Source organism: Ptychodera flava, chromosome 14 (assembly GCF_041260155.1).
Source record: "Ptychodera flava strain L36383 chromosome 14, AS_Pfla_20210202, whole genome shotgun sequence".
NCBI classification, from domain to species: Eukaryota; Metazoa; Hemichordata; class Enteropneusta; family Ptychoderidae; genus Ptychodera; species Ptychodera flava.
The window spans coordinates 27,817,899-27,870,813 of record NC_091941.1 but is presented as its reverse complement, the minus strand read 5'-3'; the positions used below and the strand labels follow the sequence as shown (position 1 = coordinate 27,870,813).

General features: G+C 38.3%; 2 protein-coding genes across 2 annotated transcripts; one reads left to right on the top strand and one right to left on the bottom strand.

The window, feature by feature from the left end:
- The first annotated feature begins 13,841 nt into the window (after nt 1-13,841).
- On the top strand, nt 13,842-33,293 carry LOC139150006 (arylsulfatase B-like). The gene is made up of 7 exons (XM_070722146.1): nt 13,842-14,152; nt 23,640-23,826; nt 28,813-29,018; nt 30,095-30,302; nt 30,440-30,689; nt 32,154-32,317; nt 32,997-33,293. Exons 1-7 carry the CDS (start codon nt 13,901-13,903, stop codon nt 33,260-33,262), a joined length of 1,533 nt encoding a protein of 510 aa, XP_070578247.1. The 5' UTR covers nt 13,842-13,900; the 3' UTR covers nt 33,263-33,293.
- Nucleotides 33,294-38,611: 5,318 nt separating this feature from the next.
- LOC139150005 (uncharacterized) lies at nt 38,612-50,685 on the bottom strand. Its single transcript, XM_070722145.1, has 7 exons — nt 50,552-50,685; nt 44,794-44,903; nt 42,939-43,267; nt 42,080-42,250; nt 41,224-41,548; nt 40,776-40,802; nt 38,612-40,445 (listed from the first exon to the last, which is right to left on the bottom strand). The coding sequence occupies exons 3-7, from the start codon at nt 43,146-43,148 to the stop codon at nt 40,096-40,098; spliced, it is 1,083 nt and encodes a 360-aa protein (XP_070578246.1). The 5' UTR covers nt 43,149-43,267; nt 44,794-44,903; nt 50,552-50,685; the 3' UTR covers nt 38,612-40,095.
- Nucleotides 50,686-52,915: the final 2,230 nt, after the last annotated feature.

Here is a 52,915-nt window from a genome sequence, read left to right as displayed (position 1 = left end):
GCATCTAAAGGGGTCGCCAGTAAGTACGTGGTCAAATCTGGCATAAGAAAACAATATGAAATGTTGGGTAAAGCCAGTCCAAAATAAACTGATTTGAACTTTTGTGTTTTGTAATTTATACCACTGCAGTAACATTACCTTTTTTTGACAACATCACACAATGTAATACGTTTTGAAACTGAATACTCCGACGTATTCTGTGTCTCCTTTGCTAAAAAATACGGTATGCCGATTACCATGTAAGGAGATGATGACGTCAAGATAGATTTGTAGTGCGTTTGGTCCTGGATGGTGCACGAAGTTTTGTCGAGGTAGCTTGTGTATTTGTTTCCTAAATGGTAGAGATTAGGGTCGATCTAAACGAAGGCCGAAGAATGTTATGATACTCTAAGCGAGCTGAACTCTAACGCGAATGGTTGGATAATTGGAGGATGTCTAGAATGATCTCGTTTCATTAAGATTATTTGGCGGTCAGTATTGAATTTCAACTGCGTCACAAGTTTGCGAAATGAGTATTCCGTCGAACGGTCAACGAACGATATTTTAGAAATCGGGAGACATGGCACATCGCATTTTTATTTTACTATTTTATATTTTACAAAAGATTTAAGAAGCTATGATTTTGTCGAAAATTCTGAAAAAAATATAGGAAGATTTGATCGCGAACACATTTTCACTTGGGGTCAACTAGCCCTGCGTACGATGCTGTGTGTTCCGCTACAGCTAATCGCCCCGCTCACCACAGCACAGCCCTGCAAAGACCCGTTCGTAGGGTCGGTGACTTCAAATCCATTTTGGGACGACGTAAAAAGCCAAATTACTGCCGAATTCAGCGTTCTTGGGCCCAAGTCGTATCCCAGCCTACCTCAGCTACTCGATCGCTTCCAAAAATGACAGTCTTTTATTCACTTCTCGTAAATAACCGTCGATGTTGGCAACTCTCTCGCTAGCCCTGCGTACGATGCTGTGTGTTAGCTGTAGCACATAGCATCGTACGCAGGGCTAGGGGTCAACCGGATGCGCTATTTTGCGGGTTGCGGGCATGAAAAAATGTGTGTTTTTTTATATCATTTTCGCCCTTCTCACACTTCAGATTAGTTCAACCGCCGATAAAAGCACAATTTTCGAAATCATTTTCAACGCCGTTTCAAATAATTTTATTGTGGTGAACACGATTATAGTCCTAGGAAACTTTTCAAAGTCACGCTGGATCACCGCTTGAAGGGGCATACCGGCATGGAGCGACTATCATACTGCAGGTGCAAGTCATACGTTCATGATATTAGGAGATAAATTATTGAGAGCTGCAGAACACAAACTCATCCAAAAATATTCCTATTAGATCGATTCCTGAAAATAAGGCAACGCACCGGCGTGTTTTTCCCACTGAAATTCTCGCGTAAAATGTTAGCAGAATGTCGTTCTCTGAGGTCGCGACCTCGCTTGAACCGAAACGGCAAAGTAAACTAAGTCCTTTGTTGTACGTCTTTTTCTTTTAAAGATTTCATGAAAAATACACGGCATTTACAATACACATCACTTCTACGCTTTTTTAAGTCAAATCTTTCCTTATGCATTGCATTTAACTAGGCATTGTTTAATTTTCTGTATGAGTTGCCCTGGAACCGAATTGTGAATGGATGCATTACAAAGAATTTACTTCCTATGGCCTGATACTAGAAATGTAACAATTTTCATTCCGCGATAAGTGGCGACATTTCCGAGGCGCGATTTTTTTTTTGTCAGTCTGGTATTACGTATATTTCTCACTCACATCCATGGCAAGAAAGAAAAGTGATTCAGATCCCTAATTATTTGTAATGGCCAGGCAGCTCGGAATAAATAAATTGGTCCTCGGAATCGCCGCTTTTAGTTTAGCAGATTTTGATTTTTTTCAGAAACATAACGTATTTTCACCCATTTGGTTTGGTCTGTTATAGCATCTTTAGTCCAAAAAATCAAGTTTACAGCATTGATGTTTTCAACAGCCTTCAAATATACAGTATTACGTTAAAATACACCATATAGTAGTGTTTCATTAATTTTAACCATCTTGACCTGATGGTGAAATATGGACTTCGCAGGAAAGGGATACTGTACGATAGACCTGATCATCATTATTTATAATAGACACATTCTAAAGGTTTTATTCTTATATACTAAATGCCATATTACATATATTAGAAATCTAGCCATAATTCTAAAAACCCGCAGCCGTAGCCCGCAACCCGCACTTTAGCAGATACCGGGGTCAACATGGGGTCGCAGCCATGTTGCCTCAAAACTATTTCTGTCTGCACTCAAAACTCAAAAATGTCGGATATGAACCTGAAAAATCGATGCAATTTCATCAAAATTCGGCGAAATTTCAGCCTATAGACAAAATTTCATCTTGGTAAGGTAAATTTACTGAAATTTGATCGACAAATAATCCTGAGCTTGAACGTGACAGCTCGCCTTCTCTGGGAAGTCAAGTATCCAGCTGCCCATACACATTTGCCCATATGGCCAGGTTTATGAGATTGTTTTCAAGCGAGCGAGCCAATAGAGCTAGAGGTCTGATTTTTGGTATATAGGAATAACTTAGCAATACAATTATTTTGACAAAATGTCACGTGACCTCAATGACCTTTGACCTCAAATAGATATATTTGTCCACAACTCAGTAACCACAAGTGCTACACCCTTCATATTTGGTATGGTGGGACACCTTATGACACCACATATTGTACCTCATTAATTATGCGCATATCTAATTCTGAGCAAGCCAATAAGAGCTGGATGTCCGATTTTTGGTATATAGGGATAACTATAGGGTAGAAATCTAAATATGCCCATCTAAATATTAGACATCTACCATCGAGAACAAAAGAAATTTGCTGTACTTTGAATATTTAAGGAGTTTAAGCAATTTTCACTATAAATAAAGAACCCCTGCCTCAAACTCCACAAAAGTTGCTAGACATATTTTGCCGTTGTCATGCCATTGCTTCGTTTAATAACCAGTTAATCAAATGCCTAATTGACAGGAGGAAATTCAAGACCATATTTGAATAGTAGTGTATATTGTCCTCAAAATTACTCTATCACGGCCCAAGTACTCATTGCCTTCAGCAATACTGCCTTGTTATTATTATTATTATTATTATTATTGAAGTTCATTTCAGACAAGGTGTCCAAAGCAGCCTGAAGGAAAAAAAGTAATACTGAAATGATTAAAACCCCCCAAAATTAGAGGTTATGTGCAAATAATCACTTGCGAGAGAAAGTTAAACTGTGTACAATCACAGACCCTCAAGAAACAATTGTTTTCTCCAGAACCGGAAAATCTTACTGTCGCAGTTTCAATATTATTTTCATGTGACTGAAATCAAAGCATTTGTAAATTTCTCAATTCTACATTAACAGTTATAAATACTCTGTCTGATAACTTCCCTAGAGACATCGTGTTGTTAGACACAAAAATATCTGAAGCACTACTGCCAGCAGAAACACCTACGAGCCTCCTCAAAGTATTGTTATAAGATAGCATTTACTTTGTTCGATACCTTTGATTTGAAGTTAAACCAAAACTTGACTGGCAGCGATAATTTTCAGAAAGCAGAAACATCACTTTCTTAACATTAACAGAAAAGTGTTTATATTGTATCAATAGAATGTTGGCTGTAACACAGAAGGCACGTCTTTCATTTCAATATCGCCATCATCAGCTAGGTCATAACTTATAACATGTCTCAAGTGAGTACAGTGAATAACAAAGGTTACCCTATTACCGTTGAGCAAAATCCAAGGTGTATGTGGAACTGTAATTTTATTTCATTTTTTCAGAATTATAGATTATATTGTGTTTTTACGGTTAATCTTTCGCACACAAAGGGAGTAGATCTGGCAAACCCTCAACACTGTTATTTGTTGTTATACCACTCTCCGCCTCGTGCCCATTGTTCTAACCATGCTTTCTAATTTCCATAACCGAATATTTTATAATTACCACCTGGCTTTCTTTTGTTTAAAAAGTGTCCGATTTACAAGTTCTTTTGTTTAAAAGTGTCCGATTTACTAGTAAATCGGACAGTTCTTTTGTTAAAAACTGTCCGGTTTACTAGTAAATCGGACACTTTTAAACAAAAGAACTTGTAAAATGGACACTTTTTAAACAAAAGAAAATCACGTGGCGACGAGTAAAAAAAAACAAATGCGAGACATTAACCAGAAGGAATTTATTTTACCATCAAGTACAGAGTAAAGACACTTTAAAAGAATCACCGGACTGAATTAATTTTGCATGACTGTACATCTCAAAATCAATTACAGGTCACCGTGAAATAACGGTATTGATTGCAAATATCACTTCTGTGTTAGGGTTATTGTTATCATGATCATTCGAAGCTGAAATTTAAGACTTCAAAGTGAGTTGTCAAACACTGAATGTGGAGATTTCAGTCGCCTTTGGTAAAGTTAAATCTAGCTATAGGAAACACACACGCAGTACCACAGTCATTGTGGATCTAGACATATTGTTTTTATATACTTGCAGTTTCTGTTGCGCCTTTCTCTGACGTGGCTGTGTAGCTTGGTCTTCCGATTGTGGCCGTTAGCACTGGCGTGACAGGGGACTTTTCTTTTCCATCTTTGGCTTTGGTAGTTGAAGTGCACCGGATACAGCTTTCATTTGTACTTCATCCGCCATATCGAACTACGTAGAGCGACTCGGCAATTGCATGTATGCTGCTCAAAGTTTTCGACCCAAATGAGCAAAGCGTGACTCTAACGTCGATCTGCAAACACCTTTTCACTTCATTCAACCAACCAACCAATCAAGAAAATTCATACAATTCAAATAAAACCAGGTGCTCAACCACGTCATCGCACTACAATAGCAACACATGTCAACTTTGTTTTATCCAATCATGGGTTGTTTTTTTATACTTTCGTTCAACAAGGTGTCAAAACGCGTCAATGTTTTCCTGCCAAAGTTTCAACGTGCACTGCACTAAAATTACAAATAAAAACTTTCGGCGTGCAAACAAGGCTCTAAAACTCGGCAAATTCGTGGTATAACACGGTAAGCGAACTCGTAGTCGGCGGTTTACGGAATTTAACGGTACAGTTTGCCATAAAACTCCTCGGCCCTGCGGGCCTCGGAGTTTTACTGGCAAACTGTACCATTAAATTCCGTAAACCGCCTCCTACTCGTCCGCTTACCTATAGTTATACCAGAGATATCACAGCCGATGATAGTTTAACAAAGCTCCTGAATTAGATCATCAATGGAAACGTTAAAAAAGTAAATAACGGCGGATAAATGTTACCCCGTTAATTTAGCGACATCACGCATTAATAGATCTGACAGTCGGTAGCATGATTTTGCACGATGTAAATTACTCATTGGCGGGAAAAAGAGAGTATGACATACAAAGATCAATCAGTGAGATCACAAAAGCCGATTGAGCAAGCAAACAGGGACAAAGTAGCGTTTGGCAGGGAGTAAAATATCTTCGATTTCTCGTGATTTGAATTGTGTTGATACGACACGATAGACAGGATAATACCAAATATTCCTATGTTACGAAGGTAATTCATCCTTCCAAACTTTAAAAGTCAGCAAATTCTCGATCGGATTTGAACTCCCAAAGTACGGCACATTGTCACCAGAACCGCTCGACTAAATCCGCCCTTAAAAAGTGTGGTTCGAAAATCAAGCTAAGTTATTACAATTTTGTGACTGTGACCGTCCGACAGAGTTCATGAAGCACTCGAAAACACATTCAGAGACGTTATAACATATCACACACTAACACAACTTTTACTCAGAGGTTAATGCACACTAGCAGTCTTTGACTCATCACAAAAAGGACATCAAACACGACATTGACAAAGAAAGCACCTCGAGTTAATGACAAGTTATTTTTGATATAACACTGTCAGAAACAACATAGTAAATTGAGAAATTGACAATGAAACTATATTTTGAATCATATTAAGAATAATACAGTTTGCTGATATTACGAATACCTTATGAGTTACATGTTAATTGTACCTCGCAAAATGATTTATGATTGGATCAACAAAAGGCAAAACAAGACCCCGGACATCGACAGGCTAGTACTCTTTCGCAGCAAAATAATTATTCCCGAAAAAAGGAGAAACCCCTCTTAATTCCCTTGTCCTCAATAGGAATATAATAGTCGCGCCAGCGGCTTACTGACTACGCATGCGCGTATTCATAATATATTATGCGAGTAACCGGAAGTGTACCCTTCTTTCGTGGGCGCCGCCATGTTTTTTTGAGTGCTCGTAAATAAACAAATTCGAAACGTGCTCTCTATTATTTTATAACATGCCATAAATAAAATATATCTTTTTTATTAGCGAGTAATTACTATTATCCACCCTGTCGCTAATACAAAATTTCTTATCACGCCTAAAAATTAAAAGAAGAGAGAAAACTGTCGTGCATATGAACGAGAACATTCGCAAAGAATGATGGGATTGAATCTTAGAAAGGCGCCCTCTGTGTCAATGACTATGTGCAAAATTTACCCGTTTTAGAAGTAACGCTGGTTTTCAGCTTACAATATCGGAAGTTGGGCGGTACAGTTACTATTGCAAAGTTAATGATGGCCCAATACGTCCCTTGTTAAACACAATAGATAGTAATCATGGTGAAAATTGCAAATTTATGTCAAACTTTTTTACACATCACAGAAAATCTATACCTACAGGGTCTGACATCGTGTACGTGAACTGTCATCAGAGGGTAAACCGGTCATACTTGTACAAACGTATATAGAAAGTAACAATTAATTCTATTTTATCCTTTATGATTCCTAATCATGAATCGAAACAAATAACATTTTTAATCTCAACGCCTGGCGCGACAGCAAGGGCTGAGACCCATATAATATAATAAGAAGTTGTTTTTCAATATTCTCAATTAACTTAATCGTACGTTGTTTTTGTCAATGTTATATAATAGAGACTTTCGATTAATATGGAATGTTTTCATTGTAATGTCGCATTTGATTTTCCTTTAATATGGAGTCTACGACCTCTACGTTATAAACCTTTGTGTGAGATTTCGAAAGCTTTGGAGGGTAAAGATACTTCCTTAAAGTACCTGGATTCTCCACCACTGCTCATAAAATTCCCTAATCGTAATCTACTAACGAAAGAACCTAACATAAAATTCCTTTTGTATTTAAGTTTGAAAACCTATAGGTATAGACAGCACTATAAATGTCACCATGTGGCGGACTTATGGCCATATTCAGCTGATATTTTCACACACTTAAGGGCGTGTAGTTTTCAACTTTTTTCGTGACAAAATTTGGCAATGTAGTACAAGAATATTTGCGATGTAGTACAAGAATATTTGCGATGAGACATACAAAATTGTACCAGCTTGTTTTTCGATGTAACACAAGGGGAAAAATAGTTTCACGCCAGATTTGTTTCGCAAGTGACCCCTGCCCAGCCCGAACTCCAATTACAAAATGAATACTTACACCATACTCCTCCCTTTATACCACTGCCTTCCTTGTAAACACCACAAGTTTTAAGAAGTGAAGTGTAGTTGCTCAATCCAAAAATTGTCATATTTATAACCATTTTGAAAGTAATTCTGATGCACTCGATAGCGAGGCAGGAAACATTATTACAATTTCTCTATGACAAAAGAATTAATGTTATCAATTTTTTTGTGAATGTAATAAGCATTTCACGACGTTATATTTGTTTAATTTCTGCTTCTTTTCTAACCAGGCTTCTACAATAGCCCTATCGACTACTTTACATTTGAAAAGAACGCTTATCACAAATTCTCAAGTGAGTCAGGCATTGGCTCTGCTTGGAAAAGATCTATTGGGAAACGACACTGAATGTGTAGCTCCTCAGTATGTTCGAAGACACAAGGTGTTTGCATTCGACGCACATAGAATGATTCGCAATCACGATTCCGAAAGGGTAATCTTCCTTTCTATCTTCCTTTCTGTCTTTCATTCTTTATTTGCTTGATTTTCTGTTTTCTTGTTTGATTGAAAGTTTGTTTTACCAGCAGACTTCAATATATGACTTTTCAAATCATATGACAGATTAAACCCGTTTAGGATGTAACCATCTTTGAGGTTCCATTACGGGAATTAAATAAATTAAAAATAAACAATATGAAATCACGATACCTTCTTTAAGTCATGACAATAACTTTTTGGGTTGGTCTGACGTCCAAATTTCATGCTTCTTTGCAATTAATGATTTAAAAAAAAAAACATGCAATGAACTCGGCTGCACAGAACTATATGAGATTTGCCACAAATGTTGACCACACAAGGATGTATCCCGCCGTGAAAGACATAAAGGGGTGACATGAAAGCTAATTGCTAAATTGTGTATTTGGTGCACTTTCCTATTCTCGACCGCGGACTGACGTCAGTAGGTGAAACGCATACGAGCGAGGTGAATGAGACAACAGACGATACAGGAGAGCGAATGATACAGAAATTGTGTGGAAAAAAGCAGAACTAAAACTTATGTCATTTATGTATATTCAAACTTTGAATATTGTGTTGGTGGTTGAAAATCCGAACTTCGATTATTTGTTTTCACGACGCTGTGACGCAAAAATGACGTAAAAAACCGCTAGTACCCGGATGACCCGCGGTCGAGAATGTAAGGATATATATTAGACTATATCTGAATTGACTCAATCAAAAATGAGGAAACTTAATGTGTATATTGAAGATACTATGATTGAACATGACTGAAAGTCAATAAGCAATTGTATTCAAGCCAATTCCTAATTTCCACATTTAATAAACTTCCTATTTAGGGTTATATATCTTGATTGGCTTGACCAAAGTTGACGAAACTTGCTATGTACGTGGAAGATACAACGATACAACATTATTGAAAGTCATTAAGCATTTTTACTTCAGCCTAAATTGCATATTTAATGAAATTTTCTAATTAGGCATATATACCTGGATAAACTTGATCAAAGTTGGCGAAACATGCTGCACATTGATGATACTAGGTTAAAACAATAGTCATTTAGCATTTTAACTTCAACTGCTCACTAATTTGCTTATTGAACGAACTCTCCAAATTAGGGATATACATATATCAAAGTTGACGAAACTTGCTATGTATATTTGAGATACACAGATACAAACAATCATGAAAGTTGTTCAGCATTTTTGGCCATTTCTTCCAGCTGGAGAAGCACTTTGGCAGAAAGATTCATTTCAATTTACATATTTAACTAACTTTCCCAATTAATGATATCGGACTGGAAGGACCCTAAAAAGTTAATGAAAACATGCTTTGTATATTGATGAGACAATTATGTTGTATAAGTGAAAGATATTTTGCATTTTCATGTCAGCTAATTTATAATTTGTATATCTAGTGACCTGTCACAGTATGGCATATATTGCTCGAAGGACTTGACCAAAGGCAATTACACTTGCCATATAAAATGGTAATACAATGACAGCAGTGAAAGAAATTTAGTATTTTTATTTCAGCTAATTACATACTCATATACTTAATGATCTTTGAATTAATCTGTGGTGAATATTATTCATGATGTTGATCATAACACTTTCAATGAAGGTGCAAACATGAGGCAAAAGTTCAAATTCACAGACAGCTGCAATACATACTGAAACGTGAGAATGTTCAGTTCATATCTGGTTACACGTACATTGTATATGATTGTGAGCCGGGCTGGTATACATACTGTGCGATTCAGCATCATTTGTCATGTACTTTTATAAAATTAAAGATGTCATTTCAAAAAAAAATAATGAAAATAAATTGGTCAAAGTTAGAATTGCTTGGGCTTTCAATGACTTTATATTACTTCACGTGGCCTTGACATGATTTGGTTATGTCACCATAACTTAAAGTGAAACCACCTTATCTAACATTTTAATGAAAAAAGCGCGCTTACAGATGTGACCATTACTTTATTGTACTTTATAGTGGCTTTTTGCGCTGCTTATATAGCAGTAAGCTTATTGTATGAAAGGAGAATATGACTTCTGCTTGCCCAGTCCTATTATACTAAGTCTATGGCAAACAAACAGTGCAAAATGCCTGCGTGTGATGAACAAAGTCACATCTGCAAGCTCGTCTTTTCATAAAGCTGTCACACATAATCATAATCAAGCCCTGTTTGTGTTCAGTGATTTTACTTTCTGTCGGTTTACATTGTAAATATTACCAGATCGGATCAGACTTTATTGAGGGATATTCAATTTTGAAGCTATTTAATTCGTTTTTTGACGTTACTTTGAATAGCGCACGGATGTTAATTGCAGTCAAATTTTAGAATACACGATTTTTGCTTCCATAATTCGTTTTCTTTCAAAATCAGAGTACGAACAGTGTTCCGTTATGTTTGTAAATGGAAATTAATTTTTGCTGTTCATGCATAAAATTTCTGAAATTCGTTTTTAAAATCCATTATTCGAATAGCTTTGATTTTACATGCAAGTTAGGGGGCTTTTGTATGGCCAAATTTTTACTTTTTTGACCTCTTCATGGTAGTTAAAATGTTACAATTTAATTAAAATACATTAAACGTATGATAGTTTATTGTACACCAATGAGACGCTAGGACGCCCAATTAAATGTGCACTTACGACATTAATTTATTGATCTTTATGCTAAAATCCTGGGGCTGAGTTAAGCTCAAGACCAGCGGATATGTTTCTGCTGATCCCAGTGCATTCGTACAGAGAGGTTTGTGCGAAGCCCCCTCGTTACTTCCAAGTAAAAGTAGCACTCCATTGGTAGCACTGTTAAAGGTACATAGTCACCTGCAATCTAAATATGCCCATATATGGTCAAAGGGGCGGTCCTTGGTATTCAAAATGCTCATGTGAGGGCGCTGTTTTTCAAAAAAAGCCACCCGCTTAAAATATGTGATTGGTTAGATTTTCCCTTTCCATGGTAACTGTGGCAAAATTGGAACAGGTGACAGTATACCTTTAATGGTTTGATTTTCAGATAAAGGTTATCCGTAAATCGAAATCGTCACACAACGCCAAGTTCCAGATTCACCCTGTATTCTAAAATACGATTGCTTCACAACCATTCGTCATTCAAAATAACGCCAAAAGGCGAATCAACTAGTCTCAAAATCATTAAAATTGACATTCATCAAATCCCCATTCGGATCCTACATCTGTGCAAATGACATCCGCTGTCAGATGTTCTGGTGTAGATTTTTGCAATGTAATCTCTCGAGAACATGACTTCCGACGTTGGTAGTTGGTACCTGTTGAAGGGGGTCCGAAGTGATATACTTGTAATTATCTTTTCACTTTCATTTGAACAAACTTGCATTTCAATGATCACTTATTCCCTCTAAATTGACCAATTAACAAATAACTAGTATTTTCTTTGTGATACCAGTCTGCATTGTACCAGTGGCAGCGAAATGCACACCTTTTTATTTATTTATTCATTTAGGCATTTTGAATAAGAGGCATTTTAATTTTACTGATCATGATTTTAATCAATTATTAGAGAGTCATTCTTTAAACCCCTACAATTTAAAAATGAGGATGGATAATGCCAAATAAAATAGTTGTTTTTTTCTACATATACTCTCCTTTCAAGTTAAATATTACATTTCAGAAAATACTGTATAGTTTTTGACTTAAATTAATTGTTATCATTAATACCAAAATTGAGGTTTTTTACCCCAAATACACATCCACTTCATCCATTAGGTAAACTACTGCTACCATACTAAACTTTAGAGTCTCTGCTTTTTGAAAATATATGGTATGAGGGGGTTTCCTTGTCATCTTTTATGAGAAATATTGCTTTGAAAAAAACTGTGTTGGCAACATGCAGCTCCACCGTAATTCAAAACAAAACGACTTGCTACTCTGCCACTTCTTAAAGTAACATGGTCACGTTGGTTCTCTGGGATTTTGTCAGTTTCAGTGTCTGTGTTACTATCATATTCAGAACCAACACCATCATCATCACTCTCAACGACTCCAATGACAGAGGTTTCCAATTCAGAGTAACTGCTATCTGACTCTGACTCATCTGTGACATAAGTTGTTACAATATCTTTCCTTGACAGTTTTCTTAAAATTGAATGAAGGTTGTGCATGTATATGTGCGGTTATGATTTGAACTTATTCAGCTTTCAATTTGTTTTGTTTTGGTAATTTATGTTTATCAAGGTATTTATCTAATTCTTTTACGTTTAAATTTTGAAGGTTCCCACTCAAGAGCAACTTTAACCAGTCATAGTCCTCGTATTTTTTATCCTCTCTTCTTTTCTGCTCCTTTTTTTCTATGTTTCATTCTCATCAATTTTACCCTTTCTAAAATTTTTAAATGTTCTGCATAACTTTTTAAAGTGCTTACATCTAATATAAACTTGTTTGAAAATAACATTATGGCCGTCTCATCTTCAAATTGCTTTTCAGCGAATAGTTTTTTAATGTTGAAAATAAAAATATTATGTATTACTGTCAAAAATATATGGTGATTTTCCAATAATCCTGTATGTGCATCCACAAGATCATGTGGCACTGCATCAATGATATGGTGTCGGATTGTTGAAATATTGTGTACACAAGAAATTTGCTGTAGTCCAAGAAGTGATCTCAGTGTGTATGAGGCTAGGAGAAATGTGGATAGGCTTACACATTGTGTATTGATGCTAATACTTTTGTATCCCATTCATTCTGATATGTATAATCAACGATTTCTCAGTGGCGGCTGGTTAACATGTTTTGTTTCGTGTCATCTGAAAACATGCGCATCATGACTATTTTAAAATTAAAGTTTGTTAAAAAAATTTGAAATATGAATGCTCTGTCAATTTTGAAAAATACTGCTGACAAAATGTGAACTTTGATTTACACAGGGTTATCTGCATTTTAATATGAACATTTGATTGTGAATGGAATGAGCAGAATAACATGTGAATTCATGTTTTGGATAAGGTGTTTTGTTCAAGAAATGTTCTAACATATTCCTCAGCATTGTTGCATTAGTTGCTTTCAGTGGCAGCTACTTGGTTTTATGATAACCAAATTAGAAAAAAAAGAGAAAAATTAAAAACAAGTTGGCTTTTACCAATTTTAATTCCTAACGTTAAAAACTTTCACCGTGAGTCTGCAAATATTCAGCATCATCAAATGAAAATGTATGCTGAACTTGTGCATGTACATTTCACTTTCAAGAAATATCTGGATATCTGCAAATGATGTACCATTAAACTTCGAGATATATATCACTTTGCCAATTATCTGCTGCTCTGATTTTCTGTTTACCATTTCTAATTGACATTTTTGCTTGTCTTTGTGTGCATCATATGTATCAGTGAGACATAACGAAAAAAGTATTCATATTTAGTAATTAACTTTTCTGCAGAAATTTACAACCAGATATGTTTATTGGTACCCTTTCCAAAAGTGTGCCACTTGCAGTTCCTGCAAATCATTCTTTTTATAGTAACACAACCCTGAAATGATTTGTTATATCATCGATTAAATGTCCACTACAGTTCCTGCAACTTGTTAGACTGGATATGTCTATGGTGTATAAGCATGCATGTATATATTAGGGGGGGCATGCAAAAAAACAGGAAAGATGAGGGGTGCCATAGATTTTTTTCTATAATTTACTGGGGGGTGGAAAAAAATCACCCAGAAAATAGAAAATCCTCCACCCTCCCCTGGAAGTAAATTCTGAATCGTCCCTTATTGATAGTTGTACAACGGTATGAACGATCAATGGTTCTCTCCCCTCATTGTACAAAATATAACGCAGGCAAGCTGTGTACCCCGAGCATAAGCATCAATACAGTGTAGTATAGAAAGCATCAGTGAAGTATAGAAAGCTTGTTCGGCTAGAAGCAGCCATGATGGACGTAAAGATCCTGCTGGTGTTCGGACTTTTAAAGCTTCAGTCTGCGAGTTGTGGCGATAAGCAGCCAAACATTGTATTCATCTTGGCAGACGACCTTGGCTATTATGATATCGGTTACCATGGCTCCCGTGTCCAAACACCGGTTCTGGATAAATTGGCTGACCAGGGAATCAAGTTGGAAAACTACTATGTTCAACCAATATGCACTCCTACCCGAAGCCAGTTAATGTCTGGTCGTTACCAGGTATATACACAGCACTTCCTGTCTCCTCTTGCCACATATTTTATTTCGATTTACATCGGCAATGTTAAACTGCGATTGACTTGAAGACAATTTTAATTTCTGTACACATCACATCATTTTGTGGTATGAAGGACAACAAGATGCCTTTTGGAAAACACACGTAATGACAGAGAAGGCGACGTCACAGTATGTTGTCAAATGTCAGTGCAAATTTAACCCAGATTTTGCAATCTCGAAAACATTTTCGGGCGGAATGGGATGGTAAACTACAGAGTTCCAGAATATATACTTTCGTTTTCTTGAACGGGAGACAAAATATTGTTATGATATTATGTGTGTTTATAGATTCATTCCTGAAAACATCATGATCATTCTTACAGATAATTAAGTATGACTGAAATATAGATTTCGTAGAGTCACTTCGAATAGATAAAAATGATTTATTATCATAATCATAATCATTATGTTTGGCTATCTGCACTATTTTCTCTCCATCAAAAATTGACAGTTCATGAAACATTTAATTGACTGTTTTTGTGCACTTTTGCACAATTGTCCGTGGACTACATGTCACCCAGTTTTTGCATCATATGAAATATCCAGAGTACGTAATTGCACAGATTTATCTATTTTGCATTAAATTTATTCATAGTTTCATCATAGACTACCATGTATAGTGAATCAACATTTCGGTGAAATTCCAAAATCAAATTTCTTGCACACACATCCATTTGTAACCACCCTAATATAATCAAGTACATCAATATGAATAATCAAGCATACATAAATACACAGATTTACCTATTTTTGTATTGGAAAAATATTGTACTGTGGCGGTGACCCTTGACCCGAGCGCCTTCGACAGACGCCACTAGCACCGCTGCGATATCACAGCTAGGTTTACACAAACCATTGCATTTAAATAGGGCAATAGCTCGCACTGCACTTTGCTGGATCCAGCGAGAGTCGCGACACGCAACACATAATGTACTTTTATAATACCGCTCTGTGAAATTATGCTATTATTCGTTCATACACAAGTAAGTTGTACTTCCTCAGAGTAAAAGTATATCAGATATTCTTTCCCAAAGTTTGGGCTATAAAAACCAGAGTGTTCAAACGATGTGGACCAAGAAGTTTAACATAACGAAGCGATGACTCCTGGCGACTGCGACGAAGGGCGAGTGCTATATGGAGCAAATTGTACCAAAATCATATGCAGTGAGCTGTGTCAGAGTCCAACTCTCTCTGATTCGTGCACACGCTGTACAACTGTTGATCACAGTTGCTCTCATTCAACTTCCAGATTATTTCAAAACTGTGCGTCTTCTGGTATAGTTAACGTCCAAATTATCGTATCAAAAATAGTACAGACTGAGACAAATCTAATTTTAGTATGCCAAAAAAGCTAGGACTATTGTTCTCATGTAATTTACGAAAAAAATGTTTCTTTGTCTTTTGCTTTGAACTCTTGCCCCATTTTCTGTGTCTACATATGTCAGGTAGTTTTACGAGCGTATTAAGTTGGCGTCATCCTCATCCTCGTCTTCAGCCTCAAGTGACCTTTCTATAGCTGACGCTGAAATGATGCTACCCAGCGTCAGCTTCAGCGTCATATCCAAAGAATGCCGATGTGACACTACCCGACAAATAAATTATAAAATTCGACCAAAAATTGAAAAATCAAATACGTTCTATCACAATTTTCTTTTGTAAAATTGGTTCGTAAGTAGCATTTTATCAGAAGAATATATCACAAAGACTACTTTTTTGGTAATATTTGTAATTTTCAGTCCATGATCCGTTATAGTGTTTGTTGGTGTCCTTCTAACTCATGCGTTAAGACTGTCCGAACATTGATGAAAAAAGGCCTTCCATGGTCCGAAATGTGTACAAATCGCCACCATACAAGGGGGGTATGAAAGCCGTAATTACAAAGAAAACACGAAAAAGTATGAATTTGAATTTACGACCTTAATAATCGACGAAATTTGGAGTTCAAGGAACAACAACAGACATACGGCATTCGAACTCAGGGCTAAGAATGTTGTGATGACCACATCGTGACAAACTGATATTTAAGTTCCATTAGCTGTATCTTCTTGCGATTTTTCCGTTAGTTTTGATTGAAATGATCACTGGCTTATGTTGAATAGCCTGTCAAATAACAGAGAATTGCATATTATCCGGAAACATTACGTGCCCCACAACTAAATAACATGTGATTTTACAACGAAATTTTCAATTTTTGTCCGGACAGAAATACAAACTCTGTTGACACGCGGATTGCAACGTAGGCATTTTTCTGCACCTGCGCGAGCCATTAAAAGCGATTTCAAAATAAATATTCATTACTTATGCCCGGTACTTACGTCGTAGTCCACTGTGCGAGCACGTTGCGTAGCCAGATGTCTTGCAATCCACGACGCAATGCTGTTTTGATCCCGCAATAAACGTGAACTTGTACATCTGGCGTGATCGCGGCGTCAACATTATCTGCGTTCTCCCCAGCACGCTGAGCATGCAAGACGTCAACAAACGAGCTCGGAAGGGCAACACGTTTGAACAAATATTAGCAGTTTTATGTGGCTATAACATCACTAATCATGTTTGTTTCTTCGTTAAAACAACATTTTGCAACAAATAGAGCCTCCAACATGGAATTTTCCGAGGTAAAAAATGGTCAAAAGTTACAAATGATGGCCCTTTAATATGAAAACATGCCGGAAAAATGCCGAGAGGTTTGACCGGTTAAAGGCAGGGGGAGCCTATAAATACCCCTATCTCCCTGGGCATTCATAATCCAACATGAGTGGCGTATGGTAACAGCGTCAACGAATGCTCCCGAAAATCTGGATCTTTCAACAACCATAGGGTAAATTAAAGCACTGTTCCAACATATTACGTTTTGTGAATACTTGTTGCATCACCTTGTTGGTGAAATGCTCTCATTTTTTCCATTTTAAGTTGATTTTAATGCCAAAACTGCTTCGATGTTGTGTTCGAAAGCGTCCACAGAACAATAGATGAAAGCATTCAAACAGCTGCCAATCACGAGGGGACGCGAAAAGGTGAAAACGATCAAACATTGGTTGTGTACATCGGATCGATTACGATGTCAACAATGAATAGACGATTCTTACAACCGAGCAAAATACTTGACCAACGGTTACTGAACACGAGTCTCAGATGAGTTCAGACACAAACGGACTGCTTCATGGTTTCACGCAGATTGCCTCTCCCTGTTGTTGTTGATCTGTGTACCTGTAGGCCTATAAATGGGTGATGTGTATGTTGACCTGCAGTACGATATTTTATGATAGATCTCTTTGGAAGTATATAGTGGCCTAGCCCTGCGTACGATGACCGTGTGTTCCCGGCGTTATACGGCCTCCCACCAAGGCTCTGCTGATTCCATGGACAAAACCGGCAACATGCGGATCCAATTTGGACGGAGCACGAAAACTACTTTTCTGACTGTTTCGGCCGAAATCAACTCGAGTCCGATCCAAATCCAATTGCCTACCCAAATCACTCAACCGCTCACAGAGTGCGAAAAGAATGCTCTCGTGACGTCTAAAACCGTTGTTTGCTGGCGATGCATGGTCAATGGCCGAGGCAGTGGACGCCCATTGAATACGTTCATGCCACGATTATGCAGGTGCCCATGAGCTGCATTATTTCCTGTCGGGTCGGGGCGATGAAACTAAATCGCGATTGACTCATCTCTGTCGGATTTGACCAAAAAGAGACACTTGAAATAGATTATAGCATCAAATGTTGACATTCAGACTGAAACATGATGAAAGGCCTGAAGATCGCCGTGATGTCATTCTTCTCTACACGTTTTTCTGAGCTTGTTTTTTACTAAATTGCTCTAATATTATCTGACGTTTTTTTGATCATTCTTTCTTTCCAACCAGGGCACAACATTACCTTTTTACTTTCATAGTAACCTAGGATTCATTCAATTCGCAGATTACATGTAATAGACTCTTATGTTCTTCCTCGATTGTCTGTGACTGATTTTGCTTTCCGATATCGATATGCGTTCGCACTCACATGTCTTGAACCTTACGTCATTCACTGAAATAGTTTTCGGACAAACTCAAGAAATTTGACAACTACTAACGAATGGTCGGCAAAATTACAGAGACTAGCAATAATAATTATGGTCATTTTACCATCTTTAGCTTAGCGGATTCGCTTGGCGGAAGCAGTATATAACGATCTGAGTTCCCATTTTTACCCTACCGTGTGAGTGTAGTATTCGAACGAGTGAGATCATAATCTTACGCTGTTCCGAGTGGCTGGAGATTTTTTATAATATACAATAAATTGACCCTATCAAAATTACCCTGTTTTACATTGCTTGGATATTGATATTTTTTTCTATACTTTTTGACTTTGATTTTTTGATTCTCCATTGGCGGCAGCACATGTACGGTTACAACCGTCATGTGATGACCTGAGTGCGATTGTAAAGTTGTCGGGAACAGTTGTTGTTCAGAAGAAAAATCATTTTGTATTTAGAGGCTGCAGTTCGGGATTGTTCATGATAAACAACCAATTATACATTTCCTACATCTTTGGAACGGGGATTACGGTAATCTTTCATGTGATGACAATTTTTGAACGTGTTTGCAATGTTTCCACGATAAGTGTGAACTGATTCATTGTCAGTAAAAATCGTCAGAAATGGTCCAGTAACCATGGTAAAATAGACACAGATGAAAAAATCATTGCGAAGAAGATACGAAGAAATTCACATTGCAATATTTGCTGTCGTATTTCTCAGCAGGAATAACCCATTTTTACACGTTGTGTATAAGAACAGCAAGCAGGTGTTCGGCGGTCAATTGCTTCTATCATAATAATCTTGATCGCAGCTATTTGGCGAGAAGACAGCGGGTACTTATAATCTCGCAAAATTATTGATATCATGTCTTTGTGTTGAAAATTTTCGATCGGAGGCAGCTCAAATCAACAGCCGTGATATATTCGGAATCGTGTTCTCACTGGACACCGAACTACCTGCTATCAACAGTACGTTATGTACCATCGGCGGTAACACATTGGTCGTAATCTTGTCTAATTCTGCCCCGCCGTTTGTACCGTCCTGAAATTTCAAAGCGAGAATCTTTTACCCTGACATATAATACAGCGACCTTGCACACTAATGATCATTCCTCTGTTTCTGTTGGGGTTTGTTGGCTTTTTAATTTGCTCCGTGGCCCCGGTAAGATTTTTTTCAATTTGATACACAGTTTATTTTTTTTCAACGTAAATTTAGTATATTGCCAGTTTGTTGGGTAAAGTTGTCTGGAATGAAAGTTTGAGTTGACGCTGACAGAGTAGACGTCGAGCCCGGTACAGTTGACTGAGATCCGGTCGGTTTGGGATCCTTTAGTCCGGAAACCTGCAGAGTTCTGTATGATCATCGTTCGGAATTTAGGTGAATTGTTTGGTCAAAGTAATTCAGTAACAATGTACGCCAGATTCCTTGGGTTGTTTTTGTCACCGTCATACCCGTATATGGACGGTTTTCGATTAAAAACGGTAAAAATATCCAGTGCTCGTAAATGCGTGCATAGTTTATTCAGTGACTGTTTACGCAGCAGTCGTCGATTCGACTAGGATTTGCCACCACGTAACAACTGTAAACACCGCGTCAACAGTCAATACGAAAATTTTGTGCTGAATCGAGTAAGATAATAATTGGCTTGCAGTGGGAAAGGTCAGTCCATCATCCGTCAAAGTTGTTGATCCAAAAATCTCCACTGTGCACCAACTACATGAGTGGCTGTTATAGTTGTACACGTAGTTCCATGGGCTTTCCTCTGTCCCTTGTTACGAGCTATGTTCAAAGTGCGTCAAGCTACGAATATCGGTGAAGTACCGGGTACATTGATTTTGTTCAAAGCCACTGCCTGTTTGTTCCCAGTGTTGTTTTTTGTGTCCATAACGTTGGCTGGCTCTATATGCGTACAAACATAGCAGTTGGGATTAAGATTTCCTGGATAAATAGATACACTCATAGTTTATTCCGCCTCTGACGCAAAGATACACACTGTTTTACATGTGCCACTCCTAGGCCTGGGATCGATTTTCATACCTTTAAGAAGGGCTTGACTACGCAGTTTCTGCGTAGTGAAGCTTCATTACGTATTCATGGTGACCCCTGGCCAGCTGTCAATAACTTTGGGGGCTTTTGTCTTTTGGCCTGCTTTGCATATGCGTCGTTGGACACGACCTGCCAATCACCCAGGTAGTCAATTAAACTATTAATTGACTGTTTACCGACCCAATTAACACTATCCAGCAATATCAGTCATATTTTAATCGCGTGGCCCGGGTGGGCACAACGTAGGAACGCGTGTATTTCTGTGTGTACGTTTCACTTGTGGTGTGTTTGTACCATCGTGTGTCCTTGTTTCACCTACAGCATTACCTTCAAGGTGACAGGCTTACTATTAATGTTCAGTATCATTGCACCGAGTTCTGCCCACGGTGAAAACCACCTGTTTTGCCTACTAATTACTGCCCGTCGCTGCCCGTCCTGAATGTAGCCTATCTATAGCTACAGTAATCACATAAATCATTATCAGTTTTGATATATACTCCTAAATTGTAAGTTTGATCAAAATCGAGACCACATTCAAGGGCTATGCAGACTGTCCATGTACGCACACACAGTGACAAGAAGGCGGCAAACACCTACTCACCAAGCACATCGAATCGGCGAAAAGAAGCTATAAAAAGCTAGGCTTATCGCCAAAACAAACGCGCCAAGCGCTAACAAAAACCCATACCAAGCGGCCCTTTCAGGGCCACCAAATACTCCAAAAAGGGAACTACCAAAAAATACGATAAGATGACATAGAACACACAAACACTTAAAAGAAATAACAAAAATCGTACACATAACAAACAACTGAAACACAACATTAAATACAAAATAAACAATCACAGTAACGTAACAGAAAACATGGCCGTGGAAATAAATCAGCTATTTCCAAAGAAAAGCCGACAACAACATGAAATTCAACAACAACCTATCATCGCTCAACTATGAAACTCCGAAAATAGTACTAGGCAAAAGCCTTAAAATTCATTCGGACACCAACAAAACCAGAATAAAAACCACCTCAGGATTTCAACAAATAAAGTCGTATAATGTGACTACGCTACATCGTGAGACACAAACAATCGCAACACACCAATTCAAAGAAAAGTCAAATTGGACTCCACGAACAACAAAAAACAAAAACTTGAAAGCTATCTGAAGCTGCTAAACTCGCACTTCTAGAGATACCCTTTCAAACAAGGAAACAAAACATGTCGCGTGCCAAAAGAATCGCGATAAACCAGCTTGCAAACATTGGACAAATTTTGGGAAAATAACCCTTCGACAAGGGTCGGTTTTCGTTATTGTCAACACAAACGATTACGTACTCGAATGCGAAAGGCAATTACGTAACACTCAGTATTATACACAACAAGCCAGAACAAACAGTAAACAAAGTAAATGAACTATTAATTAAAATGTACGAGAACAAGCACATCAACCAGGATACTTGTAAGTATCTTGATCCAATAAACATAAAATCCGTACCCCGCAGTGGTACTTATTGCCTAAAATTCACAAACCTCCGCAAAAATCTAAAAGACACACCAGTCAAAACAAAATTTACCGAAGTAAAGAAATATAGAACAAACAAACCGAACCACCAAACGGACTCACAACGTGACCAAAATTAATATACTTTCCTCGCTATCGGAAAGCAAGACCACTAAAATGCATTAAAATAAATTTTCACAAACACAAACTAAGGAAAGAATCTACACTGCGACTGATGAGAAACCACACTCGGGTTTCGAAACGCAAGCGTCAAAGGGCGACTCTATCAACTTTTGTAACAACATAGGTCCGGCTGCGTCTCGCCATAAGCTTTCCCCACACAAACAAAACATTACCGTACACACTAATCCAAACTTCTCTACAAATATCCAAAGCGAAACAAACATTTCATTAACACAAACAATCGGATAAGAATGTAGGAACACATTTTCGAAACGAATCAAACACAAACTCGACACAAAAACATTTAGGATAGTTAGGTGGGGAGCCTGTTTCACATTTTTACATCTCGCTATACTGTCTATGATTCTAAAAATAAAGTCATCTGCCACTTTTTCTGTATACGCGGTTTGGCAAAACTCATCTCTTCAATCGAAAGTCGGGCGATTTCATGGTTCTTTGGGGCACTTAAGTGTACGTCGAGCTTAAGGAATGTAGTTACATTCGCGATGTTTTATTCGAAAATTATTTATTCCTTCAAGGGCAAATGCACATAATTTATGCTGTTGGAAATACTGGCCGCTCATAAACAAGACAATAAAGTCAATATATGTGCATTTTTACTTATATGTCAAAGTACCACCGACACCCTCAAAAAAACCAAATGGTTCAGTCCAGGTATTTGCAACTCTGCCATCCGACTGGTCAACAGGAAATCAACCATAGGTGTCTTTTGGCACGCGTATACGCCAGTCACCTAGGCGACGGTAATATGCACCACTTATCACCATCGGGAGGTACTCCTCCCCATATACCACTGGTGATCCCACCCTCAAGGCACTGCGTCATTCGACCAAGCATTGTTATTGTAATTTCCTGCATAAAATTAACAGCGAGGTCAACAGGTCAAACTCTCTCGGCATTTTCTCTCATGGTTACTAAATATTATAAATACAAAAGCTAGTCTTTTGATTAATATTTAAAGTAATATTATACTTGTAGTACATTTTTATACTAGCTTTTACAATTCCGTCAGACATAGTCGGGAATAGTCGGATCTGACGCCGGTGAAGCTGACACTGTAGCGTCATCCTGATACTCATTTCGCCTGACCCCTGAAGCTGAGGATGAGGATGAGGATGACGCCAACTTTACGCTGGTGGTAGTTTTTAACAAGTTAGTTTTCGCGTTGCATGTGAATCAGTGAATGAAATGCAATGTTGATGAACGTAATGTGTATGTTATCGTTGGATACTGTGTGCACGTGTTGTCAACGAAATCCCAACTTATGAAAAATGCTGGGTTTCGGGCGCTGAATTTCCGACGTTCGATCTCTCAGACGTCCGTTTTCTGCATTTGGGACTTGAGGTGACGAAAATACCCAAATAAGACTACAAAGACACACAAGCTGATATAACATAATAGCAATAACCCCGGCCGCATTTGGGTAAACGCTCAATTTTGGTAATCTCGCTCCATATAGCACTCGCCTATATATACATATGTCGCGCACTGTACCAAAATCTCGTGTATACCCGCCTGCGGTGTGGGTCAAGCCTATTGCTTATTTGTACGTGTGTATACCCAGAAGCGGCATCATAGTGCCTGCGGTAAATGGTTCCATTTTCATTTTACAACAATACAAAGACTTCGAATTCGTTTTCATTTTACATTTTATATTTTCAGATACACACTGGCATGCAACATCTGGTTATACGTCCCTCGCAGCCACTTTGTCTACCACGTGACGAAGTAACCATAGCAGAGAAACTCAAAGAAGCCGGTTATGCTACTCACATTGTTGGGAAATGGCACCTTGGACATTATGCAGAATTCTGCCTACCGACGAAAAGAGGATTTGACACTTTCTTTGGTATGTGAAATCATAGACCTCGCTCCAGGGTCTATGGTGAACTCAACCATAGACCATGGAGCGAGAGAGTCTATGACTCAACCAATTGATTATCAAACTTTGTCTTCTTTACGAGATTGTGTTCCGTTAAGATCGTCATCAGATACAAAACCCCCCTTTGATGCAGGCGGATAGACTTGCTCAAAGTCCGTGGGCATATATAAGTATCAAAACATATCATAAATTGAAGGACTAAACGTAAGCAGACCGTCGCGCTGAGTGGGGCTGTTGCGTAGCCCATGGGGTATACGCCTTGCCAGAAACTCGGCTGACGAGAGAAGCCAGGCGACTTGGGGGCAGTCTAGCAGGCGGGTATAAATGTTATGCCACAGGGATATATTCAGGGACAATAAATACTAATATGATAAAAACCAAGTATCGTTGTCTTCAAGTTTTTTTTTACTCTTCGCCTTTCTCTTACCTATACGCTCTGCTCGCTTGAGACGTGACGGACTGCGCACTGTGTGTGTTTGTATGCGTAGTAAGATGCGCCCTCTTTCCATAAACTCTTGCTTCCGCGAGTGACCTGAAATTGAAAACTAGCCGCATTTTGCAGTATTATCGAGTCTGACTTGACAATCCCACAACGGGTTCAGGTTGAGCAAGAGTTCACCGAAAGAGGGCGCATTTTACTACCTATATTAGACACAGTGCGCAGTCCGTTACGTCTCAAGCGAGCAGAGCGTAAAGAGAAGGCAGACAGAAAAAAAAACAACTTGTAGACAACGAAACTTATTTAGTTTTTATCATATTAGTAATTATTGTCCCTGAATATATCCCTGTGGTTATACACTTGCTTGTGCATCTTTGCTTGCTTTGGAGCATTGGGCAATCAAACGCATCAGATTATAGATGCAGCACAGTGATAAAACTTCGCGTTAGATTGTCAAACAAAGGACACAGTGAGGGAGAAAAAAATCTTTACAAAACCAGTGCTAAGATAATCTTTGTTAGCAATATATATCATTGTCAAAAATAAAATAAACAATAGCAAAAAGAAATCTGTGCTGAACCAAGGCACCCATTCCCCCGTCTCCATCCCCGCGGACGACCATGTACGTTTTCCCTTATGCTCAATACGCAGATTTGTCTTCTCAAGATACAACTGATTCATATGTAAATTACTATTGTCGTTCACCGTGTTGCCATTTCTCGGATTTAGTCAATAAGATCAGTTTAATATCTAAAATCGATTATATTTTTGGTATGAAGTCGGAAACATTATAGTCTGTCTATGGTGAAAGTTCAAAATTTTGCTCAGAGCCTTGTAACGTCCATCTGTAAATATGGATAGCTCTCCAGTTCATGAAGGTGTCATAGCCTTTTTTTTGTTTTCCATTAAAATTGTAAACTGGTAAGTAAATTTCCTGGCAAGACAATCTGACGACTGAACCATACCTTTAATACATGCTGATGACCAAGTGTGTGAGGTTTCCATTGTAAACTCATTCAACTCGTGGTGTGTCTTACACTGAATGACGACATGCAGGGAACATAATTTTCACAATATCTGCATGGACTGAAGCGTTCTCTAAGCAAGTTAACGTCTCAGTAGGGCACCACCAATTCCAGTGGCAATGAACGAGTAAGGTGCGGAATTGTGTCTTTTACAGTGAAGCTTTTTTAAACTCCATGTATTGGCTATGGGAGCTAATATAGCTAAAGTGGCTAAACACCGCTAAACAACTACCTAATTATTGTCTAAACTTTATAAATTTGGCGCTCTTGAGCTCTGGCTTTCTGGCGGACCTAGAATTTTTTGAGAAGATATTTAGCGCGTCTAATTATCGTTATAAAACTTTATAAATGTGCTGCTATTTAGCTAGGACTTTCTGGCAGACCGAAACAGTTTTCGGGTGATATATCCGACATTTAGCGCGTAAAATTATCGTTCTAAACTTTATATATTTGCCGCTATCTAGCTGGGGCTTTCTGGCGGACTTAGAAAAAAGTTTTGAGGTGATATATCCGATATTTAGTTCGTATAATTATCGATCTAAACTTTATAAATTTGCCGCTATTTAGCTCGGGTTTTCTGGCGGACCTAGAAAAATGTTTTGGGGTGATATATCCGATATTTAGTTCGTATAATTATCGATCTAAACTTTATAAATTTGCCGCTATTTAGCTCGGGTTTTCTGGCAGACCTATAATTTTTTTGGAAAGATATATCCGATATTTAGCGCGTCTAATTATCGTTTTCAACTTAATTAATTTGCCGCTGTTTAGCTCGGGCTATCTGGCAGACGTCGAAATTTTTTTGGAAAGATATATCCGATATTTAGCGCTATTTAGCTCGGGCTTAACGTTGGAAATTTAGAAATTAGCTGTACTTTAGAAAGCCGGGCCTGAGGTGAAAAAAAATTACCAAGAATATATCGGATAACAGCGATGGTACATCATTTCCGTTGTTATCTTTTTTCCCAAGTTTTTCAAAGTAAAAGGTTTTACCTGGTAGGAACAGTCTTGTAGAACCAGGAAAATACTACCAGTAGGCAGTTTCCCCAAGAGGAAAGTTTTAGAATCCAAAGCTCATATGTGACTTTTCCCATAGACTTCCGAGAATAGCACCTCGTATATAATTGACCACTGGAACAGGCAAGAAGTTGAAGTCATGAAGTAGATATAGAGAAATATGGCAGTGAATAAGCATGAAAAAATCTTTGCTAACTCTGAATGTTTCTTTTGTGCGTCAAAAACAAAGACTGTCAAATAGCCACCGCTATTGTTTATGACAAATAAACCAGATGTGCGACGTGAATACGAATGTAAATAAATAAAACCATACTGCCACAGTTCAAATGACCAAGGTGTGTCGAGATTATCTTCACGACGATCGCGTCCATTTGTGCAGATTAATGCAAATCAATGCTAATAGCCCTATCAAACGTGTTGCTGGCCAGGCTGCCACCTCCGAGCTGTGTGCACACAGTAAAAGAGGAAGTCACTGCCTCCAATCCAAAAGTGCCTTGGATGCGACAATACCATTAAGCCAGGGGTTTCTGTCGGCCTTTGTAAAAAATAATTAGATCGGCTTAATATCGGATATATCACCGAGTTAAAGTTTGCCCTGGGAAGTCCGATCTAAACTTCAGCTACATGTGGGCTAATTTAGAAAATTTAGAACGATAATTACATCGGCTAAATATCGGATATATCCTCGTGTAAAAGTTAGGCTCGGGAGGTCCGATCTAAACTCCAGCTACATGTGGGCTAATTTAGAAAGTTTAGAACGGTAATTAGATCGGCTAACTATCGGATATATCCTCGAGTTAAAGTTTGGCTTGGGAGGTCCGATCTAAACTCCAGCTACATGTGGGCTAATTTAGAAAGTTTAGAACAATAATTAGATCGGCTAACTATCGGATATATCCTCGAGTTAAAGTTTGGCTTAGTGGTCCGATCTAAACTCCAGCTACATGTGGGCTAGTTTAGAAAGTTTAGAACAATAATTAGATCGGCTAACTATCGGATATATCCTCGAGTTAAAGTTTGGCTTGGGAGGTCCGATCTAAACTCCAGCTACATGTGGGCTAGTTTAGAAAGTTTAGAACGATAATTAAATCGGCTAAATATCCGATATATCATCGAGTTAAAGTTTGGTATGTGAGGTCTGGTCTATACTCCAGCTACATGTGGGCTAATTTAGAAAGTTTACAACGATAATTAGATCAGCTAAATATCGGATATATCACCGAGTAAAAGTTTGGCATTGGAGGTTCGATCTAAACTCTAGCTGCATGTGGGCTAAGGGTGACCCTTTTATTTTATTTTTTTATTTTTTTGTTTGTTTGTTTGTTTGTTTGTTTGTTTGTTTGTTTCTCATCTCCAGAGGAATACTCGGGCAGGGCGGGCGGTCGAAATAAAAAAAAACAAGTACCCAAAAAAATCTCTATTTGTTTTAGTTCAATGTTCTGTCCATTCAGTCTCTACAATTTTTAAGTACAGAAAAACGTGTACTTGTTTCAGTTCAATGTTCTGTCCATTCAGTCACTGCAATTTCTTGTCTTTCACTTCAGTGTTCTGTGCTCTCTGTCCTTTCAGTCCAAGTCGCTGCAGTCTCACAATTTGATGATGTGGTGCTGTTGCTAGGATGATCGCCTCAGATGCGGCGCAAATAAAAAGGTTTTTTATTTTCATGTTGGAGCTAAAATTTACGGTCGGTTGGGAGATGAGAAACACAAAAATAAAAATGTCGCCCTAATGTAGAAAGTTTAGAACGATTTTTAGATCGGCTAAATATTGGATAGTTGGCCTAATTTAGTAAATGTAGATTTAGATTTAGACAAATCTAAATTAGCTTTCTAAACTTCCAGCTAAACTTTCTAAAACTGATAAAACACAATTCCGCACTTAAATGGATATTGTACAGTACATTAGATGCACATGAAATGTTACCATATACGCCGGACTTTTAGCCATACTCTTCAAGTGTTTTACACAAAAGGCCGTACAGAATTCAACTTTTTCCGTGACAAAGTTTTGCAGTGCAGTCGAAGGATGATTTTGATGAGACGTCCAAAGCCGTACCAGCTAGAGTTAGCTGTAACACTCGAAAAGAGTATAGAGTTGTGCATGAAGTGACCCCTCCCCGCCCGAGCGAACTCCAATACTGGCATCATCTCCTCCCTTGCTGTTTTCCCTGTTAATCACTTGGCCATTTTAAAGAGGTGCAGGGTTGTTGTCGTTGCAAATATTCTAGAGCAATTATTTTGGAAGTGTTCTCATACCGACGAAATCCCACCCTGTAGAGACACATCATCTTATATTCACAATGTAAAACATTTCCTTGATATTAACAAACATTTCCCATTTTGTAACTAATCTATCAAATTGAAAGCAACATACCTAAATCTTTTTGAATTTTGTCCACACTGCGATTCAAATTTCACGCTATTTGGCTCGTTCATTGATTCGATCAAAATTTCTTCCTCCTTTCCTGCCCAGGGTTTTACAATTGCGCAGTCGACTACTATACATATGACAAGTACAATTACTACAGGTACCCAAATGGGACGAATTTGCAAATGCGTGGTAAAGATCTATGGAGAAACGACAGTGAGTTTGTAGCCCCTCAGTATGTTGGAGAACACAAAACCAGGCTGTTTGCATCTGAGGCACAAAGAGTGATTCACAATCACGATGACGAAGTGGTAATCTTTCTTTCTTTTTTTAATTATTTAATGATTATTTAATTGTTTGTTTATTTATATTTTTCTTATATTTTTTATCTGTTTTATGGCCAGACTGCCAAATAAGTTTTCGAATTGTGTGATGAAAAAATTTGGTTAGGTTGTAATCATTTTGGTGTCGATTATGAGTCAAATGTGCGTTTGGTAATGGAGCTGCTATGAAAATACGACATTATTATTATTGCGTGTAGTATGAAATACAAAATACAGGTTGACGCACAGAGTAACAAGTGCTGCAGTCATGTCAGATCAGTGATCGCAAGTTCGATATGTATTGTCGTTCAGCGCCCCTGGTGTGTAAGAAAATAAGTACAACAGTTCCATAGCATCTCCCTAAGCAAACTGCCACTATTATTCCTTGACGTTTTCTTTGTTGAAAATTATGTCGTGAAATTTAATTTTAAGCGGACAAGCGATCATCGAGTGTTCCCTGATAATACGAGATATATCATTCACACTAACTCTAAAAATCAATTCTAATTTTAGCGCATGTTTTTACGGAAATTAGGAAAAAAAATGTTTTAAGGCTCTGAAAATAAATATCTAACATCGATTTACGAGTTGCTGGTTTCCCTCAGAAATCAAGGCCTAGTGTTGCTCTCACTGTAAAATGAAAGAGATAAAATTGTGGGAAATTTCTGGGCAATTTTGATACTTTTGTTTGACATCGGTCAGGGCTCGAATACGCAGTGTCGATAGCAAAACTTCCGCTGATCAATTTTAACAATATACTTTTTGAAAGAGAAAATGTTTTGGACCAGATACATGCGCACTCATGCTAAAATAGCCTAAACATAGAATTGTTACACCGAGGTTGGGTAATTCCCTCCCCTCCCCCCAAAAAAATTACTTCATTAGCACTCGTTATTATCTTCACCACTACCATCGTCGTCGATATCATCATTTTGTCACCATCACGTCGTGAAGGCAATGATCCACCCTCATTCTTAGCCTTCGTGTTCACATCTGGCAAAATCAATTCTTGGAAATCACAAGCTGATAAGACTGACGAACGATGAAAAATATTCTTTTTACAGCCACTTTTCCTTTACCTAGCTTTCGGCGCCGTCCATGTCCCCCTACAAGCTCCACTCAAGTACGAACAGATGTACCGAGACATAGAAAACGAGGAAAGGCGCCTCGTGCTTGCTCTTGCAACCATGATGGATGAAGCTGTTGGGAACGTCACATCGACGCTAAAAGAAACAGGACTCTGGGATAACACGATACTTATCTTCTCTTCAGGTATGTCAACGACATAGCGTATGTTTTGTTGTTTACCTATTGAAGTTGCCATAGTTACAGTAATATATATGAAAGCTTCTAGCTCAAAGTGACGCCTTGACTTTGACATGTATTTTTAATTTCTTGATTTGCCCCAGATAATGGTGGTGCAACGAGCTTTGGCGGCAGCAACTGGCCATTGAGAGGCGGCAAAAAGGCGTACTACGAAGGGGGAATAAAAGTGGCTGGATTTGTTTCCGGTCCTCTACTGCCACCTAACCTTCTCGGATCAACTAACAGGGAGCTTATCCACGTTAGTGATTGGTTTCCCACGTTGATTCATCTTGCCAGGGGTAATCTCAATGGCACGAAACCCCTAGATGGTTACAACCAATGGTCTACAATCTGGTAAGTTAAGACACATAGTCTGTGGGCCGGGTACCGAAAGCCATTGCTAGTGATTGAATGACTTGATCATGATAGGCTTAGGCAAGGGAAGACTCTTGAGTGGTGTAAGTTATATGCGAAGGAAAGACCTGGCGTTTGTTTGAAAGTAATACTTCGTTGTGCTGTTGGATAGCTGTACAGGTGATATCCAAAGTTTATTGGATAAATTGAAGCATAAAACGGATCTAAAGAGATGATAATAGAGGGAAATGAAAGAAAAGTAGTCATGAACAGAAGCAAATTGTTTTATGTAAGGTTGCATTCAGTTATTCAGTTATGCTTAATAAATAACATTGCGAAAGAATAGTGCCATGCCCGCTGTGACACTGAACAGTACCAATTGGCTGAGTCATCACAAGTTTATAATACTTTCAGTAACTGATGCGAACTCATCAAAATGACCTTTGTAACACAGACAGCTTATCACCACTTAAGACCTTTATTTCAATAAATGTATGACTCTAGAGCCGGATCAAAAGTCCAGAAGGTAGTGTCGGGTGTTGGATGCCAATTAGTTTTTGAGGAGTCTTCGAGATGTCTTCATGGCGCAAAATTCAAACGCATTGCGCGATATGTAGAGGGCGTTTGAAACTCGAAAGTTAGATTAATCAACATAATGAAGTTGCCAAAACATAAAATAGTGGAAAGACGATATGTCATATAGACAAGCCTGCACCACGTAACAGAACATAATTGCAACATGACATCACACAGTGAAAAGTTTATACCGCATGATGAAAAGAGTACATGAGACAATGACAAGTTTATGCCACACCACGGACTGACTACATAAGATCAATAACGAGACTTTACCCCTTCATGGAAATACGACAACCTGATTAAAAAAATGCACGACACCACATAACGGGAAGATTGCAAAACATAATGACAAGACTTCATAATAGAATGTCTACATGGCATGATAAAGAGTTTACGTCACGTGATGAAAAGACTACATACATAAGTTTATTACATATATTGGAAATAAATACAGTATCTTCCACTATGGTCGTAAATGAGTATCAATATCGGAACACGCAGAGTAAGAAATATATGTTGAAAAAAATAAACTCGAAACTACAGTATATGTAAATAAGTCCTTTTTACGGGGTGAGATATCCGGTCTTGTTTGTTAGTGCTTTGGTTTTGTATAAGTCCTCATATGTCAGCATACCACTTTTTGTCTCTATATAAGGAGTTTTCTACTGGCAGAGCTGCTTTGCGACACATTTTTAAAAACGGTTGACTCGGCTGTGCAACTTGTTCAAAGTGGTTGGAATTGATTAAGATCGGTTAGCTATCCACATAAATATGCACAGCTGTAACCTTGACCCATACTGATTAAACCGGTTTGTAATCCCGGACCGGGATTCATCCTTCTACCTATGATTCAATGAACTGTTTACCAAGATTTTGCTTTCACAGGCACCAGAGTCCGTCTCCGAGAAAGGAAATCCTTATCAACATTGATCCCATGACAGAGTGTATCAAATGTACGAAGAACAGCCATTGGCGGAACGATAAATTTGATGTCCATCTGAATGCTGGTCTCATCGTCGGTTCGTGGAAATTGCTGACCGGTCGTCAAAGTAAATGATTCATCACCACTATTTCAGTGTGCAACATAGCTGTGGGTCCATAGCTGTGGTGTTTTCGAACGGGATTTCCGCCTTCTACGAGCTGGTTTTGACTTTTACGTTTTTAACCCCACCACACATGAAAGTCGAAACCAGCTTGCAGAAGGCAGAAGTCCCGTCCGAAAACACCACAGCTATGGACCCACAGCTATTTGCAACATAGAATGACAAATTATGGTCCCGTTAACATACAGTAAATCAGTGCAAAAGCCGTTCTGACTTCAGCCGAACGTGTCTTATGCGTCATTGAAGACCTAATCGGACAATCGGGCTAATCCTATGGTCGTGAATTCAACACAATCTCAGACGGTATATCTTTATCCTTGACGCATACACCTAAAGCCTCTTTTTCTCTAGGGTCTATGATTTACCGCACCTTCAGAAAAGCACTTATATTCCAAAGGTAGAAAGAATGTGACCCAGTGGTTCGCAGGTGCAACTGCAATGTCACGTGCCTAGCATTTGCATAATTTTTTGCTCGTGATGGCAACAAATACCTCTCTGCCGGCCTTGATTGTGTATGATATGTTTCCTGAATTTTAAATGGGAAAGTTAAATTATCGAATATTTTCACAGATAACTACATTTCTAGGGATTGTTGGTCTTGAATATGTTGTTGTCCTTATTTCAGATCATGCTTTCTGGTCCACTCCGGCGGAAATCCAAGGTCCAGCTCGTATAAACAGCAACACACGTGGCAAGTTGGTCTCCTTATACGATATTAAATCTGACCCAACGGAGCAAACAGATTTGGCGGAATGCATGCCCGGAATTGTACATCGCATGCTGGAAAAGCTTGCTAAGTACAACAACAGTGCCGTGCCCGTGTATTTCCCTGACAGTCAAGAAGAGGCTGACCCAGCAAGACGTGGTGGCGCTTGGGGTCCATGGGCGTGATTACTTAAAGAAATTAATGGATTAAAATTTAAAAAAAAACTGTTTTCTTTCATGAAAATGGGGTTAACAAATTCTGCCTTTTGTATGTGACAGTTGAACCTGGACTTGCTGTATGCTGTATGTATGATACTTGGGTCTCACATCGAATTTGATACCATTAATCCTCCCTCACCGTCTCTCTGTCTCTCTCTCTCCGTCTCTCTGTCTCTCTCTCTGTCTCATACACACATATATATGGCTTGTAATATTATATATAATATATGGCTTGTAATATATATATATATATATATATATATATATATATATATATATATATATATATATATATATATATTACAAGCCATATATTATATATAATATTACAAGCCATAGAAGTGTTTGGTCATCAAATATTGCGGGTATGTTAGTGTCACTGCGGTCAATGATACGTGCAGAGGCAAGACATTAAAAGTGTCTCTGCCTTAATCTAAACTAGTAAAAAGCACTCTTGCCTGGCCAATATTACTTTTATCTCTTCCTCTCTCTCTCTCTCTCTCTCTCTCTCTCTCTCTCTCTCTCTCTCTCTCTCTCACAAAATTCGTTCGTTCGCAACTTCCGAAAAAACTACCATCGATACTCTCTGAATTTGCTCTTTGTGTTGATTCAAGTTTCTGACTGACCTCATGGTATGGCATGCTGGTTTGTTCAAAGAAGGGTTGGACGACAACCGTAAAATCGTCTGACGTATCTTATCGCCCGGTTTCGATCAGTTCATTGGACATTGTCTAAAACAGATAAAATCAAAATGTATTTTACAACGCATACAATGGCAGTAAGGATAACATTTTACATCGTTGAATGACAGAAGACTGATTTTCAGTGAAAATACAGCAATGTACAGTGCTACGCTGTAGCTGTACTGTGCTGTATTAATATCTGTTTAATATGATCAATCCAACGAATAAATAAATACATCTTTGGAATGTCACCTGATAGTCGCTTAGCAACTGCAACAACTCGTCTTGGTCATCACCAAATTTTGCACATCTACAGAAACCACTGTGGAGATGATATGGAAGACGCCTTTAGAGGTACTGAGAAGAATGTTTTCGTTGTCTAATTCTATAAATAGTCACTATGTGATGATTATGAAAATTTTAATCTTACAATGATATTTTCCAATTTCGAAATACTTGCGATGCGGGTCGCCTGAAAGATCTAACTGGATCAACGTGAAGGAGCGCCCTCAAGCGATAGGTCTTTCAGTTTTCTTCCATTGATTATCCTTTTGTATCTCGTACCAGAAGTGGCGTACGGCATTGCAGTTTGTTTTAGCTGCGGTTTAACGCGCCAGGTTTAACATCATTACAACTAGCTTATTACAACTAGCTTCGATTTAAACGAATTACGCCACATACCCTATGCGTCATTCACCTTATAATTTCGTTGTTTCAAGCGCTATTTACACATTTGTTTCTCTCTAAATCACCGTTCTCCTTTGTAGTAAGAATAAACCTACAAGACGACAACAGCAAAATGTTGTACCGCCCTAAAAACACGAATCTACATGGCAGGTAATAACGTCTATAACGCCTGTGTAGAGCAGAATGTTGAAAATCGACACTTACCAATGAACGAGGTCACATTTAGGTTTGACAAGCTTTGCGATTTCCGGCACTTTCAGTACAGACACTAAATTGACAAATGTCCTTGGTCTCTGCAATAAAAAAGAACACATGAAATCTAGATTATTTGGAGTTTTTAAATCTCACGCTATCGGTGTTTAATTGTAAATTTTAATCCGGAAACCTGTCTATTGCCGTTTTTATCAATTTAAATGTTTTAGTAGACCATTTTTATTTGCTTTTATGTCATATTTTGCATATATATATATATATATATATATATATATATATATATATATATATATATATATATATATATTATATTATATATATATATATATATATATATATATATATATATATATATATATATATATATATATATATATATATATATATATATATAAATCGTCATTCTTCTCACATTGAGCCGACTGTTTTGTTTCATAAAGTGCCGTTCACACACAGGCCATTGAAACGGCTCTGGTCCAATACTGGCTGAAATGTTATGTGTGGTCACTCCCAAGTGGTTCTGAAACGTTTCAAATTTGAGACGGCTCAGCCGCCCAGACCTAAGCGGGTGTAAGAATTAACTCTAGACAACTTGCTGTGTGAACGGACCGAGCCGTCTTTAACGCCCTAACGCGACAGTTATTTGTAACATCACAGTCCCGGATCACAGTCCTACTGTAGTAACGTATATCAAACAACAACCAACCTTCAATATTTCCTTTCGTCATGGCTGCCCAACAGAGCACAACATGTCGTGGCAATAATTGGTCTGACGATAAGATCAGTCTGCTTATTTCAGTCTTGGCGGACTTGCACTTTTGTGACCAAGTGCAGTCCATAGGAGATGCAGGTTCCCGCGATCGGCATTTCTCAGCGTATCAACCCATGGGCTAAATTGGTAAATATTTGCATTTTGTCTGCATTCAGGTCATAAAGGTGGTGACTACTCCGTCTTGAAGGTGTATGCAGGAGGTAAAAAAAACAGAAGACAAGCCAGTACGACATCATTCATATCAACCATCTTGTTACAATGCCGTATGCTTGGCCATATACCATATACACTTTTGAACTCGAGAGGGCGTTAACCGACTCAAACATCGTGACCAAAACAAACGTGTGGACATAATCGGACTCAAACTATTAATCCCTTGTGTTTGCAAATCACAAATTGTGTCACAGAAACGTTTCCAATTTTTCAAAGTCTAACGCAGTATACGTCCGAAAATATGATTTCTATTTCGACTAGGTTGGCAAGCGTTCTTTGATCATCATTTTACATAGCCTGTCAACGTTGCCAGAAATGGTACAGGGGTGCATGTCGAAGCATTTCAAACATTTGGTATATTTTTGGAAATTTGGCTCGCTTGTCCGATTGCAAAAGGTGGTCAGACGGTTTGATTGTTTACTGTTGCAAAGCAAATAAAAAACCAATCTGTGTTATACGGGCCTATCACTTAATAGAACATGTTGGAAAATCACTATATTTTATATAATCTCAACGATCAATAACAGGAACAGAGAACATTCATCGGAGAAGCGGCAAGAACAGTGGCAGACGACATTAATTAGACTGCATCGCGACAGGAATGCTGGTAGGCCTACACTTTCGACGACGCTTGCTATGTGGTGGAACACGTTGCATTGAGCGGTAATATTATATTAAGTACTCGCACATAAAGTCTTTCGTTTTAGAAGACAATTCAGATAGGCACCCGTAAACTGGAGTTTTACTCTCCTCGATAACTGGTTCAAATTCTCGCGTTGAAGTATATTCAGAGTCTGAGAATAGATGCATCGCGTTGCAAATTTTGTTTTCCCTCCTAAATATGTACCTGAATTGATTGACAAGTTAACGCACGATATATTTTACAAAAATGAGTTAAGGGGGATACATATTTGTTTCTTAGCCGACCACTTAGTAGATCAAGTAACAGAATCAGGTACTCTAAATTTTCATCCGTTGTTGTGATACTCTATAATTGCAAACCAAAACACTTCAGATTGTGACTTAGACATATTGCAATACACGTACTCTCAGGTGTTCATAATGTTTACACTGCTTCGCTATAAAAGAATAATTTATCATAATTTTCGGATTCTACCAGCTACATGTACATTTTTAATAATAATAATATATTTTTGATCACTATAGGTGCAGTATCCTGGGTTTTTCCAACACTACTGGTCGTCATGCTCTGTAGCGATTCTGTTAACGATTGGCCTGATAGTGTACCGTCGAAGCCGAAGATACCGATTCCACAGGGATTCGTTTCGAACCGAAAACAGCGGAGAAACAAACGAATATGCCAACGAGACGTGTATGTAGATGGACGGACGGCAGATATGGAGATTAAGTCCGAATCAATTTGGAAAAGTCACGTTCAATTTGGCCAAGGTAAGGTGCCAGATTTGAAACAAACTTGGTTTTCAAGTATAATAATGCATCGTTTTACACTTTCCAAAGGGAATTAATTTTCACAAAATGTAAACTAAAACTTGAAAATGAACACATGCCGGTGGCCATTTGGAGCTGCAAATCCTCGACACTTTAAAGTGCTCGGAATGCCAGTTTGAGAAACTTTAAAGTAAAATCGAGTGTAGCAATATCAAACAGGAACCATGCCATGGCGGGTGACACAAGTAATTTCTGTTTTTCGAAGATCAGATTATTTCGAGGTAATACCAACAATTTTATTGGTTATCCGCTAAGTGTGATTTAATTTTTCAGGTGTTCTTTCAAGGTTTTAAGTCCTTACAAAGACAGTCAAGGATCGCGAAACAGCTCGCGGAGACTATTCATGAAAGTAACAACGGACAAACTCGCTTGATATTCCGAACATCTTGTGGTGCATTTTCAAATGGACTGTATACTTGGGCTATACCGTGGAGAAATACCGAGAACATTATGCACCTAATATGTATACCTATAGATGTTTTGCAATATGAGAGAGAGAGAGAGAGAGAGAGAGAGAGAGAGAGAGAGAGAGAGAGAGAGAGAGAGAGAGAGAGAGAGAGAGAGAGAGAGAGGAGAGAGAGAGAGAGGAGAGAGAGAGAGAGAGAGAGAGAGAGACTAACAGAGGAATTTGAGTTTTTCCAAGCCATGTTCAATTAATTCTCCAAACACAGGCTACGAAATGTCAAAAACCAAAGGGGGAGGCAACATCTTGATAATTTACGTCTTTGATATCAGTCCAAATTCTGGGCACGTTACATAAAGCCAGTCTTCCACCACCAACGCATGTTGCAAGCTGATAAACATGGCAGCTAGAACACACCACATGTTTCAGCAGTAAGTTTCAATGTGTTTTTAAACAAAATTTTCGCAGCCCATGGTTGGTCAGTCACTTTTGAATATGTTGGCAAGTGCCGTAAACGCGGCGAATATTTTGAAATGTCGCAGAATGAAAAAGTAAGGTTGGCTGTATCATCAATTCCCCCCTGTGTCGGAATACTGTTTGCGACCAAATTTCCCTGTTGCCCAGTACACAGCGCCCCTTGCAGAATACATTGATAGATGTTTTATACACGAATATCAGAAAGATTATTCCACATCGGAGTAGTGGCTCACATTGGAATTGAAGTGAAGCTGTTTGGAATATAGCACTGAATATACACGGCAATGGTTATGAATAAAATTATTGCACGTGTAAAATGAAATCAGAAATCCATTTTTTCAGATGTCAATTGAAATGAACGAGAAAATAATAGAAAAAACAAAGAAATCTGGGGTACGAATTTATACTTGTATTTTATTTAATTATTAGATTTCATCAAACTCGGACTGCAATGACGGAAGCGGTTTGTAATCGCCAACACAATTAACATGTTCAAAAGTAAATGTAACAAATTTATCAAACGAAACAGCAAATATTGACTTTGTGAAAATAGAAACCCATTAGATATTAACTACTATAAACTGCAATCCTAAGAATGTCAAGCTCTTCACGATTTAAAATAAACACAAAACAAGTCAACATCTTAAAGCCCCAATAGCTGCGAATGTGTAATAAATCGATCTCAAAATATCCAAATTTTGAAAATTGAATGATTGATAATCACATTATCAATGAGTCTGTTGCAATGTTTTACTCTATGATGACAAGCAGTATATGTTTTCCTCCGGAACGATATCATTGTCCTAGTGAAATTCATCTGATTGGAAACTGAAACTTATTGCTTAACAGAATTTTATATCAGTATGAAATCAAGAAAGACTTGTTCCACTTGCACGATCATAAAAAAACCCTTCAATGGTCTTGTTTTCCGATTGATACAGGTTAGTGGTATGTCATAGCAATTCTATGTGAATAACTTTTGAATGAGAATAAATGAATTCTAAGAAAATAACCAATGGAGTTTCGTCGTACAGTAAGTTTCGGTATCAGAGGACGAGGAGACCAATAACTTTGACATGGACCTTTGACGCCATAATACCTTTACGTTAACACGGGGAAAAGAAGAAATTTTACATTTTTACAAAAAAATATACTTCTATACATTCAGTACTTCATGAAGTGAATAATGTTCTTACCAAATCCTGTGAATTTAAGTGAAATTATGCTGCTGATCAACAATTTCTACCGAGAGTACCGCGCTGCGCGGGTTGAAATTTCGCTGGACGGACAACCAACCTAATGCGCTTTAATTACTTTTTCAGGTAGAAATGGATTAACAAGGTGTACAGTAATAAGGTTATTCACAAAATACGGGGGTTTATGTCCTTGTACATCGTACACTTCTGTATTGTCCGCGACGCGTACCACCGCTGCACGATGTACTCTGAATTTTGTCAATAATATTACAAAATTGGAATACAAAACGAAACTAACACAATGATGAAGTTCACTGGAAATCCGAAGAGGTAGAAAACACCGACCACAAATTTCAACTGGAAATCGATTTGGCACGATTTGTTTCAATACTAATCGTACCGGGCTAACTTTCATCTTTTGTATACAAATGTCTACTGTAGCGTTTAAGTACCTCATTTGGTACATTGCTTAAAATAAATTCAAACAGACCTAAGTTAATATTGAATTGGGAAAACTGAATGATTAATCATCACATTATCAATGAGTCTATTATAATGTTTTACTCTATTTGGTGACAGGCAGTATATGTTTTCCTCTGGAACGATATCATTATCCTAGTGAAATTCATCTGATTCCAAACTGAACGAGTTGAAAAGAACAGCTGCATGTTGACTTATTGTCATGCTTACCGAATCGTCGCGTAGATATTTTCAGACGGAGCAGTTCCGTCTGAGTGGTCAGGCCAAGCAACAACAGCTCCAAGGTGACCCGTACTGGTGCCATCTTGGTAGTTGTATCCAGCGTTGTCAAAGGAGGCCATCTCAGAGGGTGTGATAGACAGACGATCTGCCAAATCTCGTGTATTTCGCACTGTTAATCGACCAATGCCGTTGAAGGCGTTCTCTTCAGCGTGCTGTGCCGCCCTGTCTGCCTTTTTCTTCTGATTCCAACGGCGTACGTACAAAAGCAGTATCGCTATCAGGAGGATGAGCACCGCGGTGATGGATAGCACGACGAGTTTCATCCAAACGTTACCTGCCGTTTACGAAAAATAAACACTTTTTTTAGAATTCAGGGTGATTGTAACCATCGTAGACATGTGAACACAAATAATCCAGTTATCTAAATTAATTCGTTCTGTAAATTTTATGCATTTTATAAATTTAATGAAACTTTTTCCTTCAGGTGTTATTTCCGTAACAGTTTGGCGTACTTCTTAAAAAAAAAACGATGTCGTCGTCATCCCAAACACGACTACTGCCGAAGGACAAAGGAGATCAAAATGAGCTCAGCTTTGTATTACTCATCGGTTCATGTGTGACTGACAATTTTGATTTTACAGAGTGAGTTTATTAAATATCTTACCCTCAGTGTTTGGCTTTACGGTCGGGGCTGGAAAAAGGCAAAAATCGGAAAAATGTCAATGTCAATGAAAAATGAGATACAGACAGAGAAAGTCACGTTGCAAACGTTCGCTGCATTCCATGCGCAGAAAAATCCACCAATAATAGACCATGCATCCAATGGAGCACTATCACAAAACGCAACAGAACAATAATTTAACATGTGTCATGAAGTAAATTATGCTCAGGTCCATTCTAGGCGTAAAATGTTCGCATCATAAGTAATAAAAAAGGGCGTTCTAAATCGACGAAAAACAAACAAAAAAAACCATCCTGTTTGTTTCCCACCGCTGACAAAATGCACACACAACGTTTAATAAATTGATTAGATAATGGAATGACAGAATCCAAAAACTGATTGAACAAATAAACAAAAACCAATCCAACTTTAGCAAACGAGAGTATCCCACCTGCAGTGGTACATTCTTTAAAGCAAGGCCTTGATCCCTCCCCTCTGCCCTCACAGTCTGCACCACCGTTCGAAGGTGGCGGATTGGTACAGTTACGAATGAATTTCTGCCTTCCAAGTCCTCCACACGTTACATTGCACGGCGTCAGCCGGTGTGGCTCACTCCATCCACCGTCCACAATAAGAAAGACTTCCTGAACAGCTCCAAGATCACCAGGTAATTCTCCATTATCTATTCCTTCTTGTAAGATTGTTTCGATGGCAGCCATAAGGTCAAGCATATAATTATTAGTACTTGAAGATTTCACTGATGGGGGTTTTATCTCCTGTAAGTTAAAATATTTTACGTCATAGGAAAGCACTTAATTTAAAGTACAAGGCCTCACTAAACTTTCTTAAGCTCTCGACCAGACTTTCCGCAAGGAAAACGTGAACAATACTATTTCAAAGTCAAGAAATGAAAATACCTTCCATCTGTATATAACTCTTGTATGGATAAAATATTAATTTTTCAACTTCAACAAGAGAAAGCCATATGTTAACAGTTCATTTCCAAAGCTACAAAAAAGATTCATAAAATTACCGTGCGAGTAAACAACTATAAAATGTAAATCTTTTCCCCTTGGGGTATACTATCTTTAATAAAATGTGTACCATGCGCTCTAAAACACCAACAATAAATAGTCAAAGCTCAGATGATTCCATTTGTATTTATTTTCCACACTGTCAGGCATAAATAATTATCTAGTTGAAATAAAAGCACATGGCATTGAATAAACTATTTTAAAGTGCTTTAAAATTCCTAAAGGAATTTCAGCTGTCCCCTTCCAATCTTCTATGATGTACTGGTTACTTACAACTTCTATTTTAACGGTCAATGGCTCTATGTCCTGACGTCTATCTCTGCTAGACAGTCGTTGTGAATCGGGTTGAATCTCGCAATTAACTGCAGAGCATTCTGGGAACTGGCGAAGCTCTTCCTTCAGGTATTCTCCGAGGTCTTTACACAATACTGCCAGTGTTTCAGACTGTTAAAAACAAGATTTCTGTTACCAATCAACGCTATTCTTATTTTTCTTAATTCTTATTTTTCCATCATCCAACGGGCGATAGGCGCTAGCCCATTTACAGGATGAGGTACCAATAACCCACTACCCTAATGGAGCACAGAGGAGTAAAGTGCCTTGCTCAAGGGCACAACACCGAGCTAGAGTCTCGAATTCACCGTCCTCCGACAGTGAATCCGCTACTCTGGATCTACCGGGACTTGAACCGGGTCTCGAACTCACCATCCTCCGATAGTGAGTCCGTTACCCTAACCACTGGTCCACGGTGCCTCCCCGCTATGACATCCATACTGCTGAATCGGTACACCTCAGTGTCAACGTATGCTCGAGCACATTCTCCAAGGAAAGAAATTGAAGGAATTTAAAGCTAAGGTAACTAATTTTCTCGCGTATAATTATGTACATTATAGGGCTGAGTTTGTAGACGTTTTGACAACGACAAGAGCATTATATCGCCATTGTTTCAAAAGCTACCTTACACAGAAGGCTAACCTCAATATTTTTACAAAAATGTATATACAAAACTGTCTTGTGTCTCTTTTCCACCTTTTCTGGTATTATGGAACTTAAACGAAAATACAAAGCATTCGATGAATTTTAAGTGGGTGACCGAAGGCCGGTTGAGATTGTAGATCGATTCGTTGCTTACCTCAGTGATGGCCGAATGGTCGAAGACTATCTCCATGACTCCACAGTTGTCTGAAGTTCCGGTTGTTCTGCCGTAGCATGGGGTGCTTTCTTCGATGATTGTTTGCAACTTGCTATTTGCCCTGCAAACATGCAGTTCGTTGTCGCAGTCTGGCTGTAATAGGCAGTCTGACGTCATGATCTGACATGTCATGTCATGTAAGCCGGACATTGGGCATCCAAGGAAACGGGTAGCGATTTGGAACTTTCAGCTTTCAATTTGGATGAAGATTTCGAAGATGTTGACTGCTGGTCATCGGCCATTTCACAGGGAATGTCCTCGTTCCAATACTACAGTGGAAAGTAAAAATAAAAGTGTAATGAATTAACGGTCAACGTTCAGAGAGAGAGAGAGACAGAGAGAGACAGAGACAGAGAGAGAGAGAGAGAGAGAGAGAGAGAGAGCAACTGTTACTGTACAAAATAACGACCAATAGTAAAATACATTGACTGTAGTTTCTCTCTATTAGAGGAGGATATTTTTTGACCTGGCACACCTATATCTTGACACAACCTTTCCCTTCCTGGCGTCACAGTTTGCAAGCCCTTATTTTCCATTGAATTAAAATCATTTTGCGATTATGATAATCAAATTGCCTTTTGTTTAATCTTTTATGATGACTTTGTTTTGCTCTCTGATGACCTATGAGTCGCTGTGGCAAGATAAATTGAATGCTAACAGACATGTTGAGTAAACAAGTCTTTCCTATGCCTCTATCCTGAACACTTATCCTTGCCTCATTAGGTCACTAGTGACCAGTACGAAATGCTCTCTACATCCACAGATCTTCAATATTGCTGTTGCTATTTGAGATTGATGTACATTGTAATCATTTATTACAATAATTTACGGGAATTTGTTTCTGTTGAGCGGTAACATTCTAAAGTGTGTTGTTGATACTAAAATCCAAATCTTAGTGTATTGATGTCTGAGCAGTGTTGATTACCAGCATTTGATGACACACGTCAGACAACTGTTACCCAACGTAGAGTAACTTTGGTTTAGCTGATGTACTTTCAACCTGAAATTGTGGAAGCAATATCAACTATGTTTCGTTTATAAGACGAAAGATTCATATTGTAATGTAAAGTTATTCTCCTCCATGACATTGAGTTTAAGTAGTCATGTTCAGACCTTTCTAGGTCATGTTTACTACAAGTAAAGATATTTCAGAACAGTAATTAGCATATCAATAGAATTCTACATCGTTTTGATATTTTCTGGATAGAACCATTGTAGTATAAACAAAGTGTTACAGATCTGCAGTTAGACACGTTAGTGTAAACGTTTACTTCAAGACCTTCACACTCATGCTGGATTTGCTCTGTGAACTCTGTACGGTTCGGACCAATCTCAAGCCTGCAAGTCAAAGGACTTCCTCATTCATCACAGTGTATCTGGACTCAACTCTCTGGAGACAATTCAAGTAGGTTTTTTTTGCCGTCCCAGCTGAGATAAGTAATTTTTGCTCTGTAATGTTTATTTAATTTACACCCTAAATTTAGTTATTAATTTCAATAAATTTCTTTCATAGAAAATCGCTAATTTCGCCTCTTTTCTGTCACAATAATATCAACACCCTATAGTCACGACTGACTCAGTTCCATGCCTTTAAATTGTATTTCACAAGAAATAGTACCTTCCATGGAATTTAAGTTGGTATATGCCATTTCAGTTATCTTAGGAATAGATACCGACCGTCGCGATAAAATGCCATTTAACACCCAAACAAGTAAATTTATTGTAACTACAATAACGCCTTGCATCCGCTAGGCTCTGCGTATTGATGACCAAGATTTGTGTTGATGTTACTTACCTTGGTACAGTAAACGTCGCCGTCCAAGCAAACACAAGCGTTACAAAACAGATCATCATATATCACGGTTCGGTTTTCATAGATGTTATTGTTAAACTCACATAGGGCAGCTGTCGAACGAAAAATGCAAGAAAAGTAAATATCAGCTATGACCATGCATGGTAGTACTGTGAGTGTCGATGAAAAAAAAACACCATTGCTCAGTCGAGCTGCAAATAACATCGTTCTTGTTTGAAACAAAATATCACGATTCATTAGGGACCGTTCAGTTTTTACGGCCGGGGGGGGCGGCAAAATCCAGGGGGGGGGGGTCATCATAATTTTGGAATCCGCAAAGGGGGGGGTCATCGCTTTTTCACTGGTAGGAAAGGGGGGTCACCACATTTTCAAAAACATAATACCAACAATAAAGTTCACTTTGTGCCATGGCCATGATCGACCCTCTTTACCGGCGGGCCGCTTTCGGCGGCCCAGTACAATAAATATACATTATGTATTACCCGTGACCCTCTTAACAGGCAGACGCCTTTGGCGGCCCACTCCAATTAGGTTTACTTCATGCAATGTCCATGATCCGACCCTCTTTACCGGCGGCCCACAACATTAAATTGACTTTAGGTAATACCCCACGGCAATCTTACTGTAAAATTCCCAATTGAAGCCGCGGCTTGCATTAGAAACATTTTTGAGGGACCCCTGGGATCACGCACTGAATAATGGTAATGGCCGCGCACCTTCAGCGGCCCTGTCCAGTAAAGTCTACTTTATGCAATAGCCATGATCGACCCTCTTTACCGGCGGGCCACTTTTGGTGGCCCACTAGAATAAAGTTGACTTTACGTAATGGCCCATGACCCTCTTAACCGGAGGGCTGCCTTTGGCGAACCACTCCAATAAAGTTTACTTTATACAATGTCCATGGACATGAGTTGTCTATGGAAATGAAGTTAAAAATTGCCTTACAGTCGTCCTAATTAACAGACGTTTCAATGGATGTGGCTGAGAAGTTAGTGCACTGGCATCTCTGCTACACGAATAAAGTGCTCCGCGTACCGGAGTTCAAATCCAAACCATGCGGTTAAATTTGACATATGGGTTTTGCTTATTTTTCAAGGGGGGGGGGGTCATCAATTTTTTTCGTCTGACAAAGGGGGGTCATCTTTTTTTCACAAAAAAATGCAGGGGGGGGTCTATATTTTTTTGAACACCGGCGACAAGATTTTGCCGCCCCCCCCCAGGCTGTAAAAACTGAACGCTCCCTTATACGAAAACAAATCAAACAGCACTATCTACACAGAATATTCACAGTTTTAGAGATGAGCATAACTGCAAAGATCATGCTGATAGTGATGTTTAGAATGCACAATGCCATATATTTGCTGCTATCGGCCGGACTTATCCGTATGTCGGTCTGTAGGTTTGCTCAACACGGGGTTTACAAGGCACCATCGTAGCATAGGACGACACCCGGCCGAACATTGCTTTACCCGAGTTTCAATATCACAGCCAACACAGAAACACAGTGACACAGTTACCCGCTCATTCTATTAGCTCACATGTTCACACGTGGGCTAATGTCATAGCGATGTCTGTCTGTCTGTCCGTGTGTGTGTTTGTGTCTGTCTGTCTGTCTGTCTGTCTGCCTTTCTGTCTGTTTACAGGATAACTCAAAAACGCCTGAACAGATTCAAGTCAGATTTGGTTCACAGGTGCCATATGTACTTGCAAGAACTGATTAGATTTTGGTTAGTGTGGCTTGCATATTAATGAAGTTATGCAATATCATTTTTTCTATACAATGGTTTATGGAGACGGTAATGACAGTGTGGACATATATCAAGAAACACCAAACAAAATTTCATGAAACTTTTCGCAGATGACAATCTCAGAATATTATGATGATACAATGAGTGTCATGTCAATTATCTGCTCATTTGCATGTTTAATGAACTTTTGTTATAAGTGACATAACTCTAAAAGTCCTGCACCAAACTTGATGATACGTTCAACAAATATTGATCTGATATATATCTAATTATACTTAGAAGCATTGGGCAGTGTCAAGTCTATAGATAGCTCATTTGCATATTTTATGAAGTTTTATAATTAGTCATCTAACTCCAATATAACTGCACCAAATTTGATGAATTCTGCTGCAGATACTGATCCGACTGATATCTAACTGTGGTGTAAAGCACTTAGTAGTGTCAAGTTAATTAATTGCATATTTAATGAACTTTGTAATTAGGTATATAACTCTGATATTGCAGCGCCCGAGTCAGTGAAATCTGGAACAAATATTGTTTTGATAAATATCTGATTGCAATGACAAGCATTTGACAGGGTAAAGTTAACAAATAGCTCATTTGCATATTTTATGAAGTTTTGTAATTAGTCATATAACTCCGAAATAACTGCACCACATGTGATGAAATCTGCTGCAGATACTGATCTGACAGATATCTAATTGTGGTGTAAAGCATTTATTTGTGTGGAGTTAATTAAGGGTTCATTTGCATATTCAATGCACTTTGTAATTAGTGATATTATCCAAAATTACAGCATTACATTTGATGAAACTTGCTACAGATGTTGATCTGATAAACATTCAATTGTACTGAGGAGCATTTGGCGTGTCAAGTTAATAATTAGCTCATTTACATGTTAAATAAAGTTTTGTAATTAGTGATTTAACTCTGAGTGTACTGTGCGAAAGTTGATGAAACCTGTTACATATAATGATATAACAGATATCTGATTGTTCTTATTACACGTCTCACATGTGCACACGGTTGTCGATTATATTGGTATGAATTGGGTTTATTTCCAGGAATATTGAAAAACATAATACAATAAATCTTCGTCAGAGATAGTTACTCTGGCAGTAGACCGTATGCACGGCTCAGTAGTCTGTCTGACACTCCGCGTCAGTGCTCAATTGAATTTCTGTCAGAATATACAATGTCTGTCTTTGTTCTTGTGTTTTGGTTAGTGATTATCTTGAGGTCTGCAAATGTTGCATAACATCTCCTGGCTCGTTGTTGTGTAGCTTTAAAATGAGACAGGTCACAGGTACAATTGTTTTACACAATTTCATACCAGTCAAAAATATGCTGTAATTCATGTTATACTGTATTATTTCATGCGTCCAGTAGTGTCTGATAAATATCGATACATGTTGAGTCATCAGCAGTCAATTTCAATGCTTGATAACTAAGTTTGTAATTTTGTCAAACTCAATATCTGTACACGTCATTCCTTCCATTCAGGGGTCACATAAGCATGTCAAGTTGTTCTGTTGAGTAAATGCTAAATCTTTCTAGTCTGTTTACCAGATATCCAACATTCTGTGAAGCGTACTATTTATGAACCTGTTGTAAAACACTTGAGCACATTCAGTTCATATCTGGTTTTTGATTGATTTCATACTGCTCAGACGGTGACACAGAGTCTTTTACTCAGTCCGATAATTCTGGTAATACTTCTCTGTTGATTGTGATATTGAAACTCGGGTAAAACAATGTCCGGTGAGAGAAATGAATAACGTGTGAACAAAAACTGTACGGCTGACTATCTTTCGGTGTAAATGAAACAGTGTTTCCTCAATCTTTCATATATAGACTGTTACAAATATTGGATAATGATCGTGTTTAGTGTCATCGGAAATAATTCAAATTGTCAACATACATAAAAATGGTACTAAAACATTCTACAAAGTAAAGTTATCTACAATCGTCGATGTTTCCGATGATTCGCATTGTTTTGGCGTCAATGATATTATTATTGCTGTTAAATAGTGACTACATTGGTTGGGACAAGGGTGATACAGAGTCTCCCATTGCCTATCCGATAATTCTTGCAATACTTCTCTGTTGATTGTGATCTCACTTGAGTAAAATATTGTTGGGTGTAAAAAATTAAATAAAGGTTAACGTGCGAACAACAAATAAAGCAGGTTTTGGTCAACTGCAGGGCAGCAATCGAGGTACTGCAAGTAAGTTTTTCGCAACGAAGCGTACAGGTGATCAGAAAATAAGTACATATACGCTGCTGAAACACTAAACAAGGAGCTGGAATAGGGACATGACACAGTATCGAAAATCGGTCAATGGAGGTACATGTATCGAAAACAACCAGAGAATCTTCAAAACTTTGTTTTAGCAAAGATGTGTTTCTTTATCTTAATATCACGCTTTAAATATCAACGATAGCACCATATACACTTTCTTAACTGTCTATGATTGTACTGCATCGAGACTTTGAGAGAAACTGCTGCTACCGAGTCGGGACGGGACCACTGGCGCGCATTTCGTTTTCATGGCGGTGTACGGCGGCGTTGATCTCTTTCCTGTGATTCACTCACCGCGTTGCTGTCTACACGGTCATTATGTTCCTTTCCTAAGTTCTGATCTTTCTCAAAGATTATACAAAGCATTTTAGTAGTTAATAGATTAAGATATTTCGCTAACTTATCCTTTCGCAGCCGATACTTTCCAAAATTTATATTCATATTTTTTGTCGACAAAAAGTTCAACACCATCATTTTTTCTCCAGCCGACGAAAAAGATTATTTTAGCCGTTAAAATTGTTCTTTGTTTCTTGAGAAAGATCTCGTAAGGGTGAATACGCTTTTGTTGAATTGTTACACATAAGCGCATGAAATTCAAAAATCAATTTACCATGCATTCAGTACGTCGTATAAAGAGGTAATTCGAACTCGTTGGATAGTACAAAGTTTTCACTGCGATACAGATTTTAATTACATAGAAAACGTGAAATTATTAACCTTTCTGAACTTTTTAAACTGTAACCGTATCTCTGACCCGTTTACTGTTTCGTAGACGAATAAACTTTATAAATAAACTTTAAGAAATTTTCATAACGATAAAAATTTTATACACATACACATACATGAAGCAAGTATGAGAATATTGACTTTGACGTAATTCTAATTAAACTTTTGTTCGGAGGGTGTAGTATGATACAATACCGTATCCAACATGATCTTTGTCAGGCCTTTTATGGCTCTGAAACTTAGCTTTCAAAGTGTATTATTCACCTTTCGGGATATAACGAGGGATGGCTTCAGTAACATCGTACATCATGATGCAATACAAAATGCGAGGGACAGGAATGTATATCACGTTGAATAAAGGTTGTACCTTGCACCAGAACAGATAAGTAATTGTCGTAATTGCAGTTTATTTTAAAATTATCAGCGCCCTCTATGCACGGGTCAATGAAAAAGATAACAGTAATGTTTCAAGGGCCATTTTAAAAACACATGAAGCCTTGATACGTTTTTCTTATGAAAAATTCTCTGACTCGTGCTTCGCAATGGAATAAAGATACAAAACGCATGCAGTAACCACAACGCTCCGACGACGATACCCTTTGTGTGTGTTTGTGTGTGTATACATATATACGATATACAATGACGAATGAATATATATATATATATATATATATATGTGTGTGTGTGTGTGTGTAGGTGTGTGTGTAGGTGTGTGTATGTGTATGTGTATGTATGTAGACACACATTCACACACACACAAACGTACATGTAGGTCATATTCAAACCTTGGCTGATCGGGAAGACGGGTGGAATACTGTGCCTCACTCTTTTCTATGTTTCGAAACAAAAAAAAAGTAACGCTGCGGTAGATTCAAAGCAAAAGACGTCACACAAACAAACTGCAATGCAACGTCAGGCATTTAAAAGTGTAAACATGACTGCCAAGCGAAACAATTATCCTACCTGTGGAAGACGATAAGCCTATCGCAATGGCGACAACCACATTGAATGTAAAAAACTTCGATGTTTTCATTTCGACAAATGACTGTGGCCGCGTAGCTGTTACTTGTAATCGACAGAGTTTTGTGTAATTTAAACAACGTCATCAATATTGAGGGAGGAGGTTAGTGGGGAGATAGGGGTGTACATCAGCCTTAATTGATGACTGGGGCGTGCACGCGCTTCTGATATTTGCATATAAGACGAAATATCGGGGACTATTTTATTCCTTTGCTAAGGTATTTGTGAATGGGAAGGCAATGTTTGACTTGGCAAAAATCAAAGCTAGCACTATTTCATTATGGCCTTGCATTTATCCTCCACAAGGGTTTTATTCCTAGCCTATGCAAGTAAGGTGGTGTGGCCTTGATAAACGAGCAAGGCCTGGGATCCGCCTGTCATGTCGTGTACATCCAGAATACGGTCAAAGATTTCTAGCTTTGTGCGTATTAAATGACAGATTGAACAATTGCATTTTTGTTGTTGATCTAGGAGATAATGCTACGCATGTCAGTGTTACTGCGCCAGTCCAAAGTATAACTTGCAACACGGATGCCAGTTTATCAACCAGGATATGTTACCATAACAACTAATTGTACTCATTTTTAGCTATTACCACAACGGATCAGCTTGGTATGAGGAAGTACATAACTTCATTCACCTGACACCTCCGAATTTCTGAAGTTTTCTCCCTGTCTGTATCAATATACCATGATCCAACTTAAAAGAGAAGAAAACTATGCGGGATAAAGTTCAAGCTGCCCCATCGTGCAGTAAGTCTCAATGATTATGTCGGATGAGATAACTTAATACGAAGCTTTTGTAAAATCACTGTTAGCAATTTTTTTTTTATGTAAACCACATGGACTACGGTACAAACAAACACGTGCGCAAACGCGCATAGACGTGTATTTCCGTACGCGTTAGTACACATAGACTTGGTTCAAGTCGGTGAATTAAAAAAGCATTTGTAATAGTTTCGCTCGTGTCTCTCCTATTTCACACAAATTTATTTGGAATTAGGTAGCCAGGACGAGGTTTTCCTAGCGATTGAACGCATTAGATCATAGACCTTAAAGTCTATGGTTAGATTTGAATTTGCGCAGTATTGAGTTAGTTTCTGCCGTTATCCCTATGAGGCTATGGAGAAAAATAAAATTTTCGATTTTCTTGCGCCAAGAGCTTTAAATAAGCCCCACAAGCGGTAGATCAGAAACGAATTGTGTAAGTTGGAGAGTCCAACTGTCTGTCCCCGGGGTGCAACGCTGTCCAAAGGTGTACTAGACGACGCACCAGCGGGTAAACATCATCTGTCTGTTGGGCTTTTATAAACTATCAGCCCAAGCGGATTACGGATACCCATTATCCTGAGTTATCCTTCTACAACCCACTGGGGAAGTCCTTTCTATGGTACGTAATATATAGAGCGAAAACACAGGCGCTCCTTAGCTGGGTAGTCTGCTAAATAGATCGATTTTCGGCTCGATCTATCGATCCCTTAGTCGATATGCCCGCCACTGTGAGTCTTTAGGTTGCAGTGGCGGGCATATCGACTACGGGATCGATAGATCGAGCCGAAAATCGATCTATTTAGCAGACTACCCAGCTAAGGAGCGCCTGTGAGCGAAATGAGCTTATGTTGAAGGTAAATCATAGGGCCTAGCACAAACATCCGTCCCCAAGGATAGGGATAGGTGTAGGGGTGTCTAAGCACAAGTTTCTTATTGCTATGGTTTATTTTATTTTAATACGTTTGACGATGATATGTATTGCTAATAAAGATTTATACTAACAGCCTTTCTTTACTGTGTTGCGTCTATTATCTGACCAGTTTGATTGGGTGGGTTTACACGTGCATTTTTTTAAACCTGAGGGAATCTGATTAGTCGCTCTGTAATAATTCGCCAAGCAAGCAAGGGTTCCGTAGTAATTTAGTCTATTATCTGATGAGTTTGAGTGCCTAATTTGCCAAAGTAAGCAAGGGTAAATTACTAATCTGTGGACGCTGTCACCAGATTATCACCGGATTAACTTTGATAAAGTCAACAACGAACGCACCAGCAAGGTATAACAGGAGGTTATAACACAAGGCACAGAAATCAGTCCCTTGGGGTGGGGAGGGGTGGGGAGGGATGAGGTTTTTTGTGCAACGGTTTACTTTATTTGATTTTTTTACTGTGGTATTTCAAATACAGATTTCGACTCCACACCGTCTGACTGCTTCATATATTACCGACAAGTCCTTATCTCCTCTCCAACTTTTGTATACACCACTGTAATTGCTCCGAAAACATTGCCAACTTGCTAATTCGCTGTCCTTATCAGCGG

Excerpts from the sequence above, each read along its gene's own strand:
- LOC139150005 (XM_070722145.1), bottom strand. The coding sequence starts at position 43,148 with ATGTCCGGCTTACATGACATGACATGTCAGATCATGACGTCAGACTGC. Across the intron at positions 42,251-42,938 it reads ACCATTCGGCCATCACTGAG|TCTGAAACACTGGCAGTATT; the intron begins GTAAGCAACGAA and ends TGTTTTTAACAG. Across the intron at positions 40,446-40,775 it reads CGTAAAGCCAAACACTGAGG|GTAACGTTTGGATGAAACTC; the intron begins GTAAGATATTTA and ends CGTAAACGGCAG.
- LOC139150006 (XM_070722146.1), top strand. The coding sequence starts at position 13,901 with ATGATGGACGTAAAGATCCTGCTGGTGTTCGGACTTTTAAAGCTTCAG. Across the intron at positions 14,153-23,639 it reads TAATGTCTGGTCGTTACCAG|ATACACACTGGCATGCAACA; the intron begins GTATATACACAG and ends TTATATTTTCAG. Across the intron at positions 30,690-32,153 it reads AACCAATGGTCTACAATCTG|GCACCAGAGTCCGTCTCCGA; the intron begins GTAAGTTAAGAC and ends TTGCTTTCACAG.